The 72089-nt window shown below is 44.5% G+C and overlaps 2 protein-coding genes across 2 annotated transcripts; both read left to right on the forward strand.

Moving 5' to 3' along the window:
* Positions 1-976: 976 nt before the first annotated feature.
* LOC133111197 (SRC kinase signaling inhibitor 1-like) lies at positions 977-55165 on the forward strand. The gene is made up of 17 exons (XM_061221380.1): positions 977-1261; positions 10671-10697; positions 26500-26695; positions 28142-28434; positions 30721-31508; positions 34509-34598; positions 36492-36532; positions 37249-37272; positions 38444-38604; positions 40903-41078; positions 41705-41835; positions 45477-45624; positions 46320-46620; positions 47052-47313; positions 48358-48500; positions 48743-48895; positions 55010-55165. The coding sequence occupies exons 1-17, from the start codon at positions 977-979 to the stop codon at positions 55163-55165; spliced, it is 3375 nt and encodes a 1124-aa protein (XP_061077364.1).
* On the forward strand, positions 51034-54961 carry LOC133111202 (sickle tail protein homolog). Its single transcript, XM_061221392.1, has one exon. The coding sequence runs from the start codon at positions 51738-51740 to the stop codon at positions 53265-53267; it is 1530 nt and encodes a 509-aa protein (XP_061077376.1). The 5' UTR covers positions 51034-51737; the 3' UTR covers positions 53268-54961.
* Positions 55166-72089: the final 16924 nt, after the last annotated feature.

A 72089-nucleotide genomic window follows, 5' to 3' on the forward strand; every position in this document is an offset into this window, starting at 1 on the left:
AATATTCCTGCCAACCGTGCCTTTCAGAATTAATCTGGCCTGAATTCCCCGTCTCTATGATAACAGCCCCCAGAAGATTAACTGTGGGCAGGTTTTTCTTCTAGCAGAAAGCTGGGCTTGTTTTCCAAAGCATGGTAGAGTAACTGAAACAGCAAATTGCATTTTGTTCTCACACTCAATGCCCATTGATCTCCTTTGTCAGTGTCACCGCTTGCATTGTTTTGTGCTGTTCTTTTCCTCCAACAAGAGCAGTGTTTTTACATCCCACACACAGATTATGGAATGTGATAAAACAACATGGCTCCCCGGTGGCCTTGTATTTGTTAAAATTTGATAAAAAATAAAGTGGAAGATGAGTTGGTGCAGGCAGCGATAATTGTCTGTAGCAGAGGTGAAAAAGGTGGGGCTTGTGCAACAATCATCAAATATGGACATCGAATCCAAATCCAGCCCTGATTTTCTTTTCCCCCAGGTAAATTAGCTGAACAATGTGCGCTACTGATTGGCCAGACTGTCTTTGCACCTGACTCACATAAAGGGAGGGTGGAAAACTAGTAGTTCTCTGACCTCGAGGACTGTGATTTGATGATCCCTGGGATAGTGTCTCTTATGTTCCAAGGCCATATGCCGACCCCTATCTTACCTATTAGTCTGTTATAATTATATGAAAGCCATTTTCTGAAAGCAATAAATGTGCTTCAGTCTATGAACTATAGTGGAAAGATACAGTCTTGTGAATGCCTATTCAGCATTTCTTAACTTGGAGTATTAGAGACGGAGAACAATACAGACCTACTTTCCGGCCGCGTGTCTAACGTCAAACCTCTACTCTCTTTCTCTTCCTCTCTCATTTCCTGTGTGTGTGCGTCCCACAAATTCTTCCGCCCGACCTGCTTCGACCCCGCTCGCCCCGCCCATCCTCACCCCCCCCTCCCCCCCGCCCACGCCTTCAGACCCCGAGCGCAGCAGAGGTCACATGATCTCGACGGACGACGCCGAGTACCCGCGGGAGTACCGCACGCTGGGGAACGGCACGCGGCGCTTCTCCAACGTGGGCCTGGTGCACACCTCCGAACGCCGCCACACCGTCATCGCCGCCCAGAGCCTGGAGGCCCTCAGCAACCTGCAGAAGGCCGACATGGAGCGCAAGCGCGACGTCTTCATAGACCACCTGAAGAACAAGTACCCGCCCCAGCACCCCCCTTCCCCCTCCCAGTCCCACGGCAGTATGAGGGGGACCCCTGACCGCACCCGTGAGCAGGTAAATACACTGCCTGTCCACACACGCACACACACGCATTCACACATACACACACATGCACACACTCATGCACGCATGCCACACACGCACACACACGCACACACACGCATTCACACATACACTCACATGCACACACACACACATGCGCACGCACACTCACGCATGCATGCCACACACGCACATACACGCATTCACACATACACACGCACACACACGCATTCACACATACACATACACATACACACACACGCACACACTCACGCACGCATGCCACACACGCACACACACGCATTCACACATAGACATACACACACACGCACACACTCACGCACGCATGCCACACACGCACGCACACGCATTCACACATACACACACATGCACACACACACTCACACACGCATGCCACACACGCACGCACACGCATTCACACATACACACACATGCACACACACACTCACACACGCATGCCACACACACACGCACACACTCACACACGCATGCCACACGCACACGCATTCACACATACACACACATGCACACACACTCACGCACGCATGCCACACACGCACACACACGCATTCACACATACACACATGCACACACACACTCACACACGCATTCCACACACGCACGCACACACTCACGCACGCATGCCACACACGCACACACACGCACACACACGCATTCACACATACACACACATGCACACACACACTCACGCACGCATGCCACACACGCACGCACACGCATTCACACATACACACACATTCACACACACACTCATGCACGCATGTCACACACGCATGCACACGTGCGCGCACACACGCACACACACGTGCGTGTACACACACATACTGTATACACACATACACACTACTGTCACTTTGCTTTAATTCTTAGGTGGTTATTCCATCTTTGACCTTGACACCCGTATAAATAAAGTTCTTTTTTTTAAGTCCATCACAGACTTCAGTAAATGCAATATCTTTAAAATAACATAGTATGCTGCTATCAATGCCCAAAGATAAATGAGTATTCTTGAATATTTAAATACATGTATATGGTACTGTATACCACTACAAATATACAAATAGTACAGATAGTTCCAATAGCATTTCCAGAATTTTATAATATATTATTATATTTTCTCGATGTTACATTTTAGTGGAATAAAATTCTGCCTGAAAACCATTGTTTGATGAGCAAAATTCTGCTGCTCTTAGGGGAAAGGTGCATAAAATTCCTCAGTAGGTCCCATAAATCCATTCCTCATAGCATCTGTTTATCCCTCCGTGTGAGGTGTGCCATTGACAGCCCTCACCATGTCCTTACCCAACACCTCCCCTAATTGTTCCAGTCCTCCGGTCCTCACTCTCCTGCCTGCTGCCTGTTCTGTGTGTTTGTATGTGTGTACAGTGGTGAAGCCACCACCAGCTCACAATAGCTGTGAGTGAGAGAGAAATAGAGAGAGAGAGAGAGAGAGAGAGAGAGAGAGAAAGAAGGCGGACGAGAGACAGGTGGAGTCCACGGTTGCCATGGCAACTCCTCCCTTATAAGGAAATGAATGATATCACATAGCGAATGTTGGGCTGGAAGGAGGGAGGGATAGGAGGAAGGAACGGAAAGAAGCAGAAAGGAAGGCAGAAGCGCCGGGCGGACAGGGAGAGCAAGCCGAATTTGACGGGGACGCGGCGGCGACTGGGCGAAACGCTTCCGCAGCAGGAGATTCTGTGTTGACGATCAGCTGTGAGAGAATGCAGAAGAAGAGGGGGAGAGGTGGCGGGGGAGGGGCAGGCAGAGGACAAACCGCCTGCTAATTAATTGACAACGGTATGATCTGCTTCATTAATCAATGAAGGCGTTAATAAGTCACCGTGTTAATGAATTACAGAAATATTTGCCGCGCTGCCTGTGATAGATTGACAGAGTGAGAGAGAGAGAGAGCGTGTGTAGCGGGTACTGACAGAGCAATCTGACGAATGGCTGCACCTGACTGACAGCTGGTTTGCTGGGAGCCGGAGAGCCGGCGGGGGAAGCTGGCCGCAGCCGCCGTTCAGGTGAGCCACCGCGGGTTTGGCGACCGGTTCCCATGGCAACGGCGTGTCCAGGTGCGACAGAGGGGGCTTGCGGCGCCTGGGGGTCTGCGTGCGGAGGGGTGGGGGCAGGAGCCCTGATTGGCATGCGGGTGGGGCGGTCGTCCCTCCGCTGTTCTAGATCATAGCGTCGGGGGGAGGTGGGGGGGGGGGGCTCAACTGCCAACCAAAGGGCTGGAATAACACTCCGGGGTTTCGCGGCGGATCATGTTGTGGAAGCTGATATGTAGCGGGGGAGCCTGATACGGGGCCCGGTGCTGACAGCTGATGCTGGGGGAGAACTGTGCCATTCTGGGGGGGAAGTGAAGAACCGTTTTGGGGGGACTGTTGGGATGCTGGTGCTGAGAGACAGAGGGCAATGGGATGCCATGCCTGGTGCACCTGTGTGTGTTTGGGAGGGGAGTCTGTCCTCATGTGTGTTTGGATGGGGGAGTCTGCCCTTATGTGTGTTTGGGAGGGGAGTCTGTCCTCATGTGTGTTTGGGAGGGGGGGCTGCCCTTATGTGTGTTTGGGAGGGGGGTCTGCCCTTATGTGTGTTTGGGAGGGGAGTCTGTCCTCATGTGTGTTTGGGAGGGGAGTCTGCCCTCATGTGTGTTTGGGAGGGGGGTCTGCCCTCATGTGTGTTTGGGAGGGGGGCTGCCTTTATGTGTGTTTGGGAGGGGGGCTGCCCTTATGTGTGTTTGGGAGGGGAGTCTGCCCTTATGTGTGTTTGGGAGGGGAGTCTGCCCTTATGTGTGTTTGGGAGGGGAGTCTGCCCTTATGTGTGTTTGGGAGGGAAGTCTGCCCTCATGTGTGTTTGGGAGGGGGGCTGCCCTTATGTGTGTTTGGGAGGGGAGTCTGCCCTTATGTGTGTTTGGGAGGGGAGTCTGCCCTTATGTGTGTTTGGGAGGGGAGTCTGTCCTCATGTGTGTTTGGGAGGGGGGGCTGCCCTTATGTGTGTTTGGGAGGGGGGTCTGCCCTTATGTGTGTTTGGGAGGGGAGTCTGTCCTCATGTGTGTTTGGGAGGGGGGTCTGCCCTCATGTGTGTTTGGGAGGGGGGTCTGCCCTCATGTGTGTTTGGGAGGGGGGCTGCCCTTATGTGTGTTTGGGAGGGGGGCTGCCCTTATGTGTGTTTGGGAGGGGAGTCTGCCCTTATGTGTGTTTGGGAGGGGAGTCTGCCCTTATGTGTGTTTGGGAGGGGAGTCTGCCCTTATGTGTGTTTGGGAGGGAAGTCTGCCCTCATGTGTGTTTGGGAGGGGGGCTGCCCTTATGTGTGTTTGGGAGGGGGGCTGCCCTTATGTGTGTTTGGGAGGGGGGCTGCCCTTATGTGTGTTTGCGAGGGGAGTCTGTGTGTCTGGTGGGTGGTGGGTATCAGCTGGCACAAACTGTGACTTCTGCTTGAAGGGTAGGCGACTAGGAGATGGAATATGGGGCACCTTTTCCAAATGAATGAAGCCAGGCTTCACAGTGCCTATTTCTCTCTCTCTCTCCGCCTCTCTCTCTCTCTTTCTCAGGCATACACACAAACAGTAAATACAATTTACAACAAAACAAAAATTCAAGGCTTTATTTAAATATGTATTACAAATTTGAACCAATTAAGTCGCATTTAAGCCATATCGAATGGCCACTTCAAGTGTGAAAACAACGGTGCGTGTTTATAGCACGCATTAATTGTTTTGATTAGCATACTGTAGTGCATGTGGATCGGTGGCAAACCGCTAACTTGGCTAAACACTGCTGTCATACAGTACTAATTCTTCCCTTGCTTTGGTGTTGCTCAGAAGAAAACCAACATCTGCGATATAACAGAGAGCCTGATTGTGCGCTGTAATTACCATCGCAGCCTCAATTAAGCCTCCGAAAGCGACCGTAGCAACAGAACCGAACGTGTTTACTCTGCCTCTGTCTGCACAAACACGCAATTACTGCTGCCGGAGAGTAGCCGAGGACGCTGGCCGCCGCGGGTAACGCGAGCGTTCCTCGGCACGGCCTCGGCGGGCTGAGTGACACGCGATCAGGTAGTCACCGAGCCCGGCCTCCGGGAGACAAAGAGCTCTGCATCTGGGTCACCTGAGCCCGCGGGGGCCTTTCTGCTCTGTTCTTTCTCTTCCCCCCATCTCAGATTCCCTGCCATGTTTTTCTTTTCCATATTATCATCGGTGCATGGCAGCCCCTGTGCTCTAGCTTAGCACGGTGCAGACCAGACTTGGGTCAAGTATGTAACTGTTTTGGATTCAAATACTTTTCCAAGCTTTGCTGAGCTTATCGCTATGTTGTAGGATTTGGAGCCAGAGACTGTGTGGTAGGGAAGCTGAAGCAGCTCCTCCACTAAGTGCATAAGAGAGAGTAACATAATCTGTCTCTGTTTTGACTGCAAAGTGTTGCTGTATTGTCCTAATAACAGAATAACTTCAAGAAAATTTCAATTTCAAGAAAAAAAACATTTTCTTTTGGGAGAAAATTATTAACTTCGTATTTTGACAATTGAACCATTGACTTTACATTGAAAATGGGTCTTAATGACCACCACTGGAGCCAACCGCAGTGGCGCTAGTGAGCACCATCGCTCAGGGCTCTCAGCATGACCAGGAAATTTGCTTCAAAGGTTCCAATCAGGTTTTGGCCACTTGATTGGAACCTATGATTCAAACCCCACCTTCTGGTCTTCTTGGTTCATTCAATTGCACCAGGCAAGATCAATCAAGATCAATTGGATTCACCCCAGATTACGTAATTTACCCAGGTCTGGTGGAAACACAGGTTCTGTTTGGTGTAGAACTGTCACTGCACAGGCTCACATGTGAAATTTACTTGGCTACTCGGGCATCGCCTTCCCATGACTGTTTCCAGTCTCATCTCTTTGAGGCTGTTTCCTAACCTGCCTCCATTTTGTTAATAATCCTGTCCATCCTGCAGGTTGCTGAGGAAGACATGATTTCATCAAAAACCTGATAGCGGAGGAGATGATGTTATTACAGGCATGATTGTGTCTCTCCACCTGAGAGTGAAATAGATACATTTTGTTTCTTTTGATAAATTGCCTTGTTGTTCATGGACTGACTGGAGTATTTCAGTGGTGGGAATCCTGTCACTTAAGCTACTTAGCTTTTGACATTTGACAAGTTCCCACAATATTATTTAGTTTGAAATTATAAGAAACAAAGTAGAATGGTACCTGGTTTGCACATCTGGTTTTTGTGGTGTCGGACTCACTAAGGAAATTACTGTCCCTTGATAAAGATAATTACTGGTATCTTGTGAGGATTTTAGGTTTTATTCTTCTTCTCCTTTTAGTAGTAGTATTACTGCAGCTGCAGTAGTAGTTTTTATTTGCCAAATCATCTAATAGGGGCTATCATGGCAAAGTACTGTACATAATCCCATTAAGGCTATTACTGTAATCTTTGTGTTTTAAAAAGTGTGTTTAGGAGAGCCAGGGGGAGTTGATTCATTAACATCTTTTAACAGATACTTTGAATAGGAAGGATTGCATTACAGTGCTATTGGAATTCATGAGACGTTAGAAGAATGTGCTTGCACTTTGGTTTGTGTGACTGAATGCCGGGGAATACCTTTGAGTTTGTATATCTACTGGGAACATATTTGAACAGTACAGCCAGGTGGGCATGATTGTGCATCTCTCAGTGCCTTTTTTTAACCCACTGGGTCTCTGGGTTTGCTGGTCTTATTGGTGATGACACTAATACTAATGCGCTAGTTATAATATTTGTCATTTAGTAGGTGGTCCACTCATTTTTGCAATTGAGGAATGTAGGCATTGGTGGTATGAAGGCAAATATGGAGTATAGAAATCAGTATGGAGAAGATAAATTAGGTAGGCTAATATTTGGGTTGCAGATTTGCAGATTGGATTGGGTTGCTTCTTGAAACTCGAAATTACTGGGGGATATGTGTTTTTGCGGAAAAAAACAGAAGCATTTGTTTACTGTTCCAGTTTTCACACTCCACATCCTTATCCATGATGATTTACCTCAGGGTCTGTTGTAAATATTATATAGTTATGCAGTAGGGCTGTTCATGGAGCATTGCGGGTAATGGTAATGAATCTCAATCAAAAGCATAACAACACTGTTTCTCTACTGTCTGAGATTCAGAACACTCACCCGAGTCAACTGATAATACATTAAATCAGTATTATTGCAAAATTGAATGCAAAAAAATTGCAGCATATATTTTACAAAATTATTGAATATATTTATAAATGTGTCACTTCATATTTTTTGGCAAACCTCATCAGTTATGAATTCTGGGCATTTATTTTAAATGCTTAATTCTACTCTGAAATAAGCAGTTTATTAACTCAAATTGTTGATTCTGTGCTATAGGCGTCATTAAACTAGGATGACAAATAAAAACATGAGAATAGAGAGCTATCCCAGTCAACAAACTGTTTTTACCATTTTTGTATTTGTGTATTGCAGTGGATATAAAGCAAGGAGTAAATACAGTTACTGCTCACTACATTACATGAGATAATTTAAAGGCAGGGCATTGATACATGCCTCCAGCCCAGCTAACAGGGAACATTCCCATAACATTCATAGCACTCGCTATAAGTTCTTACAAAGTTACAGCAGAATGTTTTGATAGCAACAGTCAAAAAATGTTCCTGTAGTGTTACATGTTAACCACATCCACTTTGCCCCTTTGTGGTTGAGTTGTTGACGCCCCAAATTATTATCATTGCATTCTTATTTATAAGATAATAAAAACTGTGACATAATAAAACTGCAAGATGGCGGTGCTCGATTGTCTCCGCTAGCGAGAATAGAAGTTTAGATGCTTATCAGCCTCTTATTTGCAAAGCAGGGCAATAAAGCTCCAGCCACCCCCTACCCACACTCATGGTTTACAAGCCTCACCTAGCCACAGACTCAGACAATAAAAGGCATATTCTAACAATCCTTGATACACTTTCATGTTCCAATATAAGAACAAATATATCTAATTCAGAAGTTGCATGAATAAACACATGGTTTTTTTTTTCTTAGCTCACTTTTATTCCATGCCCGGCCAACATATTTGCAGAAATAATGATAGAAATATTGTTTGTACTGCAAATTATTTGATCTCACTAACATTGAAGTTTATTTTGTAATCCATTCAGCCATTTTAGAGAAACATATATTTTTGCTGGGAATATACCTAGTTGGTATTGCGTAAATGCATTGCTGGGTCATTTCAGTACCAAACTAATGTAAAACATGGTGAGCTCCCTACATAATGTTCCATTCTAAATGTTATGCAGGTTGGTTAAAAAGCATGAGGGTGAGTAATTCTGTTTGGAGAGCTTTTTGGACACTTTGGGCATGTGAATAAAACACAAGTGAAGGCAAATTTTCTTTACATTTGGTATAAAAAATGTCTGGTTATTCAAGTGTCTGGATAAAGAGATATGCAGATGTTTTGTATTTGAGAGATTTGGGGATGCTTGAAGACATTAGGGTGCAGTTTTGGGAAAACTCATTTGGAATTTGAATGCCTGTCGATATCTTTAAGAAATCTTGTACACACGTTGACGTCAAGTTTATGCACATATATAAAGTAGTTATGGATTGCTTCTGTTTTTAGAAATTGAGATATTCAGTGCTAAATTATAAAAACATTTTTTTTATACAGGCTCTGATATAAATTTGTTCTGTCTCAAATTTCGGAACGGTACAACCTCTTCTTTAATTTAAGTCTTCAACCATGTGTGTGCAGTGGTAGTTTTTGAGATATTTACACTTTTTTATTGACTAGTGCAAAATAGGTGGAAGTTGCCTTCTAGGGGCCAAAGTGGAAAGGGTTAACAAAAACATGATTGCAACATTTCTATATCATTGTTGATGGTAGGTTACAAATTCCAAGATTTTTCCAAGAACACTGCTATAACATTACACATTAACAAAGATGAAACATTCAACTACAACATTTTTAGAATGTTTGTTGAAAAACCTTCTAAGAATGTTTGGTAAAAACCTTCTAAGAATATTGTGTCAAAACGCTCCAAGAATATTTTCAATGTTTTCTTATTACTTCAGAATAAGCTTGCAGCAACTAAAAAACGTAACTAAAAATCCTCCCAGAACATTCCATTGATAGCTGTAATATTAGGGGAATGTTCTTGGAACCTGTTAGCTGGGAATACATGTCCATTTTCATGCCTTGCCTTAAACACAGAAAATGATTCCATATCGTTAAAGTAATTTCCAATATATTTCAATGTAATTAAGAAAACGTATTACTGTATTTCTAACACAGTAAAAGCCTACAATTGTCTATTTCCCTTGTAACTACTCCTTTGGCAGCACATGTATTCATACTATTAATTTCCAGTTTTACAGTGCATGTTCTTCCTCTCAGATAGCGGCATGGGTTTATTATCCGGCGCATTTTATATCTGGGAAGATCCGTGTATCCGCAAATGCGTACATTTCTGTCATTGAAAGTGTTTAGATGGCTCTGAGGTGGCAAAGACAGCCAACATTTCAGACTCTGTGCTGCTTAAATCAGTTTCTATCTTCTCATCGGGTCCCTCGATAAATCACTGCCAGCAGACTGCCGGAATTATGGAGGGGAGGGGGACTGTGTATTTGGTGAGGATGTCAACACTATAAATATTGCAAACAAGACCCTCTTCAACAGAAACAGTTGTTATAACAATAAAGTGTGATGTCTCTCATTACCCAGATAATGATTCCCATAATTATCACTTAATGTATTTTTTTTTAATTCTCTGTGATTAATGGAAAATTGTGACACATTTCTGTCTCTTATTCTTATGCCTGGACTGGAGACCATCTGTATGGTTACTCCTTAATGGTCGGCTCCAAACCTAGGTCAAATGCGTTATCATTTTGGATTCAAATATGTTTCTATGCTTTACTGAGCTTGTCCGATGTCCGAACCAAAGAAATACTCTCAAGAAGTGCAAACCCAGCCTTCTGGCCCTCTTGGTTGGCTCAATTGACCCAAGCAAGACCAATCGAGCACAGAAAATAAATATTTGAATCTAAAACAGTTACGTAGTTGACCTGGGCCTGGTCAGCTCGATGAAGGTTTCTGGATGGGGTTGTACTGTAGGTGCTGCGGTTACTGTGTCTCTTTCTTTCTCTCTCTCCCTCAATCTGGGGTATCAGTGACACTAACAGTCGCCTGGCATAATTGGTCACCCGGCATAATTTAATTAAAATCCTCTATCTTAGTTTGATTCAGTTTGGTTAATTTCAGTTCAATTCAGTAACCCTTGGCATGACTTTATTTAACAATTCTACTGAAGCAATTAACAAAGCTCTCTCTCTCTCTCTCTCTCTCTCTCTCTCTCTCTCTAGCAACAGCCAAACTACTGGAGCTTTAAGGTTAGTGCTGTAAGTGTTAGTGTCTTGTGTGTGTGTGTGTGTGTGTGTGTGTGTGTGTGTGTGAAATGTATTTGTGACTGTGTATCTGAGAATGTATCAGGGCCACATTTTGAGTGATGCCAGTGAAGCTTTGCATTGTGGCTGAAAATGGACCCTCAGCATCTTTTCCTGACCTTTTCCCGACAGCCAATGACTGAAATGATGTGTCCATTAAAACACAATATATTGATAATGGCTAGCCTTGTCATTAACGGGAGTTTACTAGCAGGTTGATGTCATTATTCTCTCATTCACACTGGGATCAGCAACAGCCAGCTCATGTGCTAAGAGCAATGAATAATGTATTTAAAGTCAATGAAGCCAAATTGCTTTATAGTGGGGTTTGGGTACAACAGCCTGCAGTGCCCACGAGGGCGATGCACTGAGCTTATTTTGTGTTCACCATACATCAGCGTGGAGAAGGCAGGATTTATTTAGCCAATTAAACTGTCGGATAATTAGATAGTAGATGATTACAAGTGCCGTGGGATATTTAAATGACCATAGTAAGTCATGAGATCAGTTTAGCATCTCTTGCAGGACAATGATCCCTTCGGCGCACTTGGGAGTGGATTTTCTTGGTAGTGCTAGGACCTAGCCTTACCTCAGGCACATGGATCCATTCGGTTTGTGTGACCATTCTGTCAATCAACTCCATTGCACCTTGCTGGCTGGTATAGATGTTGGCTTAATTACCAGCTAAGCTGTGTAGCAGGCCTGTCTACTAGTATGCCCACAGTATACACTGACTGCTCCTAATTACAGAGAGGTCTACTGTCACACCTTTGTAATGAGTAATACTTAATAATAATACATAATAATAATTTACTGAGTGTAGAATTTGCTGCTTTTGCAAATTCATTATCTCAGTTCACAGCATAGTTGTTGCCAGCTATATATTGACTGTCTGTAGGTGCAAGTAATGTTAGTTGAGACAGTCCTGTCCTAGTAATATGGTGAAATGGCAATGGCTAGTTTTTGGGTGTTAGGAAAAAGGTGTTTTTTTTCAGGGGTCAAAACAAACCAGGAAACCAGGAAAAGACAAAAGAAAAAACATCATGTCACAGTACTGGCCATACCGAAAAAGCTTTCTCCTGTTGAGACTGGATGGATTAATTATGTCTAACTAGCATCTAGCATCAGCTAGCATCCCTTGAGCTAATAACAGTCACCCTTGACTGAGCATATCCACAACTATGACCATGAAGCCAATACCATGAGTACCATGGCCAAAAAAGCAGATTCCTTTAAAAAAAACATTTGGAACACAAAGAAGAGCCAAACTTGGAATTATACTATAATCATAATCATTCTATTCAGGAGGCAGCCTGCAGCCTAGTGGCTCAGGTACATGACTGGAAACCAGACAGTTGGTGGTTCAAGCTCTGGTATAGCTATGATAAGATCTGCACTGCTGTTGGGTCCTTGAGCAAGGCCCTTAACCCTGCATTGCATCCTGGAATTGTCCCCTGCTTAGTCTTAGTCTTAGTCAACTGTAAGTCGCTTTGGATAAAAGCATCAGCTAAATGACAAGTTATTATTTTTCTTAAAGGGCAAAATATTTGCTGACTTTTCAATTGCATGAGTAAGTGTAAAATCAGTAACAATTTCACGGGAAGAGCCAAAGCTAGCAGTAGTAGATAATATGCCTGTCCTATACATGGGGCTGTTGCTGTCCCAGGTCCTGAAACATACTGACAATTGCAGGAGGAGTTCTATTCTCAAAACAAAACTGAAAGTGAACTAAATTTCCTATATTCCTATTGTTTTTGTCACAGTGGGAGTAGATGGTTCGGACTTAAGCTTCTTAGGCAAATTTCCAAAAGAGATGCTGGGGAAAACAAAAGTAATGTGTTTATTGATGAATGAAAACAGTAACCAGTTTAACTGAATAAATAAACAAATAAAAATATCTAATACACTGTTCAAATCAATTATAAAATACACGTTCACTCGGTCGCGCACTACAGACGCACATAGCTGCTAAAGCATGGTAACAAGAAAATAGTCCCCAAGAAAAACCACTTGTACAAACATATTTGTTCTTAAATCACTCATACCAGTGATTTAAGAGAACCTGACATATTCACCAATTTTTGCTTTTAGAATAGCATGTAAACAATGCATTCCAGAGAGGCTTAGCTTGAAGTGCCTGTCAGTGCAGCTCGCTGGCCTCACAGAACTCTGATCAAACTTTCAGACGAAGCATTGCAGATCAAATATGAATCAAGATTCAGCAAATGCATTGCTTATTTCTCGTCTCAAAAGTTTTCAGAAATGTATTTTAGTGGACTATTTTGGAGAAATCAGAGGAAGTTTATCAACAGTCAGCCATTGTTATGTTTAGGCAAACCAATATGTCGCTTGTTCTTGTTAATCCCATTGGCCATCTATCCGATGGAACCCACCTAAAGTTCAGTAAATACTGTAGTATAACGGACATTTTTATTCAGAACATTTTTTCGAAGTTTGTTGAATCAGACGAGGCACATTCATACAAGCCCTTCATGAGAATAAATAGTTATTTACAATGAGAATACAAACATGTTCATGCATGAGGCCCATTATGCGATCCAGCTGCACCCAGGCCCTGGAAACATGTATTTTCTCACCTCTTAGTGGATCATGCATTAGAATTGGTTATAATGAAATACAAAATAAAATCTAAAAATGTGTACATATAAAAATACCCTCTGGCCCTACATCATATACAACAATATTTCAGCAATGTGTTGACTTGAGAATCACTGGGCGCTTGCTATTGTCCTCTGGGGCTTGTTGGCTGAAGATACTGAACTGAGTCTGGGTGGTATTGGCACATTTATCTGGGAACGGCTGCATGGAATCTGTAATTTCATATGCTGTGGCTTGCGCTTTTGTTTCGAAATGTTCGTTTCTTTCAAAACTTTAAAAACGTTACCTTCAGATTGCAGCAGGTCTCTGCAACTGTGTAATTAAAGCTCCTTTTAGTTTCAGAATCTGAAACTCTTGGCTCAGGTTCAAAACTGAAGAAACTCCTGCTGTCTTGTTTGTGTCAGCAAATCTTTTCTTATTCCACGATTCTCTCAAAAAGTGTTCCCAGTCTGCATACTTGATTTTCGAGAGTTCACTTACCTACCTCTCCACTTCCATTTCCATAAATATTAATCAGGCTGAGTGGCATGATCCGCGGAGACAGAGAAGACATTTAACCTGTGCCTCATGGCGTATTTCAGAATCCGACCCCGCTCCAGGTCTCTACCAGCGAGATAACATTGATAAAGCCTTTCAGTGCTGAAAGCTGGACACATATCGAAAGGTAAGCGCAGTATTATTCTGCTGTAGGTGCTAAAGATTACCGGCTCCCTTTTGCCATTCTGTGCCAGATATTTCCATCCACATTTTAGTAAACTGTGGGTCTCACAGTAGGCACTGTGCTCCTAATCACCCTGCTGAATGTCTGTGACTTCACAGCACCAGGGCTGGGAATGCACAGGACACCGATGATTGTGAAATACAACATGCATCCAAGATCCCCCTCTCTTGCTGGTGGACATTCGCTGGCACAACCTGTAGAGTTGTCCTTGCATTGAGCAGTAGATGAAATACAGTATGAAATTTCCAAATCAATGATGCCCTCACAGTCCCTATTTCTTCTCTCTCTCTGTGTCATGCACGCACATGCACACACACTTTGTGTAGATGGCATGCCATTCATGACTGTCAAAGGTCTACTTTCAGAAAATAAACATAAGCATTTTTGAAGCAGCGCATAAGTCTGTCTGTAATTCTCCTGGGTGCCATGAGAAGTCAATTAAATTACCACAATTGTGCCTGTAAGTGCTAATTTAAAGTTAATTGAGTGTTTATAGAGGCAGTGGTTGGAAAATATCAAGCAGAACTTGCTGCCTGGAAGGTTATTATCAAAGAACTAAAAGGATAACTTGTTCCCTATGTTGAGACTGCTCTGTACCTCTACTCTAAATGCGGTTGTTCCACAATGTACCTTTGAGCAAAACCTTCAGATTTGCAGAAAAGGTGCTAGCTCCAGCATCAAATCCTGGAAGTCGGAGACAGGGAGTCAGAGAAAACTGCAAGAAGGACCTATTGAGAGAGGTGCAGAAAGAAAAACAAGAGAAAAGGGTTTGAGAGGATTTTGTACAGGCAGCTCTGCTACTACCCTCCGTTCATCAGCACATTAAAATGAAATTTATATCACAAAGATCACAGACCATTCAGCCTGCCTGAGCCATTCCATCCACATCTCAGATTGAGGAGCTCACCATTTTCTGATTCGCATCAGCACATTACCTGCCACAATATGGCTGAGCAATTTATTCCATGCATCAATAATTCTCTGTGTTAAAGATACCCAGTGCCAGTGAGGGTGGAATCCATGCTGGGTTTGCAAGCAGGGGACAAAGAGAGAGTTCAGGAGAGGTTGGAGAGAAGCAGAGAGCATTAACATATTTTTCTAAAAAAGACTAGATCTGTCACGGCGGGGAGGACAGAGGAACCAGAAGCAGACACAGTGTGGAAACAAGCCAAGGTCAAAATCCAGGGGGTCAGTCCAAAAAGGCAGAGGTACAAATATCCAAAAAGCAAAGAAGAGTCCAGGGAAGCAGGCAGGGGTCAAAACCGGAAAACCAGATAAATAAGGGCAAGGACTCAGGAACAAGGGCAAGGGCAAGGTCAAGGTCAAGGTCAAGGGCAAGGGCAAGGGCAAGGAAACAAGGAGGCTAGAACTGGGGGAAGGAATCAAGGGCTCAGGACAAGAAAACAGGACAAGACAAACTAGCAGTGTGCAACTGAAAAGGACAGGTATAAATACACAGGGGAATGAGACAAACTAGGCGGGGCATAGGAGTGAGGGCGGTCTAACAAATAAACATTAGGTGAGGCACATGAAAGGGTAATAGGACAATAACGAGGGGGAAATTAAAACGTGGACTGGATTCACAATGACACACATGTAATACAAACGGCTCCGGACTAGAGAGTAGACAATTGCAGAGAATCAGGAGATGCAGAGATAGAGAGAGACAGGTGCGAATACTTTGCTGAAACTAAGCAAGTCATCAGTGATAGAATAGGGAGGCGGAGTTACAGAACATAATTGTAACTGGAGATGCGTTAGTAAGTTAGTTAAGTGATTTAAATTACAAATACCCAAAACTAGTGAACGTTAGTTTGTTAGTTTGACAAACATATTAGTGTGTTAGTATAATTAGTACTGTACAAATTCTATGTTAGTTGGGATTAGTATATTAGTGCTATGTACAAACATGAAATGGAGAGAAAGCAGGAAGTAAGGAATGCAAGATTGGAAGGAAGATTGAACCCTGGAACTACTGTAAACACCCGAATAGTGGGGTAGTGGGGCAGACAAGGGAGTGACTGGACTAGTAAACATTCAGACTCAGACATCACAGGGGAAGACGAGTGCAAAGACTAATAAATGTAAACAGAACACCAGACATGAATATGAAAAATAATAAATTACAAGAATAATGATAATAAACAATGATAAACTAACACACAGAACACAGGAACATAACAAGATCCTTGGCTAGATTTATTGCTTGAGAGCACATAGTATGACACCTTTCCAAAACCAGACAATATGGCTGCCGCAACAGGTGAAGAAAAGGACTATTTATAGCCGTTTATTGTTTACAGTTGGCAATGGTAGAGTCGAGTAAGTGTCGGACTAGCAGAGCTTTGGCCATTCTGGGATGCTTTCTGAGCCCGAGTGAGGTTTTGAACTAAACGACTTAAGATGAAGAGCTAAGAGTTGATGAAAGACAAACATTTAATCACCAAGAAGCCTTTGACAATGTGGAAAGAGGCAGGTGGTCAAGGAGAATGAGGGGGAGAGAGAGAGTTAGAGAAAGAGGGCTACAGGTACTGTGTTAATAGTAATTTGGAATTTAGCTGACACTTTTATCCAAAGCGGCTTACAGTTGATTAGAGTAAGCAGGCTTAGGGCCTTGCTTTAGGGTCTAACATCAGGCCTCTGGTCCAACTTCCTGATATCAGCCTCCCCATCTGCCTGTAAACTAAAGAACTTGCATCAATGCTGAGAGAACATTCTGTGTCAACTGGACCAGGTCATTTATGATCTGCTTTCTCACTCCACTTCCTTTCTGTTGGGAGTGACTTCTGCTTAATTACATATAGTACATACACTCAGTGAGCACTTTGTTGGGTATTTATTAGACTTAAAAAAAAAAAACTTTTTTAGACTTTAGACTGCTGCTGTAGTCGACTTGTTTGACTCGTTGTGTGTTCAGAGATGCTCTTCTGCATACCACTTTTGTAATCTGTGGTTATTTGCGTTACTGACATCTTCTTGTCAGCTTCGATCAGTCTGGCCCTTCTCCTCTGACCTCTCTCATTAACAATGCGTTTTTTGCCCGCAGAGCTGCACCTCACTAGATATCAGCTCAGCCAAGCTACCAGCACTAGCTGGCTGACCGGCTCATACCCAGCTAGACCAACTTGATGACCAGCTTGTCCATGCTGGTTTACCAGCTCATACTCAGCTAGACCAGCCTTTAACCAGCTTGACCATGCTGGTTTACCAGCACATACTCAGCTAGAACATCTTATGACCAGCTTGAGCAGCTCAATTGTCAAGCTGGGCAAGCTGGGATAGCTGGATTTTACAGCAGGGCAGTGAATCTGCCTTCCTGACTGATTGGAGAAGGTGGCTCCACCATGCGGGCATGAGGGCCGTGAGGATTGGCTGCTATGAGATTGAAGCACCGGGACAGCCAGCTGGCAGTTGGATGCTGAACAGACAGGTCTGGTTAGACTGTATGGTGTCTGGAGATAGGAACTGGCAGTGCCATTCACAGAGAGGTATGCCAGGGTGAGAGATTTGAACTGAATCAAATTTGGGTTGAATGCGGGCAGCCACTGAAAGCCAGTGAAGGGGGTTCAGAAGTGGCATAACGTGTGAATTTTGCAAGGTTAAGACCAGGCAGGCAACAGCTTTCTTGACCAGTTGCAGTGGCCTAATGACGCGGGCTGGTAATTCAGCCAGATAGGTGTTGCAGTAGTCCTGACAGGCATTACAAGTACTTGGTCAGCTAGATGCAAGGTAAGCCATGTGAGGGTAGAACCTGAGACATGAAAAAGATTTCCTGCAAATCTTTTGCTCAGGAGTAAAAAATTCAGTGCACGGACATCTTTTTTGTGTTCTCTGATAGCTACATATTTTTGTCCTGCACCTGTACCCTACTTGGGTCGAATGTGCACAACAAACTTTTATCTTTGCTTTGAATCTGAGACACCCATCTTTGTAAGCCGATTTTTTCCCATTGTGGAGTTTATTTTGGCCCCTATTTTGAGGGTTTTTCTCTCAACTGGGGAGTTCTTTGCCTCGTGCACTTGCTATTTTGGGGTTCTAGCCTGGTGTTTGTCCTTTTCCTTTCTGCCCTTCGGTTCCTCGAGGAAGGAGCTCTTGCTGGGAGGTGAGTCTCAGTTACTGCGAGGAGTGGAATGGCCAGACTTGAAACCTGGTTGGAGGATATTATTCTACTGGGGATAGAGATGGACAGGCAATTAGCTGCAGACTTTAGCTGAGAGTTTTACATAAGGCTGAGACCCTCATAGCTGTATGCTAACTGCATGCCCTATGTTACTGCATAACCATGGTCTGGTACATCTCATAAAATTATTAATGTATTATTATGCATTATAGATTTAATTTCCCGTTTATTCAGCGTTCAGGATATCAGCACTTCTATCTTTGTCTCTCAGCCTCTGATGTAGCTGAGCTCCTTGCAGAACAGCTCCAGTGTTTATCTCTCTGGCAGTGCTTTACTGTGTCCATTGATTCAGTAAGGGTTTGCTCCCTCTTCAACCCCTTATGCTGATACTGGGGCTTTCAACAGGTGCTCTATAGCTGTATTTAACGTAACTGGAAAATTGCTTCACAGGCAGCCTCTCATAAGTCTGATAGTGAAACAGAAACTCATTCTCTCGCTGGTGAAAGTAGAAGGAAGGATTGTGGAGCTGGTCTGTAATTCCCCCCTTTTCTTTTGTGTCCCAGATAACCAAGTAAATACCGTCAATCCAGCCTCCTAACTACCTCTTGTGTCTGATCTAATTGGAACCTCTCTGTTCTTTCGGTTGAATGTGAAGTTGGAGTTGTGCTCTTTCAGCCATTCATGGCAGCATTTGGATATTGCTTTGGTTGAACGGAGGTCAACAGATATGGCATCATTGTCCTCCTTACCATTGGGGGGCGATGTGGTCGACACTGGTGGTGGTGCATCGTGGGAGAGGTTGCTGGCAGCTGATTTTGATAATAACCATTTCGGGCAGGTGCTGCTGCTTTTCTCTGCTTAGAGGGAGTTGGGTGGAAAAACAGCATCCACAGCTTGAGTCAAAAAATACCTTGAGATTTTACACTTGTAAAGGGGCTTAGAGTATTTAATGCTGCACAGAACACACTGCCCAGCACTATTAGAGTGTTTTAGCCTGTGGGCAGATGTATCAGTGTTTCAAATCTGTTATTGTTTAGGGCTTGTTCAGTCTCTGAGGTGGAGCATATTGCACATATATCATGGTGGACTTTGTTTAACCTGTATATTTTAAGTATATATAATTAATGGATACATTTTATGATGAGCGAGTTTGCTATTTATTTTAGAATATAACCCAATAGACCGCATTTAATTATAGCAATTCTATCTCTCTTGTAAGTCATATTCATTTAACCCTATGCACTTTACCCCCTTGTGGTTGAGTCGTTGACATGTCGCAGTGTAATAAAACCGCAAAAAGGCAATGACAGATTGTTACAAAGACTAGCAGCGAGAACAGGAGTTTAGATGCTATCAGCCTCTTATTTGCAACGCAAGGCAATAACATTCAGCCTCCTCCATGCCACACTCACAGTTTACAACCCTCACCTCAGCACAGACTCAGACAATAAAAGGCATGTTCTAACAATTCTTGATGCCATTTATCTACGTCAAAAAATTGCAGTTGCATGAATTAACAGATTGTTTTTTTCTTAGCTCACTCTCAGCTCACTTTTAATTACCATATTTTGTACACAAGTTAACATCAATTTGTGCACAAATATAAAGTACTTGGTACTTGACTTGAGATATTCAGTGTTAAACTGTACAAACATATGGAGTTTTGAATTTTTTGGCATTTTAGTATCTTTGGTGCACACTATATGTACATGGTCTTACAAAGAAATGTTTAAAATTCTGAATGGTAAAAGCCTCTTCTTTAATTAAGTCTTCATCCATGTGTGAGCAGTAAATCGTTTTTGAAATATTGATATTTTTAGATACTTTTATTGGACTATCGGTCGAAATTGCCCTCTAGGGGGGCAAAGTGGAAAGGGATAATCGTAGTGGGCAAATATTCTCAAGAACCAGATGTTTAGTTCCTGTTGCTTGTTTATATGGGCAATCCCGACAGCAGTGTTTCATACGCTTTTATGAACCAAGAAGTGATTACCAGTCATTCTCCTCCTTTGAGGATATGTAATGCTAATTAAAGTGTGCTCAGTTTATTGTAATCAGAATCAGTTTAGCTAGTGCCTGGACAGCAGCAGTCCAGAGGGTTGACTGCCAGGGGTTGACACCCAGCTATAACAGAAAATGTTCTCTCAATGTTGCTGCAATGTTGTGGCAACATATGTTGTTATAACATATAACACTGACCTATAGTAGGGGTTCCCAAACTGGGATCTCTTGCTGTTCTGCTGCCTGTGCTTGTTGCTTTTCTTATGCTGCACCAAGCAATGATTCTTCTCTCAGGCCTGTCACACCTCTGCTCCTGAGTGTGCATCTGGTTAAGGGCTGGTTTTGTGTTGTGCAGCAGTTGATTTTCCTTTCCTTCTTTTTCCCACAGTAGTCTGTGCTTCTCTGTTCAGTACTCATTCCTCACCGCTGCATTTCCAAGCTTATCTTTTTTCATCCCATTCGCTTCATTCACCTGGGTGAATTGAATGAGGGATGTGTGTGTGTGTGTGTGTGTATGTGTGTGTGTATGGAGATTACATGTGCAACGGCAGTTCTGGTATGTACAATGCCATACATGTCTTCTGCACTGATGTGGTTATATCTTTTCAATATTTTGATGTTAAATGTATTTGCATCTCCTTATCACATGTGACAAAATAAGGAAATAAGGTAATGTAAAAGTGAATGGAAGTAATTTGATCTCATATTACGATGGGAAGATATGCGGCCGTTTTTGTGATTTTTCTGAAAGCATTTCATGGAGTACAGTGCCGTAGAATCAAGAAATGATAAATGTATTTCTCAAACATATGGCAATTATTCTTCTTTTCAAATGTATTCCCAAAAAAATGTGTCTCAAATATTCACGTCCCTGTTTTTATCACTTTGTTCATCCTACCTTTTGTTAGAATAAAGCAAACTGCTTATTTGTCTTCTATAATGTTTTATGAGATGGCAAACATATTGAGGGAGAGAACCATTCCTCCTTATAGAATCAAGTCATTGGGTGCAAACCCGATTGATTTTTGACCAGGTTCAAGTTTAACAGCTGAACTGTCAAGGCCATTGCAAAACAATAATTTTGTGGTCAGTTAAGCATTTATTGGTTAATGTCGAGGTGTGGTTGGGATCTTTTTCTCACTAAAAGACACGTTTATAAATAGCATCAAAGATCAACTACCATACTGAATGTACTGTATGTAGGTATGATTTTATCTTCAACATAAGTGATCCAAAGCCCAGCAATAGTGTACACGGCTAAAAAGTCTAATCATCCATTTAGATCCCGTTTCAATGGAAGTTAACAAATACTTATTTTCGTTGATTGGCATCATTGGAGGCTTTTTTCTGTGAATCATTCCAAAAAAACATTTTGGCCTGGTAATGGCGTCTGATGGTACATTTGGACATGTTTTGTCTCCAAGATGCAATTTATTTTCTCTGAAAAAGAAATCAGTATAAAAAGTAGGCTGTTTTTACATTTTTCAGCATATAATATACTGTGCAGTCCATAAGTATTTTGACAGTGGTACAATTTCTGTTCTTTTTGGTTTGTACTCATGCACTCTGGATTTGAAACAATGAATAATGAGGTTAAATGCAGACTGTCACCTTTAATGTGTGGGTATTCATATCCATATCTGGCAATGCATGTAAGAATTACATTCCTTTTTATACATAGTCCCTCCATTTTAGGGGACCAAATGTAATTGGACAGTTGACTTCTCAGCTGTTTCTGATGTATGTTCAGGTGTATCCAATCATTCCTTAGTGCGGGTATAAGACATCTTTCAGTATCTAGTCTTAATTCTACGTTTTTGATTGTCTTTGGAGTCTGTTATTGGCATTTGTCAACATGAAGCCCAGAGTTGTGCCAACGACAGTCAAGGAAGCCATTATGAGGCTGAGATAAAAGCAAAATAAACAGACATAGGCCAAAGAATAGGCTTACCAAAATATTTGGAACATCACTGTAGCTCATTACCTGTATTGTATATGTGTACAGCCTTCATTGCTCATCTTGATGAAGGATGTGAGTCATTTTGGAGGACACAGTAGTTCTTGTGTGTTTTCAGTTGGAGGAAGCTGTTGGTCACATACTGCAGTGAGGGCAACTTCTCTGAATTAGTGTTCACCGGAACGGTATGCCGCGATCGCGGGGAGACAGTGCCCGTGAAATTGTAGGGAAGAAGGTGGGGGATTCTGTGGTTTGCGGTGGGTAGAATACAGATGGGAACAGCTGTTTCCTCAATCGAGCGCATATCCAGTTCCCCACCCCGGCCGAGAAGGGCACAGCACACCGGCATTGGGCTAGACACAACAGACCCACAGGGGAGACGCACAGACGGCTCTCTCGCCGGGAAGCTTAGACGGAGACGTGACGCCATTCCGCAGGCGAGGAGCCGCATCGACCAATAAGTGCCATCGCTGGCTCACTGAGGCACGGGGAACAGCGCAGGGACTGGCTGGACAGGTAACCCACGGCAACATAGAAACACAAACGTCTAGCTAAAGGTAAGAGTAGCGTGGGGACTCTATTAGCTGCAGTAGCTGTATCCAGCCAGACGTCAGCCTGTGAGATACTGATGGATTCGAGAGCTAAGCGTCCAGGAAGTGGTTGTATACTCATGTCTGTACGCCTGTAGAGTGTGCTGCGTCTATTCATCCTGGAACTCTTTTTTGTGAATACTTCTTTGTTATTTTTGAATATATAACATAGAAGCATTTAAATGAACAATATTTGAATGCCTCCCTATGCTTTATACTGTAAATATGCAGTATACATAGTATATACATTGTATGTATGTTTTTACACTCAGAGAAAGAGACAGCGCTCGGAAACCGAAGTTGTAGAAACAATGATAATGAGCATTTGAACGATTGGGGCAGCATTTATTCGTTTACTCTGGACGTTGACGTATAATCGGCCGTGGCGGGGGTCGACATCGAGCCGTCCCCCGCGTGCAGAGTGTGGGAAAGCCATTAAAGGTCACGAGAAGCGTGCAGCGCGCAGTCATCCCCTGTCTCAGCCCCTCCTGAAAAATATCTGCGTGATGAGAAATCGCACGGCGCTCACGGACAGTTAGCCGGAGGGAGGGGAGTAGTGGGGAAAAGGGGGGGGCGGTGAAACCTTGGGGGGATTAAACAGCGCAGGAGAATCCATCAGCGGCTTCGTTGCCAGTCACGGCGGAGCTAGAGAAAGAGACGTCAGCGAGGCCGGGAGAGGAATCAGAGGGCGAACGCGCGGAGGAGGACCGCGCGGGCGGGGCTTTCGCACCCCTGAAGCGCTCCGCTCCGAACAATGTCAGGGCTAAACTCCCAGTGTGCTGCCTGAGGAAAGGTGTGAGAGTTAGAGTAATGAATGTGCTGTACGGAGGTGGCTGTTCAGCCTCATCAAGGCTCTGTTCTCTTCTCAAAGGAGTGGTGTTCACACCCCCTCCCAGTGAAGACAAGCACTCAAGACAACACCTCTCGCTAATTGGAATTCCCACCCTGACCGAACCCACACTCGTTGCGTGCGCAGCTGAGGGCAATTAAGGGAGAGAAAGGTACGGAAAATGATGATCCATGGTGCTCCCTCTCTCTCTCGCACTCTCTCCTCCTCCGTTCTCTCGCTTTCCCTCGGCCTAGGAGGGCACGGACGAGGAGCAGGCGGTGAACACCTGGCTGGGACGCGGAGGGGGGGGTGCATTGTGGGAAAGGGGAGGCAGGTTAGTGACGGGCGGCAGCAGGGGAAGCGGGCGGAGCCGCTCCAGCAATCTCAGCACCTGCCAAACAGCAAACTTTCCCATTCCCCTGGCGCCCCGAAAACCTCTCCCTACAATACATCATCGGCAGACAGCATCGAGGAACGTGTTCCGGATGAGTGCGGGGGTATCTACGGGGCGCCGGCTATCGTGGGCCCGCCTCATAAATCGCCCCCGCAAATCAGGGGGGATCGCCCGCCTTTTCACTAACCGCGCGGCAACAGGCCACTAACGCTGCGTTTTTGTCGAGCTCCCACCTCGGAGGCCTCATTTTTCCCCCCCTCTCTTTTCTCGCTGTCAGGAGAAGGGAAGAGGACGAAAATAACTCCCCCGTCGCTCGGATTACGTCATACGAGTCTGTTCCGGGCTCTGTCTAATAAAGTCTCGCTGCCGCTCCCGTACTCCTGAAGCGCCCTCGGGGAGAAGCAAACAAACGAGGTGGTGCGAGCAAACACAGGAGCAATGCCCCCACCCCCTCCATCCCCCAGTGTGCCCCCCTCCAGTGCTCAGCGCTTTCTGCAGTGCAAGAGATTCACCAGATAAATGAACCCCATTACGGAGCACATCTACAGTAATCAGTCAAACCTCCGACTCCTACACCCAACCTGTAATGGAGAGAGGGGGAGAGGGAGAGGGAGAGAGAGAGGGGGAGAGGGAGAGGGAGAGAGAGAGGGGGAGAGGGAGAGGGAGAGAGAGAGGGGAGAGAGGGAGAGGAAGAGAGCGAATGAGAGACTATTTTGCTTCAGCAGAGTTGCAGTCATGACAACAAAGTGATCCTTTATGATCACTAATTAATTTGAAAAATTGTCAACTTCTTTTTTAATTAATTATTATTAATCTAATTGAATCTAATGAATCTAATTATTAGTTTATGTATTTGCCTTTGCTCGTTATGTGTTTATTTGTTAATATTCATGACATGCAGTTTATCTACATTGTAATATTGCTGGGTTTTCTTTGTAAATCTTTGGCAACATATACATGTATATTGAAATATGATGTGTCAATATGGCATTTTGAATTGAATTGAAAGACGGAAACAGTATGCTGGCCTTGGCGGCTGTTACTACTGCTGAAGGATAAGAATAAGAATAAATCACCCCAGGAAGGTGAGTGAACGCAAAGAAACCGTTATCAAGGTCCTTGGTGAGCTGGAATTTTTAACAGCATTTATAGTGTTCGCCTTTTTTCACCTTGGAATTATAAGATTGTATCTGAAATATATGAAATATTGAAATGTTTAAGAAATATTATATTCTATTCCCTGTGCTTGGCTTTTTGGAGAACACATAATATTTGATGCTATATTTGTGTGCAGAGCACGCGTGCGCATATGTGTGTTTGTGTCTGCCTTACACTTTCGATATAATTATCCGTCATTATCTGCGCTGGGGGATGCAGTGCTGGAAGGCGGGCTTTGTAGACGCACAGCAGCACAAACATCCGAATATGAGATTTCCTAGCGTATTCTGGGGAGATATTTCTGGAAAGTTTCTCCCCTGAACTGAAGCATAACACGACAAAGAGCGGGCCGGATTACCATCACGGAGATAGAGGGGGGCAGAGGGCTGGCGTCGACGGCTGCTCCTCCGATCGAGAGCTGCCATCGGAGACCACTCTGGGAGCTCATTACCACCACCACCACCTCGGAGCCTGAAAACTCCTGACAGGAGTGGGGGGGGGGGGGAAGTCTTTGGGCCAGTTCATTAAACGCAGCCCAGCAACTGAAGCTGGCGTTGCTGTGAGGACGGCTGGAACCAGGCAGGCGAGACTGCCCCGTTGTGACAGCCCCACGCTCTGGTGCCTCTCTCCTCCCCGTTCCCCCCCGCTCCACCCCGGTAGCCTGCGGAGGGGTGATTAAAACCCAGCGGCCCCCTCCTCCACTAAGTGCCGTGTTTCGCACTGCTCTCTCTTTTTTTTTTACGCTTCTCTGAGCCTGATATTCACTGGGTGAAAACAAACAGGTGTAGCCTCCTCAGCCCCCCCAGCACACAGCCCCCCCCCCCCCCCCCCCCATGACTCAACCCAGCATTTTGGGATACCACTGTGTCTACTTCTATCTCCGCTTGACTCACACCAGTTCTGGGCTTCGGTAAAATGACGTTTTTGTTTTGGATTCAAATACTTTGGATTATGTGTTCTACTGATCTTGCCTGGTTTAATTGAGCCTGCCAATAGGGCCAGAAGGTGGGGGGTATAGGTTCCTATACACCAGATAAGCTCAGTAAAACATAGAGACTTTGACCCAGGTCTACTCACACTCTTTTTCAGTCATTGTGTGTGGTAGTTATCAGACATTATAAAACAGTTTGTTCCAACCTCACATTGTGATTGGCTGAGATACATTCAAAGGAGTGACATTATGACACCATAAGTCACTCCTTTTCTGTAACGTGTTGACAAAACTTTGGATAATTGCAAAAATTTACACGGCGTTGTGCTTTACCGTGAGATAATGTCAGCAGCACAGCAGTCTTCGGTATTATTAAAATAACCGGTGCGTTCTGCCCCAGTAACAGCAGCGATGCTTTCGCCCCTCAGAGCCGAAGCCCGCGACACTCCCAGTCCACGCAGTCCGGCCTCGCCGACCAAGCCGCCAAGCTCTCCTTCGCCTCGGCCGAGTCGCTGGAGACCATGTCAGAGGCCGACATCCCTCTCGGCTTCAACCGCATGAACCGCTTCCGGCAGAGCCTGCCCCTGTCGCGGTCCACCAGCCAGACCAAGCTGCGCTCGCCAGGTCAGTAAACCGGGACCCTCCACCCGTCGCGCCAACAACGGGGCAGCCTAGAACCTAGTGCCTACGATGCATGACCGGGAACAGGAAGGTTGCTGGGTCAAGCCCCAGTATACCCATGATAATGTCTGCACAGCTGTTGGGACCTTGAGCAAGGCCCTTAACCCCACATTGCTCCACGAGGGATTAGCCCCTGCTTTGTCTAGTCAAATATAAGTTGCTTCAGATAGTTCTACTGTAGATTGACACAAGCTAAATGATAAACTTCAAAGCCACGTACATTACCGTTAAAAAGTTTGAATTTTTCAGCTTTTCCTGATTTCATATTTTATTTAATCTGTTCAGACCCTTTGTGGTCACATGGATCCTGTTTGCTTTAATTATCCTAGAGATGTGTCTAGAACTTGGTTGGAGTCCACCCGTGGCAAATTTAATTGACTGGACATAGTTTAGAAAGACACACACCTGTGTATATAAGGTCCCACAATTCACAAGATTGTGATGCAGCATAGATCTGGACAAGGGTATGAAACCAATGGTCAGGGAGGTCTCTCTATCAGAGCTTCTGAAGTCCTCTGCAGACATGGGAGAACCTTCCGGAAGGACAAACATCTCAGCAGCACTCCATCAATCAGGCCTTTATGGTAAGAGTGGCTAGATGGAAGCCACTCTTGAGTAAAAAGCATATGACAGCCTGCTTGGATGCTCTGTGAGGACAAAGATGCTCTGGTCTAATGGGAGAAAAATGTAACTCTTTGAGCAGAAATCCAAGCACTATGTCTGGTGAACACCAGCAGGGACAGGGAGACTGGTCAGAATTGAGGGAAGGATGAAGGCAGCCAAATGCAGAAAGGTCATTGAAGAAAACCTGCTCCAGAGTGCACGTGAAATCAGACTGGGATGACCGCCCACTTGTCAGCAGGACGATGACCCGAAGCACACAGTTAAGACAACGCTGGAGTGACTTTGGGACTAGTCTCTTGAGTGGCCCAGCCAAAGCCCAGATTTAAACCCCACAGAACATCTGTTGAGAGACCTGAAGATAGCTTCCCATCCCATCTGACGGAGCTTGTAAGGATCTGTCAGGGAGAATGCGATAAGCTGCCCAAATCCAGATATGCAAAGCTTCCAGAGACTTACTCAAGAAGACTCAAAGCTGTTATTGCTGCCAAAGGGGCTTCTACAACGTACTGAATTAAGGGTCTGAATACTTATATAAATGAGAGATTTCAGTTTTTACTTTTTAATAAATTAGCAAATATTTTGAACTTTTGACTTTTGGGTTATTGAGTGTAGACTGATGGGCAAAAAAGACTATTTTATCCATTTAAAATGAAATCTGCAACACAATAAATTGTGCAAAAAGCGAATACTGAATACATTCTGCAGTCACTGTATGTTTCTGAATGATTCTGTATGACTCCCTCTCTCTCTCCGTCTCTGTCTCAGGAGTGCTTTTCCTGCAGTTTGGGGACGAGACGCGGAGGGTCCACATCACCCATGAGCTGAGCAGCCTGGACACCCTGCACGCCCTCATCGTGCACATGTTCCCCCAGAAGCTCACCATGGGCATGCTCAAGTCCCCCAACACCGCCATCCTCATCAAGGACGAGGCGCGCAACGTCTTCTACGAGCTGGAGGACGTGCGCGACGTCCAGGACCGCAGCATCATCAAGATCTACCGCAAGGAGCCCATCTACGCCTCGTACCCCACTGCCCACCTGGCCAACGGGGACCTGAGGGTGAGGGCGAGGGTTGTGACTGAAAAACTACAGGCTGCCCACAGAGTGCCAAAATGGATATGTGGCCAGAAGATGAATCTCTGCCTAAAATCTCACAGTGATTATTTTTAAATGGATTGGATTTTTTTATTTTTTATTTACTGATATCTTCTGGCAGGTTAATCTTACTGGTCAACAGACTTGGGTACGAATGCATACAGTAATAGTTTTAGATTCAAATTATTTTCTGTGCTCGATTGGTCTTGTCTGGTCTTGCCAACCAGGTGGGGTTTGTACTTTTTGACTGTATTTCATTGCTTCCAATGCACCGGACAAGCTCAGTAAAGCATAGAGAAGTATTTGAATCCCAAAGTATTATGTATTTGACCCAGGTCTGGATATAAAATATAATTTGTAGGGGAGAGAAAGATGTTTTTATATATTCTTTTTTAAATACAGATTCAAAATTGCACACAGAATTTCTGGGAGTTGCCTTTGGTTGTGATATTTTGTCCAACGTTATTTTTATCTTGATTGATGCAGTTCTGAATTCCCTTTGGAATAACATGGTGACAGCAAAATCTGAAACTGACACTGATGGCATATTTTGTTCACAAATATGAATGAATTTAAATGTCTCTTCCTTACATTACATCTCAAGGTTTTAATGAGTAATTTACATTGCTTGTCCAGCTGTCTCACTGAGTTATTTTTATCACCTTGGTAAGCACAAAAAGTGCTAAACTGTAAGTATTAAAGCACATGATGTTCCCTCCAATGTGAGCCACTCCCTTTCACCTTGTGAAGTGTAGCCTTAAACAGCTCTCAGTTACATGCACATGATTGGCTGTTGCTGGGTTTGTTTCCGAGGGTAACCAGTCTAATTCCCATTGGCCCTCTGGGCTCCTATACAGATGGGATTCTCTGTGTGGTTCTTCTGAGATGCATGATTAGCTTGGGGCTTTTTCCTCCTCTTTTTTCCGCTTGCTCTTGACCCAGAAATTTATTAAAGTCTGCCATCTTTAAGAACATTCCAACCCATTAATGTTCCTTCTAGGAGCTAGACGTAGAAGTTAGGAACTACCAATCTTGCTTTTGCGCACATGTGCGCATCCTTTGCAGAAGTATTTTTTCAGAAAGCCTGACGTATAAATGATCGACCTGTGGATCCACCTCTCCCCATCTGCCACGCATCTGCTGACGTGGCTTCGAACGGACGTTTGAAAAAGCAAGGAAATTCCGTTCTCCTAATTCACGTTTTCTCTATTTCCCTGTCTTCACCTCTTTTTCTAGCCTCTCCCCAAGGGTGGACAAGCATGAACGGAAGAGACGGAGACACTCCCCGCCCTTTTATGATCAAAAAAGTGTTTTAGTAATACATACATAATTCTACCTCTGTTTGGTACATGGTTAAGACATACAGTAAGCATAAAAGCAAGATATAACAAAGTCAATGATTGGTTACATCTTATCATATAGCATGCATAATGGATGAGCAAAGGAGTAAATCCCCTGAGTATCTGCGAGTGTAAAACCTTCTCCACTGCTGCCATGGGGCCCACTGAGCTCCATAAACACAGTGGGGGAAGGGAGAGTAGGTGGATGGTAGAGAAGAGAGGAGAGGAGGTGCCCTTGGTGAAAGCAATGAGGCACATGGGAGGAAGGACAGAGCGAGAGAGCTAGCAGGGGTAACAGGTGCAAGGTCTGCAAAGTCTGCAAGGGAAAAGCCGCGTGGAGCAAGCGGTGGCGGGAAGAAAGGAGCAAAGAAAGCAACGTAGCGGGAATCCTGCTGCGGAGGCGTCATGTGTAATGAAACATTTGCAGTCGAGCAAGGCCACTGGCCATTCAAATACGTTCAGAAAGATCAGATTCTGCCAATCTAGCTAATCTAGTGTCATGCAAATGTGTTTAATTCAGCTGTGAATAGCACCCAGCTGAGGGTGAGCAATGGAAGCCTGCAGCTTCGCTCTTTTGCATTGCAGGCCCAAAAATCCTTATTGTCCTATCGCAATAATTTTGTGATTTCTTTAAAAAAATGTATTTATTTCATCCTTTATTTTACCAGGTGAGTCCAATTTTGATTTCCATCTCAACAGGACAATTGGAGCCCTGGCCAAGCAATGCAAGCAGTTAGTTTACACATGAAACACATGCTGTTTTATGTAAAGTATAAGTATTTCAGTTACGTATTTGACCCGGGTCTGTTGCTCAAATGAATAAAATAGCATTTGTATGGGAAATTAAGCCGTTTTGACCCAGGTCAGGCATGTAGGCAGGTTTTTAACCGCATCCCCCCTGTCGCTGCAGAGAGAGATGGTGTACACGTCTCGAGACTCCTCCCCGACACGTCGCCTCAACAGCGCCCCGTCCTCGGCCTCCCCGACCTCGGCGTCGCCCTCCCGCTCCCGGCTCTCCTACAGCGGGGGCCGCCCGCCCTCCTTCGTGGGGCCCGGCCAGCCCCACCCTCACCCCCACCCCCACCACCCCCAGCAGGGCCTATCTCCCTCCCCCAGCGCCATCCTGGAGCGGCGCGACGTCAAGCCGGACGAGGAGGTGACGTCCAAGAACATGGTGCTGCTGAAGAACGAGGGACTCTACGCCGACCCCTACAACCTGGTGCACGAGGGCCGGCTCAGCATCGCCTCCACGCAGTCGCTGGCCGCCATCGGAGACCCCTTCGCCTTCCCCGTGTCCGGGGGGCTGTACCGCCGCGGCTCCGTCCGTTCCCTCAGCACCTATTCCGCCGCCGCCCTCCAGGGGGAGCTGGAGGAGGCCCTGTATAAGCCCGGGGGCCCTCTGTATTCGGACGCCTACGCCTCCACCTTGGGCGTGGGCTTCCGCATGCCGCCCTCGTCCCCGCAGAAGATCCCCGACATGCAGCTGCGCGACAGGGACTCATACTCCGGCTCCCCCAGCCGAGGGTCGCCCGTGCGCCAGGGCTTCCGGAAAGACTCGTCCTCCTCCGTCTTCGTGGAGAGCCCCAAGTCTCGCTCTGGCTCTGACCCGCTCTGCGGGGCGGTGGTCCCCGGGGGGGAGATGAACCGGGGTATGCCGGGGTACAACTCCCCACTGCCAGGCAATGAGACGGAGACCCGGTGAGAGCGGGGGGGACCACTGTGTGTGTATGTCTGTGTGTGTGTGTCTTACATGTACATGTAGTGATTACAGTGATGTGTTAGACTCTCATGTTTCAGTATACACTCAGTGAGCACTTTATTAGGTAGACCTGTACACCGGCTTGTTAATGCAAATATTGAATCAACCAATAATCTCAAAAACTATTGATCTCCTGGGATTTCCACGCACAGTGGTCTCTAGAGTTTGCCGGAAAAAACATCCAGTGAGCATGCAGTTGTATGAGTAAAAACACCTTGTTAATAAGGTGTGGAGTCAGTGGAGAAGGGCCATACAGGTCAAAGCTGACAGTAATTCAAATAACCAACAGTGGAATGCAGCAGAGCATCTCTGAACACACACTGCATCAGACCTTTGAAGTGGGTAGGCTACAGCAGCAGACGACCAATACGTCTGAAATATAAGTCTAATAAATAGCTAATAAAGTGCTCACTGAGATAATACCTTCAATATTGAGAGTGTATACCTTCAATATGTCTACAGAATCTGCATATATTTCCCCCAATGTATCTTAATTAAATGAGGAATAATCAATTTAAAACTACAAGCAAAACGATTGCAATGATTTTATAGCTGTTAAACTGATGACAGTGGCTGACAAAAATGATCTACTATTAATAATGAACCAGGCAGTGGGTGGAAAGCTCACAGAACCGTACTACCAGGAAAACAGCAACATGGTGAACGGTCGGGGTCATGCATATTTAAGTGTTATCAACATAAATTTCAGACCCAAAATGACCATTTTTTATGCAAATAGAGGTCAACATAGGACATGGCTAATTTGCAAATATGTTGGCAAATTACCACTCACAAAAATCATAGATTTTTTTTTGACAACCTAATCTAGTTGTAAACAGTGCTGTCTGTTTCAAAGCCATGGAGTGCGTCAACCATAAACCTTGCAGTAACCATGGCAGCTGTTGCAGCTGTTGCAGCTGTAAGAGCAGAACTCCATTAACATGTTAGTTCAGTCAAGGCCACTGTTGTCGAAGTTATAATCTTCATTAACAATCTTAGATGGAAATACTATTTTTGGTGGTATGGCTCTGGTCTGGAAGCCCACCCAGCCATTCATACAAGGATGCATCGATAAGGGAGGGAGCAGCAGCAAAAACCCCCAGAGGGACATACACAGAACAGATCCGAAAACACAGGGATATGTTGACCACATAATGTTTTTGGATGTGGGAGGAAACCAGAGTACCCAGAGGAAACCCATGCAAGCACAGGGAAAACATGTAAACTCCACTCAGAAAGGCTCAGGTCAGATTCGTACCCAGGACCTTCTTGCTGTGAGGCCACAGTACTATTCACAGTACCACCATGCTGCCCAAAATGGATAGTCTAATAAACACGAGGGCGGAGCAGGGGTGGCGGAGGGGTTTTAGGCTAGAGGTCTATAGCGAGCATACGGTACATGGTTTAGACTGGCAGTGTGCAGCAGTTACATGGAATGAGTAAGAGGCCATTTAAACAGAGCACTCTGATATGTTAATGGTCTGTGATAGGCAAACATCATGAACCATCAATTGATTCAGCCTGAGCCGGCTTGACTCTCAGGGCCTACCTGAACTAAGTGACCTGAACTCCTTCCTTGTGTGAAGGAGAGTGGATCTTCATCACAAGGCTATCTGTCTTTGGGCTGACAGCGACAGAAATCATTTGTCAATACAGGCATACTATAATTGCTTGACAACAAAATTAAATTGAACCTGCCCCCTGTAATTTGTTTTCTGCTATAATTTGAGTATTTAATTGATTGAAGACAAAACATTTATAGCGATTCCCATTTGACTTTCAACAACGGTCTTTTTTTTTTGCATTAATTCCTTTTTTTTTCACGATGCAATTTTCAATCACTATGGTAACAAGACCATTTTACACAGCTCGATCCGTGTAACCTATTTTAAGATGCTATTGCTTTAGCGTCAACAGTAGTTATTTTGTAACGTGGGTGACAAAACAAACATGGGGGGACCTTGCCTTCACTGCATTTTGTAAATCCACATACAACACAAAATAAGGTCATGTCAATGCTCTTTTCACGGCAAGGGTCCAGCGAACCAAATGCACCATAATGCAGTTCTAAAAATGTGGTAACTTGGAGAAATGTCGATATAAAGTCCATTGTTTACTTTGAATTTCTCTGGAGGAATTGTTGTTGTTGTTCGTTTTGTTGTTGCATATTTAGACAGAAGTACTCGTACATACTTATGCTATTACCTGCGTGTTTTTATAGGCCCTCTAGACTATGACGAGCACACATACGAGCTTCTCTGACCAGTATCGGTAATCCATTTGCACAGTAAAAGCGTGATTCCCATCTGTGAGCAAAAAATACAGTATAACTCCACTCAGCCTAGAACCGGGTAGTAGTATTGTATTGAAGGAATGACAGAGAAGCATTTTAGCAGAGGCTTGCATAAAACAGCACAGCATTTGTTTGCCCGCGTAGCGAAACCATAGCATTTTCAGTGCGCACGCTGAGACTATAAAACTTCAGCAAAAACAGTTCTTGAGATTTTATGGCCAAAAAAGTTTGTACGACAAAACAAATACAAAAAACATATTTTGTGATGTTCTGCAGTAAGCAGGAAGTGTGGGGTAATACTGCATAACAGCTGCAAAGGCTATCTGCACCATGTTAGTGACTGATTCACTTACTGTAAGTAATGATGCAGATCACATGCGCGACCATGCCAAAGTAGTTAGCAAGCATGGTTCACAACAATATGTCACATTTTAGTTAGGAAACATTTAGAAGTTTCCAGAATGCAGAAAAGTAACACAGATATGTGAGCGATACAAACTTTAGCGGTCACAGGAAAACCCGTCTGTCTGTAAGTACGTGTCAAGTAAACTGACCCTGGTGTCTGCGTGCGTACTGTACTGTATGTGTGTGCATGTGGGCTTGCGTGTGAAAGACAACTAACAGCCGTGTTGACTCTGCCGGTCAGGGAGCGGATGGAGGCGATGGAGAAGCAGATTGCCAGTCTCACAGGCCTGGTGCAGAGTGTGCTGACCAGAGGCCCGGACAGCGACAGCACGTAAGAGAGCCCCAGTGTCCCGGACACCCATGCCCGTGTCACTGCAGCGAGGCTGAAACAACACACTCTCCTAAATGACAATTACAGCCCTATTACACAACCAGTGAACAGAGTCAAACAAGGAGACCACCTGTTTATTTTGCCAACAATGAAATCTAATTTGCAAACAGATCTGGAACTGCAGCGTACTGGAACTGATTGCAGTGTAAAAGTACAAATGGCATGTGTGTGTGCTTGTGTGTGTGTGTGTGTATGTATGTGTGTGTGTGTGTGCTTGTGTGTGTATGTGTGTGCATTTTTATGGATGTGTCTGTATGCTTATGTGGGCCTGCATGTGTATGTTTGGGTGCAATCAGGTTTTTTGCATGCATGAGTGTATGTGAGTGTAAAATTAATTTAAATCCATATTGGGCAATCCTTGTAGGATTAAATCTCTTTGGAGCCCTTTCTACTTTGCCTCCCAGAGGGCAGTTTCCAACTATTTTGAACTAGTCCAATAAAATTGTCAGTATCTCAAAAACGATGTACTGCACACATTTAAATTAAAGAAGAGACATGCACCATTCAGAGAGCATTTACATACAGTGTACACAAATGACACATTAAAATAAAAAAGTTTTTAAAGTTTAGCACTGAATGTCTCGTAAGTCAATGACCAACCCAGAACTACTTTATATTTGTGTACAAACTTGATATATGGTAAAGATATTGACAGGCATTCAAATTATATAACTGCACCCAGATGTCCTGCAAAATGGATTACTGATCCTAATGCTTTCTATTCAAACTGCATCACATTTAAAATTGAACTTTATTTCAAAATGACGTTAAATAGAGCCCGGAAAGCCCTGTTAGCCAGTACAATTACAGGTTTAGCAAGTCTAAATTAAGCACATCTGTACATTCATTCTGCTATGCAAACGCAGCAATATTCCTAAACTGTCCGTCACCTGAATATGACACATTATACCTTGTTGGAAAGGGTAGAAAACCCCGTACAAGAAGCTTACCATGTTGTACATTCACTCGATATTGAAATGACCCAGCAATGCATTTAAGCAACAATAAAAAGTCATTCAAGGCGGCATTTACTTAGGTATAGTACCAGCAAAACTATAGTCTTCTCTATATGCCTGATCAGATTACAAAGTAAACGTCAGAAAACAGTCATAGCTTCATAACTAGGTGGGATATTTGATTCCATAAATATGTCGAATAATTTGCAAAACAAACATATTTCTAACTGGAAATATGTCAGCCAGACGTGGAATAAAATGAGTGATAAATGTGTTTATTCATGCAACTTCTGAATTGTATATTTTTGTTCTTATATTGGAACATGATTTCTTGACGTAGAAAAATGGTATCAAGGATTGTTAGAATATGCCTTCTATTGCCTGAGTTTGTGGCTAGGTGAGGATTGTAAACTGCTTTGCAAATAAGAGGCTGCTGTTTTTGTTAGCGGAGTCTATTTTTAACAATCTGGCATCACCATTTTGCAGTTTTATTACTTTACATGTTTGTATGATATAAATATGAATGCAGAGAGAGAAAGACGGAGAGAAAACGAGTGAGATAGAGTGAGCAAGACAGGGAGAGAGGGACAGAGAGAAAGACAGAAACAGAGAGAAAGAGTGAGCGAGAGACAGAAACAGAGAGCGAGACGCAGAGAGGGAGAGTGTGAGAGAATGAGAGAGAGAGCAAGAGAGAGGCACACTGGCAGGTGGACAGGCAGACAGACAGACAGACAGACATACAGGCAGACAGTGGACTGAAGTGAGCCCCTGGACTGTGAGTGTTGATCCTCAGATGCTGCCTGCTGCAGCTCTGCATGATGTTGGGCCACTGGGATCCAGGGGTGGGGTTTTCACAGGCCTCCCCTTTCTCTTCCAGCGAGAAGACCGAGGGTACCAACGACTGTTCGGGCGCAGGAAGTGAGTGCTCCCCCCCTCTCCGATGACACGCAGCGGGTCGTGCACAAAGCCGTCCCATCGTATGAAATTCACCTTCAAATGACAAGACAAATGCAACACCATTAGAAAAGTCATGTTCACAGTAGCTTGTGTCTAAATTCAAATTTAAATTGAGATAACATGGATATTTTCAGTATAAAATAGAAAATGATAACCTAACAAAGAACTTCTACCAAGTGGCAATTGTCAAATGGTAATATTTCTTGTGCAGTAGCCATTGATTTTTAGATGGCTGCCTCACTACAGTACTTTTGAATGTGCTGTCTGCTCCAGAGATTCCTGTTCCCAGTGCTGATGGTTTCCCCGGAGCAAATAGTTTGTGCGCACATACTTCAGACCCAGAGCAACGTTCTGTTCTCTGCAGTGTGTTTACCCTCCGCCCACTTCTGTCCCTCTTTCTCTTTCTCCCTCTCTGTTTCTACTGCCTCCTATGTCTTCTCTACTTGTCACACTGCAAGCCACCCCAGCGTAGCTAGCTTACTCTGGCCAGTATTAGAAAGCATTAGTGAGTGGCTCTCTGAAAAGGCTTCTGAACTAAGTCCTGCTTGCTGGGAATCATTCTGTCGCTTAACTGTAGCACGGAAAAGACGGCAGAACATTCATCCTGGTGCTGGTGATTTTAAAATACAGACAGATCTTTCTTCTGACTTTTTTTGTTCATTCCTTCTTTGTTTCAGCTGGACGGATAAAAAAAAGGAAAGGTATCGCTTCTCTGTACTCTTTCCCCAGTGTGTCGAAGTATAGGCATCTCTCCTACTGTGTACTGTCTGTGTGTGTCTCTTTCCTGGCCCTTTTGTGTATTCCTGAGGGAAACAGGTGGAAGAGGGGGGAGTTTTTCTGAGGTTTCCGAGGCATGGGCAGTGTTGCTTCAGCAGGGTGATTTGTGGACCACCTTCGTGTCAGAGGACTGAGTTATGCTCGGCACTCCCCCAGTACCGGGGCCTTATTTGTTGAAAAACATGGCTATTCTTCTCACCCACGGTTCAGAGAGCCATTTTGTTAAACCTCCTCGAATTTGTTAAAGACTGTGTAAAAGACAGTGCTCTTTTGTGAGGAGCAGGGACGCCGTGCAAAGTTCTAGGAACGCTGAGTGATGTGCTCACCTCCCTCAACTGTCTCTCAGAGTGGGGGTTCTTTATGACAAATCGATGCCACCGGTCGGTAAATCTGAGGCAAGGCCACCATCCCCCTCCTGCCACCCCTGTGCGTTTCCCCTGGGCTGTTTCTCCGAAATCAGATTCTCTGGGGTTGAGGATATCTGGACCACTGCCTGTTCTTCCCTTGTGTTTAGTTAACTAGCCGAGAGGGATCTCTCACTCCTCTGAACTGCCCTCTCTCCAGTTCTGGTGGGCTGTAGATGTGTTCCTGTAGATGTGTTTCCGTATGTGTTCCTGTACCCTCATATGCAGGTGTATGTGTTGCCCGTTGAGCACTGTAATGAGCAGGGCTCACTTTGTGAGTGGTAGCAATATTTACAAAGTGTGTTTCTCCATTCATTTCAATGCAGTGTTGTTTTGTGTCCACTGAGGGGTCTGATGCGATTGATCTGTGGGTGACTCCTGGCATGAGTTTGTCCCTGTTTATGTCCATGGTGAAAACAAACTTTGGATAAGACTTAATTGACTTCATAAGACTCACTGCGTGTGTGAGCTCCATGGATTAATGCTGTGAGAGAGAGAGAGAGAGAGAGAGAGAGAGAGAGAGAGAGAGAAAGAGAGAGAGAGCAGAGAGCAAGCAGGAGACAAAGAAAGGAGAAAAGAGATGGTATCAATCACCTCATCTCCCTAGAACATACAATGTATGTTGCTGCAAAAGTGATTTGCGAAAACATGATCTGGAAACATGACTCCTGTCCTTCTCTCTGATCAGCAGCCCTGACACCGTCTGCGCCTTTAGCCCTGATGCCACCCCCACCTGCTGCAGCCACACAGGCAACCACCGTCACACGCTTACAGATGCAGCTGCACCTACACGACCTGCAGCAGAACGCCACCGAACTGCGGGATCAGCTGTCCCAGCTGCGCAAGATGCAGGTGAGGCACCACAATCAATAACAGCAGACAATCCGGGTTATGCAACTCCTTTAGACAGACAGACAAAATTAACAACCTTTATGATTAGCTTAGCCATTTTTGATGTGGCCTATATCACCTAGAACCTAGAACATAGAGCATATGTCTATATTCCTTTTTTTTGTATGCAACTCCCCAGACACAGTTTATAGCTATCATGTTTTTAGTTGTAACCACTGTTGTGGAATTCTTCCTCTGAATGAATTGGCACACTATCTTTTAAACCTGCTGAATTTGCATCATTCCATTTGTAGTGTAAGGTGAGAATGTTTTAGAGACGAAAGAAAAGTGATTGTTTGTATGAGACACAATTTAACATTAAGTGATTTATGGAACTCTAGACTCACATCTATACACACAGAGGAGTCCTTTTATTATGGAGAGTAATTCAACACTAGTCCCTCTTTTGCTGTATTAATATTACGCTTGCCCCTTGATGGAGTGTCTGACTGCTCCCTGGCAAACTGTCTCTCTGCTCAAACACCTTGGGAAAGATAATAAAAAGCAGAATTAATTGGAAAATATGTATTACTGTATCCCTTGCATAGTGTAACATATACCAGAGAGCTTGTAGAGAGATAGACCGTCAATTGTACACTTAATTGGATAATTGAGGAGGTGCTTATTTTCTGTCAAGAATGAATGAAGCAAAGAATGAACTAGAACACGGACTCTAAAACTCTAAAACTCTGACTTAGAAAGCATTTCAAAATACCTCGCTCTTCTAAATCAGGGACAACCTTCATCTCCCAAAGGAGGCACTGAAACCCAGCGCTGCTGGCACTGGTAGTGCTGTGACAGACGTCCCAACGGCTGTGGGGGAGGCTGAGTAAGAGAGTGAAAAATAGATGGCTGTTTGCCACGGCTGGCTGGTCGGATTGATCGATATGTGTGAATGTTGTGCAAGCCGGAACTAAGGGACACATTATCTGCAGTGGGCTGGGGAGCAGATGGACATGAGTTAACAGTAACACAGAGTCCAGGCTGCAAATTTACCTATTGGTTCCCGTTCCTGTCTACTGCTCATCTAGGAGCGGCAAGAGAACAGAGTTGGAAGGAATGGATCATTCTGGAAATTACACGTAAAATACGCGGATATTTAAAAGCAAGCTATGAAAATCATGAGTGCTGAATCATGCACTGTACCTTTGAACACCTGTTACTAGCGTTTACCATACTGTAAAATCCATCTATCTATTTTCTTGACCTGTTTGAAAATTGAACAGGTTAAACTGGTCATAAGCTGGTCTAACTGGGTAGGAGTTGGTCAACCAGCATGGCCATGCTGGTCCTAAAGCTGGTATAGATGGGTATGAGCAGGTCAACAGCTACCAGCTGTTTCAAATCATACAGTAGTTGAGCTGGTGAAACCATGTCAAGCTGGGAGCTGGTCTGAACTAGTCAACCAGCTACCAGCTGTTTCAAGGCTAGGCTTCCAAGGCTTTTTTTCAGCAGGATACAGAAACAGTCACTACTATATGGCATAAATAGTGAATGCTGTGAATGTTGCATCATGCCAGTTGGTATACACTATAAGTTTGTGAGCTGTGGAAAAAGTCTATCAAACTGACAAAGATTCTGACATGAAAATGCCCATTCGGGCTACTGTCAGTTTCCTTTGCCTGTCTCTCCCACTCTCTCATTCTCACTGCTCCTCCTTTCCTATACTGGTTACCCATTCCTGTGTGCAGTCTCTGGCCCTCGGACAAACAGCAACGTCTTTATCGAGCCTCATTTTCACCAAAGCCACGATCTGTGTGTCCATGTCTCCCAGCTGCACACCTGCTGCTGCTTCATGCCCATCATCCTCTGCTCCAGCTGGGCCCCTCAGTGCACACCGAGCGGGGGAGCTGAGCTTAGCAGCTGCATCTGCCCCTAGAATACGGTAGCCCATCAATGGCAACCTGCAGCCGATATCAAGCACAACTGGGAAAAAAACCCCCACGGCTGCAAATGTTTTGGTACATCCCACGAGACTGGCCAGCAGAGAATAGCTAATGTCATCTTTATTGTTGCATTTGGTACACAAATCTGACCGTCCACTCGTAACTATGACATTGAAAAAAGGAATGAAAAGCTGCATGTCGTTAATTTGCTGATGATACAGAGCTTTTAATGCTATGATGAAATGTGCTCGCATAGCATTTAGCAATATACCGGGAATGCCATTCAGAATAGTCGGATCCAGCAAGAGTTCCCTGACTGTACTTGCTCTGCACATTTCAGACACAATGTTTGTGTGTGTGTACGTGTGTACAGCTCCAGAACCAGGACTCAGTGAGGTCACTGCTGAAGCGGACAGAAACAGAGATCAGCGTGCGAGTGACGGATGCGCTACGCAAACAGGAAGACCCCCTGCAAAGACAACGCCTCCTGGTGGAGGAGGAACGACTGAAGTACCTCAACGAGGAGGAGCTGATTATCCAGCAGCTGCAGTGAGTTCAACATCAGTGCTTGTCACTAGCATTTTAATATTGACTGCATTTTAGAGAGAGCACAGACTCTGACTGTCAAAGGGATGACAAAATTACTATGCTTTTGGTGACTAATGGAATATACTTGTTCCATATGCCAGTGCCAATTTAGTGGCAGCAAGTGTGGCAGAGAAAACATAACAACTGTCTATTACTGATAAATTGTTCAATTGTAAAGCTGTTAGTTAATGAAGCTGGGAAATTTTTATCAAATTGGAAAAGTTCAATGAAAGCATATTTGATATTATAAACCTCTTGGAATCTTGTCACGACTCATGTGTAGTCTCCATGCTCTGCACATTAGTGTGCCCTGCAGACCTGGGTGAAATATATAATTGTTTACATACTTTTCTACACTTTAGTAAGCTTGTCTGATGGCACCTATTAAATACTCCCAAAAAGTGCAAATTCTGGTCCTCCTGGTTGGCTCTGTTCCACTAGGCAAGATCAATTGTGCTCATTAAAGTTACAGTATATATTTGACTGGTGGTGGTCTGGTGGTCTGTTAGATTTGTAACAGGAGAGGTATATGTTTAAAGCAGTAGCTAAGCTGTTGCGGTCTGTGGCTGGACTGCTTTTTCCTGCAGTGACCTGGAGAAGTCTGTGGAGGAGATCCAGAAGGACTCGTCTGTAAACCACAGGCTGGTGACGGCTCAGGAGCTGGAGGAGAAGGCTTCGGTGTTGAGGAAGCTGGGAGAGACTCTCACTGAGCTCAAGAGTGAGTCATTTAACTCGGGGATCCACTGAGAGCTGCACTCACAGAGACATTCAGAGAAACAAAGAGGGGGGACACGGTGTATGAATCGAGAAGCACCACAGGGAGTGGAAAGTGTGTGCAACTGCACTGCCAGTGAAATAGGAACACATTGCGGATCTGGATCACGCATATTTAAATAACATAACATGAGCGATAGAAAGAGTATTGAAAAGGTGTACTCAAGTAGAAATGCTTTTACTTAACAGGAAATGTACTCAACTTCAAGTAAAATTACTGATGTAAGAAAGGAAAAATTACTCACCAAAAAAATGCTCTTTGAGTGTTACGGTGTTCCGAACAGCAAGTTAGCAGTGCAAATTTCTTGACAAATAAATAAGAAATTACTTCCAGATCAGCTTTGGTGTTTGTGTGTGTGTGTGTGTAAAGACTAATTCCTTCTGTTTTCATAAAAACTTGGTATGAGACACGTACGTAATCCATCTCTTTATAAAGTGACAAGGTAATGGGGTTTCCTTAGTGTGGTGGGGAGGCCGCTGTTAACGAGAGACTACTAACTGGGAAGGCTGTGTTGTAAAATAGTTCACACATGTACGCACATCGTTTCATATACACGGTGTCAGTTTTTAATTAATGTCAAGATTAACCAGATAAAGATTCAATAGAGATTTGCCTGCATAAGAGAGTGCAACTGTAGTAGTTGTGCTTCAGGTGGAACATTGTGAATAGGTGTTCGGAACATCGTCATCTAACAGTCTTCTGAACACAGGGAAGTTGTGCAGTTATTTGTTGTTTTCTTTATAATTATTGGTCCAATTCATATCAAAGTGTTTTAGTGTCAATTTAGGTTGTCAATAAGCAACCATAATCATGAACCACATTTCTCGGGAGAAAAACTACCATTATACGGATGTTAACTTCTGGTGGAAACAGCCATTTCCTCGTGTTATGTTCAGAACACCATTAGTCTACGTTATTAGTTACATTTAACCACATTTAATATTAACATGTCCCTCTGATAAATGAATAAAAATGCAGATAAAATGTAGTTTAGTCTCCCATTAGAGAACACATTCTGAAAAACTACTGATCACCAAGGCAGAGGCCCGATCTTACAAATTTAAACCTAAACTGTCGCTTATGTGCAACCAAAAAGAACAATGAATGGGTTCTCGCAGTTTGTGACTTTTCCAACATTATCCTCTTCACTCACGGATTTCCTTCCTCTGTTATGCTATGCTCCTCTCCTGTCTCCATCTCTCCAATGTCACTCGATCTCACTTTCCAACCACTCCTCACATTGTTGAAAGAAAACAGTTTGGCCAGTATACAGTTTGCACCATTCTTCGTGCACCACTCCAGTATTACCTACTTTTACAAGACTTATATTCTCAGGAAAACTCAGAAAAGTACACAAAAAAATCACTTCATTACAGTAATGTGAGTAGTTGTAATTTGTTACTTCTACCCCTACATAATATAATATAACAAAACGTAATCACGAGAAAAGGCCATTCAGCTCAACAATGCTCGCCTTTTTCTCTAATGCTTAGTTTACCTAAAGGTTAAATAGTATCTAGCACTGTCTCAAGCCTCATTTTGCAAACCCCCAGAGTTTCTGCCTCCACTACTTGACCTGCCATGATATTCCAATTGCTATCTACATACATTTTTTGCACAAAAATGATGATATTTTTATGCAAATATGGCTCAATTCATGGCAGGCCTGATCCACAATGATGGTCCACAAATGATCTCTCACAATCAGAATCGATTTTTTAAAAGACAACCTGAAACTTGGCAGTTATTGGATGCAGTCAATTTAAAAGCCATGCAAGAAAATCCATTGTACGATTTACATCTTTGGGTTAACATAGACAAAATTATTCATCATCATAAGCTGTCATTGAATATTAGAATTGCTTTCCGATAAGGGAGCCAGTTGAGAATAGAATTTCCATTTTCTGCTATAATTTGAACTACAGCAGGTTTTCTCACTGTATGGAGACAGCTTGATAGACTTATTCCTATTTGGCCTTAAATCTTGTTACTTTAAAAAAACCCATTCGTAGAAATGTTGAATTTATCTGAATTTGAGATAGTGAGTCCGTGGTTCTTTTTTCAAGTCATTATTCATGCACCAGATGTTTCATTGCGTACCAAATTAAAATCAATCCCTTCCAAACTGACAGGCTTCCAATGAATTTGGTTGAAGTCTGCAATTTCGCAACTTGTGCATTGGGAGCCAACTCGACAGCAAAGCCTTTTTTTGAGTTAAAAAATTGTGATCTGATAACTGAAGTTATCTCAAATGTAAACAGAGCAAAGAAGATTAAGGCTGGTGTGACCCTTGCTCAAAAATATCTTGTGAAGCCTTATCTTATGCCAAAATGTCATGTTTCACAATTACATTCACAACATTATTGTACTTGTAAGTTAGTGCTGCACACCTTCCTCCTCCTGTTTGTGGTTGGTTTGATGGACTGTAGCCAACATAGCAGTGGAATATGGATAAAGGTCAGATTCAGGGCATTGGACCGCTCCCCCACAATACTGCCAGTGACAATAGAATTCTTCAAGGTGCTAAATTAGATAAGCACTTTATGGCATAATAAATGAGGTCATTTGGTCTAAACTATGTGAAACATACCCATCAAATGTGTATAGCACACCAAACAGACACCATGTTTGTAAGATGGTGTAATGCAATTAGCCTACCTCCAGTATGTGACTCAGTGGTGTCAATACCGTACATTTAAATATTGTGCTCTGGTTGAATATTTTGTTGGACAATTTGTTGTACATGAAACTTTACATTACAGTGCACTGTCATTAAGTCTCTGCTCAGTTGGAGGACCTCCACCTGATGAATTACTGTAAATCTAAGCCCATTTTCTTTGGTTCTCCTTTAAAGATCATTTCATGTTTTTATGTTTTATGGGGGCGACATGGCTCAGGCAGTAAGAGCAGTCGGAGGGTTGCCAGTTCGATCCCCCACCCAGGCTGTGTCGAAGTGTCCCTGAGCAAGACACCTAACCCCTAAATGCTCCTGACGAGCTGGTCGGCGCCTTGCATGGCAGCCAATCACCGTTGGTGTGTGAGTGTGTGTGTGAATGGGTGAATGAGAAGCATTAATTGTACAGCGCTTTGGATAAAGGCGCTATATAAATTCCAACCATTTATGTCTGCTCCATCGCATTGAACAACACCTACAGCACTGACATTATGTGCAAATGAGTTCTGTAAATGAGAACTTTTGGTTAAAGTACATTTCTCTGTTTTGGTCATAGCAAATTCGCATTTACCAAAGAAAACAAGATGGTTCTCGTTCTCCCTAACATTTTTTTGACCTGGTTCCATGTGCTTTGTCTTGTCCATCATTAACTGCATTCACTAACTACAGTATTTGGGCTGGGATACCATTTGAATATTACAACTGCTGTGCAATAAGTAGCATTAAACACAGTTAGTATGCTTCTTTGTAGAAATGACTAAGCCCCAGATGTTGTTAGACCCACAAAGAGATGGTAGATTGCAGTGTGTATGTCTATCTGCTTTATAGTATGTGTCTGTGTCTGTGTCTATGTCTGTGTGTGTTTGTGTGCCTGTGAGTATTGACCTCTCTGGTTCTTCTATCCCTGCAGACCAATTCCCCAGCCTACAGAGTAAGATGCGGGTGGTGTTAAGGGTGGAAGTGGAGGCGGTCAAGTTTCTTAAGGAGGAGCCACACAGGCTGGATGCCTTACTGAAACGCTGCAAAACAGTCACAGAAACTCTGACCACACTGCGCAGGTACAACCGCACACCGACCACACTAATATCCACTAATAACACTATTATTCACTTCAGTATTGCACTGGCCTACACTGAATTGACAATTTTTAGATTCACCCTTCACCACATCTTCAATTCAATTAAATTCATTTTTATTTGTATAGTTTTTCACAGTGGACTGTACCAAATGTACCAAATGCACGTACTTTTTTTACTACATAGTAACATAAGGGATGAAAAATGGGAAATATCGGCCCTAAGCCCCAAAATAGCATATGAGGTAAACAACTCAAAAGAGAAAAACCTTCAAACAGCAGTGAGAGAAAAACTCCCGGATGGGAAGAAATCTCTAGAGGAACCTGGCTACAGGGGAAATATCACAGAAGAAATTATTACTGCTGCAAGATGCGGGAATTTTAAGATTGGTTGCTGCATGATTATCTTGCCTCTAATGCCTAGTGTGCTTCGATGATTATTTTGTCTGAATAAGAATTTCTCATTGAAATTGTAGTAGTATTAAGTATTGTTTTACTTGTACCTTTATGTACAGTTATGTATAACAGCTGAGCTCCATACTAAGATCTCACATGGTGACCAAAGTGGGAAGTGAGATCAGATGAAACTAATGAATATCAATTCTCAGAGATTGTATCTAGTGATATGCTGATTGCCTCACATCTGATAGTAACAGTGATATGTGTGTATCCCTGCAGACAAGTGAACGAGGGCACATGGAAGAACCAAGAGGACTTCACAAGCCCATTGCCCAAGCAGAGTGATGAATTCAGCAAGAGTGCGGACTTTGACATTCCTACCAGCCCGCCCCTCAACCTCAGCAATCTGGGGGGCAGCACCAGCCTGTCAAACTGGACACCCCACCCCAATCCCAGCCAAGGCAACCCCTCCGGCCCCCACCATGACCTCCAGCCTCCAGGGCCCCTCAAGAACCGGGCCCTGGAGGACATGTCAGGCCGCCGGGGCGTAGACAAATCGGTGTCGGCGGAGGTCAGACTGGTACTGGGCACCTGTCTTGCGTGTGCACTACTGTACTCTGAGTGTCCTTGTGTGTGTCGGATCGATATGTGTGCTTGTGTGTGTGTGTGTGTGTGTTTATGTGAGAGAGATAGTTTATGTGTTTTAGGAATGTGTGTCTGTGTTTGTATTTGTACTTGTGTGTGCAGTTTGTGTTTGTATGCAGCACTGTTTGTACGGTATGTTTTTCTGCATGCCCAAGACAATTAGAGATTAGGTTTTGTGAGGTTAGTGAGGATAGTTTTGGATCAGTGTGGCTACAGGTGGGCTATGGATGGGCAGTGTGGACATTCTGGTAATGCTACTGTTTTGGACATACAGTCAGTACCCGGTAGGCTAAGGGGTTTCGTTATGAAATGGAGCCCCTGAAAGAAGCAATGACCTAGGTGTGTGTGTGTGTGTGTGTGTATCAGGCTGCAGAGCGGGACTGGGAGGAGAAGCGAGCGAACCTGACGCAGTACAGCGCCCAGGACATTAATCGGCTTCTGGAGGAGACGCAGGCGGAGCTCATGAAGGCTATCCCTGACCTGGACTTTGCAGCCAAGCAGATCAACAAGCCCATGGCGATCCCCATCTCCCAAAGCGGGAACACCACCCCGGAGCACCGCTCCAGCAAGCCCCAGCACTCAGCCCACAAGCTCTCCGGCAAGGAGGCCGGCTCACGGCGTGGCTCTGGTTAGACAGCACACTGAGAAATGGAACTGCTCGATAATCCTTACTGATGACCCTAAATACTGATACTCACTGATTCACTGGACACTAATACTCTCTGATTGACTGGACATGAATACTCACTGACAGAGTGGAAACTGATACTGATTGACTAGACACTAATACTCACTGACAGAGTGGAAACTGATACTGATTGACTGGACACTAATACTCATTGACAGACTGGGCACTGATACTCACTGACAGAGTGGAAACTGATACTGATTGACTAGACTCTAATACTCACTGACAGACTGGACACTGATACTCACTGACAGAGTGAACACTGATACTGATTGATAGAATGGACACAGATACTGATTGATAGAATGGACACAGATACTGATTGATCGGACACTGAAGAAGTAGTGAATAGTGAAGAACAAAATGGACACTATTTCTCATCAATAGAGTAGAAATGTTAAATTTCTGAAGTAATTTGCTTCAGTAGACTAAAGCAGCTTTCGAAACACTTGACCTGGCATCAAGACAAAAATTGCTATGGACGAAGTGTTGGAGCCCCGACTTGGCAGCAGAGCTAAGCCTGGCATAGCACACAGCTCAAAATACAGCCAAGTTGAGAGCAAAAAGTTCAAATTGTTTAAACATTTACCTTGTTTGAAGCTGACCTTTCCTAGCACGTATGAAGCTGGCAGATATACTACAACTGGCAACATAGAGCCCAAGGATGTTTCACATAGCATATATAACTATCACCTAATTGTTACAGCTTGTTACGATTTAACGAGGGAACAGCTTCCTGGATGGATGATGTCAAGTTTCAACCCCTGGCAGCACTCAGTTCTTCCCATAAGTAGTCAACGCCTTATTTGGCATTGAATGCAGCCTTTGATTCTAGTCATGTGAAAGCAGCTTAACAAGAAAAAGGCAACTTCTGAAACATCGACTTACTGGTATTTCATGTAATCAATTGTTGATGCTGAAAGTCTTTTTAGAACGTGCATAAAGCTTTCAGTGGGTTTAAGGGATACAAATGTTTCTCTGCAGATGAGCTGACAGTGCCTCGCTATCGCACGGAGAAGCCCTCCAAGTCACCCCCACCGCCGCCACCCCGCCGTAGCTTCCCATCATCCCACGGGCTCACCACCAACCGCACCGGGGAGGTCATTGTCACCAGCAAGACCATCAAGGTGAGGGCGGTGGACAGACATATTACGTATTAAAAGCGGAAACAAATAAACAAGGACAGTTCCTTTGTTCTTTGAATAGCAGCTGGCTGTGATATATCAACGGCTTTTCTGTGCACTCCTCCTGCACTCTGGGGGCCAGTTTTGCAGACACAGATTAAGCCTATGCCTAGATGTTGCTCGTCTTCATTGCCTAGAAATATTGCATGTAAATCATGGCATTTACCTTTCCGTCTTCACAGAAGTCAGAGTCAGAAGAGACAGAGACCCAGAAACCCCACGTGAAGCTGAGGCGGACTGTCTCCGAGGCCCCGCGGCCCGCCTCCACTCCCCCTGTCATCGCCGCCTCGGGGGTGAAGGAGGACAACGATGAGGAGAAGATCATCGCCGAGCTGGAGGTAGGAGGCTGGGTTGTGGGGAGGGGATCAATTGCTTGGCAAAATATGAATTAAGCAGTCTCACAATGTTGTCACAACATTATCAACACAACAAAAGTGTTAGCATATTATCTGCATTTCTGCCACACTCCACCTAAGCCACAATACGCTGGTACACTATATGCTTCTGTTTTCAAGAGTAAATATTTTAAAGTGTTTTCACAGGTGTTGTTATTAAGTGCTTAATTTTCTAACATGCAAGACATGTTTAAAAGAACAGTGTGCTATGGTGTTTGGCTGTGTGATCATCCAAGGTCTTTAACAGAGGCAAGGAACCAACTCTTGTTTCATGGCTGTTTTGCCTGTCAGAGGTCAGATGGATGCAATGACCCAATCACTCCATTTACCCCCTGATGGATCAAAGCACTGTTCCTGGGCCTGGATGCAGTGCTAAACCCCAAACAAGCAGTTTTCTCACTTAAGCTGGAAATTGAACTCCCTGAGGGATGGAGAGATACCCAGCGGGCAACATTAATCAATTTACACAGGTGTCTCTAGAAGGTTCTGGAAAGGCAGCTCAAGACGGCTCCTTGATCCTACATATACTTCTTTTCCCTGTCCTACATGTTGGTGGAAGTGAAGAGCAGGTGGACCTGCCGTGCCACTCTGCACTTCTCAGCTGTATATACCATTTGCTTGTTTTATACTGTGTCGCCTGCACCAGGTTAAGAGCCTTCCCCTACGTCTGTTACTCACCGTGTCTCCGCCCCCTGCCCCTCCCCTTCCTGCCAGGTTTTTCAGAGAACCCCAGTTAGAGTCAAAGTGTCCCCTCCCCACTCCCTGCCCAACACCCTGCGCAGGACCAGTGCCCCTCCCTCCAGCCTGGACCTGTGGCCCTCAGGGGCCCCAGGAAGGAAGGTAAACTTGTGCCGAATTGTGTGGACTGCTGCCCTCCAGGCCCCTCCCTCTGCCTGGCTTTCACCCCTCTCTCATTCCCTCACTAACCCCTCCCCCTCACGTATCAGGTGCCACTAACTCACCTGTGGATTACGAGGGGATTCAGTCCAGAGTCATCGCAGCCAGCCTCCAACATCGATTTACACACCAACTCTCGCTCTGTCTGTTGCGTGCTTGCTTGGTTTGAAGTGATGCCGTGTCTGCATTCACTCAGTCTGACTGCACTGGAGCAGCCATGAAGACAAAATGGATGCCCCCTATTTTGGCCATCGAAGAGACAAACAGGCGCAACACAAACACGTTCTTGACTGAAGCAGCCAGGGCTTTCAAATGCGGTGGCAGTTGGTCCAGTTATGTGCAGTGCTGACGGCTCCAACACACACGAGGCACTGCTGCGTCATTCCAGTTTGAGTCCCCCCACCCCACACACAGCCCAGACACACTCCACCTCATCTAACAGGATCCCGCCATCTGTCTAACTGTTGTACTGACACCACTAGCTCGTGGCTGCTATAATAACAGTAATGCCTACCTAATAATATCTTTTTCTTATTACTAACCTGAGCACTTCAAATCTCTAACACTTATGGAAGATGCTGACAGGAGTCTCAGGTCTAGTAGCGAACAACTGGAATGTAAGTGCAGAACCGAATGTGTGTTGTGTGTCAAGGTTGTGGGGGGCGGGGGGGGGGGGGGGGGTTGGCAATGTGCAGTTATTGACATTCATTACAGTGGTAATCAGCATATTCAGTAGGTGAGCGTGGTGCAATCATGCGAGTGGTCAACCTTCATTGTCTTTGCCCCAGGGTTGTGGACAACAGCAATCGTTATTAATATTGGTAGCGTGGTATTTGGTAAGGTGTGAGAGTGTGCTGTATGTCACCGTGTGGGCTGTAGTGGTGGTGGTAGGGTACCTTGTGTTCATAGAACCGTACACTGTGTCTGTCAGACATCCTCAGCTTCCTTGGACTGCTCCAGCCTACAGTGGGAGTTGGGCAAATTGTATAAAAGTAACACCTGCTCACCAGCACCAGACTCGCAGGTACGCACCCTATACAAACCGTCATTTTTGTGCAGCTGTTGTTGTACTGTTGTGAATCCATTGGGCCGGATAGATTTGTGTCCCCTTGTCAGTGCTACACTTTGATCTGGCAAGCTGTGTATCGATCTCCCTGTAAGATAGAGGGCACCGCCCCCGGACCGCATCTGTGTTTCATCAAAGCTAAATGAACGCGATGGGGTCCAAAAAGACGTGCGAACCGGTTGGGAATAGCTGCACGGAAAACACAGAAAGAGCAAACCTGAGTGAATAGTTTGCCCTTTTACAGCAAGTGTTGCCCTGGTTGCAGCAAGGGAGGCAAACCGAAAGGTCATTGTCAGAGCTGTCCAGTCCAATTTCAACCTATTCTACAGCCTCTGTCCCATTCAAATTCTCATTGTTGTTCCAAAGCCCACCCCCCTTTGCTGTGAGATTGCTCTACACTATTATGTGCTCTCTAAAGCCTGTATTTACTCTCTAATTTTATCAACACTCAACTGTGATTTTATTTGCGGTTGCTCATTATAATGATAGTGAACAGCGAACAGTACGACTGACATTGTTATTTGTTGTTATCAGAGACAGCATTAAATTGGATTATCATTCTTTGTCATTTTAGTGATTATAATACTTCAGTAGTCATTGCTGTGGAGTAGTGGTTTTTGAAGTAGCAGGTTTTGTTATCGTGGAAGAAAAATTTCCACTACAAAGGAACTGGTTCTTTCTTGTTTGTTTGTTCCTTGAATCAGTATTGGAGGATTTATCAGTTGAAGTCGTTGTAGTGTTAATAGTTTAGCTCACTTCTCAACTCTTTGTTTCCAGGAACGTGATGTTACAGCCCAGTCATCCAGTCAGGTCCCCCGCATCATGTTGACCGACTGGTCATCTGTCTCTTTCTCCCATTCTGAGAGCCTGGTTAGGGTTGGCCTAGAGGGACACTTTACCCAAAGAACAGTGCAGGACAAAACCATAGGAAGAGACAGTAATGACAAGAGCCCTAACCAATCACTTGGTGTTGCTACAGCCATTGACCAAAGACTGACCACACCGGATGACCGCAGAGCTACCACAGTGGATCAGCAGCGATTAACAATGATTGGTCTCACCTCTCAGAAACAGACTCTTGTACAGAGCCAGACCCTCCCCAAGGCGTCCAAACCTCCTGAAGAAACCCCTGCAGACCAGACACAGAGGAGGCCCCCACGTTACGAGCTGAGGATCCAGGAGTCCTTTGAGGAGGCAGAGAGGGAGGAGGGCAGGGAGACCTTGGCCATGATACTCACAGACAGGGAGGTGAGGGTACTGTCTGGCAGAGAGGCTCAAGAGCTCGGCAGTTCAGGAGCTGGGGAGGAGGTGCAGACCCTAATCGTCCAACCCCAGATACCAGAGGGCAACGTGGAGTTCCAAGCACCCGGGACTAAACCCAGCAGGCTGCAATTGAGCAGCACTCCACTGATCCTCCTATTCGGAGAGTCCCTGCAGGTCAAAGAGGCCTACAGACAACTAGAGGCAATGTTGGAGGAGGAGGAGGAGGAGGGCAGAGACCTCCAGGTTGGAGGCCAGGTTTGCCACAGTGGGAGGCCAGTGCCGAAACTGAGGACGGTGAGGATGCAGGGCCCCTCCAGGAGAGCTGGACCCAGGATACAGCTCCCTAAGGCCCAGTTGGTCGCTTTGAGGGAGGCTTTGAGGCAGGGCCTTCAGACAGGTCACAGAGCCCTGCAGCTCTTCGTCAGTGCAGAGAGGGACACCGGCATATCGACTCCCATGGTGGGTGACTGCGGGTCGAAATCGCTTTGTCCTGGGGTTTCTGCATCAACGCCAAACGGGCCAGCCCGGCCCCAGCAGAGCCAGGCTGGAGGTGTTGGCCTTAAAGGTGCACCAGCAGGGGACCTCCGCAGCAGCACCTTCCAGAGGTTGGACAGCCTGGAGGAGACGATTCGGGAGCTGGAGAACACCCTACAGGAAATCAGCGCCCACCCCTCGGCGGGCTACCTCTTCCCCAGAGACTTTCTCAGGCAGCTGGGCACCGACGGCAGGAGCGAGCCGTGTAGTGCAGGGCAGGTTGTGGTAGGTCCAATCCCTTCACCCAGAACTGCAATCTCCGAGACCACCTCCTCCATCGCCAAGAAGAAACCTCCAGTCCCGCCCAAGCCCTCTGGCATTCCAGCCAACCTCACCAAGGTCCACCCGCCCTCCGTGGTGTGTCACTTCCTGTTTTGTCATTCAGTGATCTCCTCAGTACTTTTTGGGCTTTGGATTGTCCTTTTGTCTGATAAATCCTCTCCTGAGAGACTGTTCTTTCTCCTCATGGGCAGTGCTGGGCAGCCCAGTTTCCATCTATTGCATCTGTTCTGTGCTCCTGCTATTGAAAATATCTCAATTTTTAAATTATCCTGAAAGTGAATTATCTTAAATGCGATTTCAATACAACATAAGGATAAGGGTATTGGGAGGTTTGCCTTTGATAGGGGCACTTAACAGAGTAAAGCAAATAAGTGGTTTCCTACCTTCCTTGTTTCTTCAGAAAGAGTGTACAACCCCACCTTTAGAGATGGACTGACCAAGGTGACCAATGTATAATCCATGCTGATATAGAACATTCATATAGAATTATATTTTATTTAGCAGACACTTTTAAAAGCGACATGCATAACAAATTATCCTAATGTTGCTGTAATGTTGTGGTGGTGGCCATAACATTTTATGCACTGCAGTGCGTAAAGTTTATGTTATTAGTTTGCTAGTGCTGGCAATTGAGTGCTAGCATTGGAAAAGTCACACGCTCATTTGGTTGCAGGTCTCTATTTTCTGAAGGTTGGGTTCCTGACTTATTTGAGTGCTTGGTTGTTGGGAACATACCTATTGATTTCTCTGTTCTGTTATGCTCCCAATCTGTAAATCAGTGGACTCCTGCCTCTTCATCAATAAACTGCCTTCTCCCTTACTGACCTCTCACTAAAAGGTCCTCTTGATTGATTTTCTCCAATGGTCAGTGGTGTTTCCTGTCCAATTCTCTGAAATCAATAACCCAGTCCAAGCCTTATTATTGCTTGATTCCTATTGACGTATTTGCTCCTTGGTTTGTAGGACATCACTTGTGTGTTAAGGTGTGTTAATGGAACACCACATTAGGATGGCTTTCTATAATACATCAAAGTGAAAGTTTCAAACCATGGCACAAACAAAACATAGATTAAGTTGGATGGAACATGAAGACAGATGGAAAGGCAGATTTTCTCATACTTCCTGTACATTCACATGAATACATATTCATTCTTTGTATCTTTTCCTTTATCAGAACTTGAGACAGTGCAAAGCAGCTGTATCTCTTTAGTCCTGCTAAAGGTGACTGGTGAGTTTTCTAAATTGTGATTTTGTGGCTAATGGCATACAACATGCCTTAATCACCAGGCTACTGAATATCATGACATTGTCATGTGGTATGGTACAGATGAGCAAGGAATTAAGGGACATGGAGTCCTCAAGGAGAAAAACGTAATTATTCATTACCTAAGATGGTGGACCTCATTTTCAATGGCGAATGCACTCTTCACATTTCGCTTTACTCTCTGCCAGCATTCCCACAGCAGTGTGGTGCTCTGCTCAGCCCTGGAGCAACAGAAAGTCATTAGCACTTCACTGATTCACTCTCATTTTGAAATGCACACAATTAATAAGAAGAAATATTGTAGAGGAGTGTAATCAGGATTTACATCTCTGATGCTGGGTATCACTGAAATTCTAATTAAAAATACATTAGGAGGCAGTTACCAGGCATCCCCGATGGAGATATTTTATCTAACTTTTCATCTGCTTCTGTTCTGCTTTTCCTGTGATGAATCAATGCAACCACAGATGAGTAATTATTTGCTCATGCTTAAAAACCTGTGGCTGACTTTGAAGAGCCGTAGTTGCACGTGAGAAGAATCTTCAGCGGCAGAGTTTCTTAAAATTGATTTTGCGTGATGGTTTTATCAAGTTTTTTATTTTGAGTGGTTTATATTGAGTGGTTTATTCTGAGTGGTTTCATTAATCTCGTTGAGTGGATGATCTGAAAGGTTAGTGGGATTTCCGAGATATGTGCAGGAACAGCTGGCATTGGTAGTCACCCCCAGCCCCCCTTTCCCTCTCTCCTGCAGACCGGTAACAGCTCCCCGGGCCTGGGAAAAGCCCCACACCCCTCCGCCTCCTCGCGTCTGAAGCACCTCCAGACCAGTCCAGAAAAGAACAAGACAAACAAACAGCGTGAAGACTTCCTGAAGATCCAGGGCCAGCAGCAGGTATTTCACTTCTAATGGCCCCCTTCACAGCCTGCACCCCTTCTAGTGTTGCAGATGTGTACCTATTGTGCCATTGACAAATGACAATCCCCTGCCCCCCTCCCCCTCCTGACCCACCCCGCCCTGCCCTTGCTGCCTCTCCCTCATCCGAAACGCCAGGAGGATACGGCTAATGGGCCAGTGGACACCGTTTACAAGTGCGGGCAAGGCATCAACACAGAGGCCACTGACATTATCTGTGTTACCTCCTACGGTCTATCGCCTACACTGTTCTGTGACATTTTTGCTGTTCTGTATTCCAAATGAAAATAGAGCCAAAATGGGGACCATGGGGAGTTTCACAATGTGATGAGGGTTCTTTCTGTGGGCGAAACTCCTCACCATGTGTGCTCCTGTACTGTGCCAAGTAAACTGAAAGGAGATGCCAAATGTGGGGCAACAGACACCCTGGTGAACCCCTCTGCCCTCCCTCGTTGATCACCTTGGATCAGTCAGCAACCTGAAGAGTTTCTGTGTACTGTTCTATCAAGCGTCCTCATTCCAGGCACCGGCTAATGCTAGTCTTGTCCTCTGGGTTGTCATTTTCTGCTCGTCACTGACCCAGCTTTGCAAAAAAAAAAAAAAAAAAGAAAAAGGGAAAGAGTGCTACACAAGTGCCACGGAATCCAATGGGGTTGGGTTAAGTTGGGCCATTTTGGGCTGCCATGACCTAAGCAACTGTATGCCAGAGTGCAGGACTGTATCGCTGTAGTCTGGAGCTGACTGAGCACTGTCAATTACACAGAGGCTGCAGTGTACACCATGCTCTTACCCAACTCTCCTCCCCAACACCCTTCCACAAAGAACAGAGAGACACGCAGAGGGTCTGAGGGTATTGAAATGCTCAGAGTATGCCAATCATGGAAGGGAGAAAAAGAGAGGAAGAGAGACAAACAGAAGAAATGAAATGAGCTTGTTGAGAGGAATGGGACAGGAAAGTCATATGCTATGTAATTATAAAACACAGGTGTCAAAAGAGGGGGAGACGGGCAAAGAGAGCAAAATGTTGAAAAAGAATGAATGTACGAGAGAGAAAGGGGAGCTGGAGAGACTCTCGGTGGGACAGCTGCTCTGGCGAGGTCAGGTGCATGGATGTGTGTGAAAAAAAAAACTTCTCAACTCAATTAGCCTCTCCGGGCTGCCTCAGAGCAGCACTTAAGCAATCCAGCTCAAACTCAATGCGAAGCCAGGACAGCTTGAAGCCTGCTGTTTCCCCTCAGCTGGTATCTAGGCCAGCTGCTTCTTTCAGTATTCCAATCTGCTGCGCATTAACTAACAACCGAAATACGCAAAATACTGTGAGCACTCCAGGACTGCCGCTGTGCTCTTAGCCCTGCAGAGATAGTGGTGGCGAGGGGTGCAAACTGGGATACCGCCATCGATCGAAACTTGAGGGGTCTTCTGATTCTGATTCAAAACAGAATCGAGGCCTTTTCATTCCCAATCTACCCTGTTGTAAAACCCAGCTATTTCAAAACATAGCTTGAGCTGGTCAAATCATGTTGAGTATGGAGCTGGTCTAACTGGTCAACAAGCTACCAGCTGTTTCAAAAACCTAGCTTGAGCGGTTTTTTTCAGCAGGGTAGTCCTAGGAAAATAATGCATAACCATTAGAGACTAGGCATATTTGGGTCATTAAAAAAAACGTAATTACGCTCACTGTTCCCCTAGATTGACAATGTCTTTGTGAATGAGTTTTATCCTCAGCGGGAGTTTGGCCTGCAAATTATACAAGCCAACCTGGTCTTCCTACGTCGAAACAGAGGTGCTGTGCCCTATGCTGTATGAAGTGACAGAGTGGGCCTGTTGAAATGTTCTTTTACGAAAACAGAAAGCCCTGCATATGGGCAATCTTCTCAGGCAAGGCACCTTTCTCTGTTTACATGTTCTGGCACTGCCATCTTGCATTGTTAGCATCTCTGCATTGCCTCTGGGTGACAAAGACTTGAAACGGGATTATTATGTGGTGCTTTCAGACTCTTAAATACAATAGTTATTTTTTTTCAAGATTATTACTACTTCTGCTTTGACTGTTCCAAAAACGTTGAAACGTTTTCTTTGCCTAGAATAAGTGTATATGCTCCCAGTGTAGTGTGATAGTCTTGGTTTCGACAGGAGTGCTATGTCCAGATTTCCCCACTGTACCTATATGGAAGACTAAATTTTAATTTATATTCAATTTTCTGCAAGTCAAGATATCCAGGCAAGCATGTGAAAAATATGTTGTGTTGTATATGTGAGCAAATTAACCTAATTTGGAATGGGTAGCATTGCAATGGCACTATATCGATATTACTAAATCAAGAACATATGTAATCAGTGTGCAAATTGACTATATGAATCCATGCTTCCTGTGTATGGATGTGCATATTTTGTTGGAAACACTATAGGGCCTATAGATCTTTTACTTTCTTTCGCTCCTTTGCTGCAAGGTGTTATTGCGACAGACAGTGAAACTTCAACCGAACACTGCTGGTGCAATTTCCAAGATTTACGGTGAGGGTGTTTGACTGCAGTGCGTAATGAGGCGGATGTGTATTGGGGAAATGCTGCGTATTGAAACCCTGAAAGGGGAGGTGTGGGGGACGGGGAGGGGGCACAGCACCAGGGCTGTTACTGCACTGGAGAAAATGTCAGCGGATCTTTCACTTGAAGTCTTCTTGTTCTTGGTTCCGACTGAAACTGGGAGCTGAGAGGCACAGGAACTGAGAGCATGTGCTTTGGACCTGACTGCGTAGTTTGCGTTTTTTCAGTGCTTTTTCCAGCATCTGAACATTTAGTATCCTTTGTTCGTCTGTTAGAGTACCACTTGCTGTGTCATTTGCCTTTGAACTTTGCTGCTTATTTGTGTAGGGGGGAAGGAAGCGGGGGGGGGGGGGGGGGGACATGGTGTAAACAAGCTGATGGGGTGACCAGCAGGTTAATCAAAACCGGACCAATTAGAATGGATCAGAGCTGTGTAATCAACGAGCCTGTCGGCAATTTTCCGGCACAGTGAGCGAGCTTGGCGGCTGCAGCAGCAGCGACAGCGCTGGTCAGCAGGCCGTGACTGGCACACAGCACGGCGTCGCATTAGAGCCGACCGAAACACCACGCTTCTCTCACCCAACAGGACCACCACCAGACCGCCATTGAACAGAATTCACTTTTTTTTGTTGTTGTTTCTCGTGCCTCACAATTGCATTGCATCTATTCTATTCTCTCTCTGAGCACAAAGTGACTGCATAGGCGAATGTTCTTCCCCCTATAAACTGGGGCCATGAAAATAAGCTGGAGATTTTGACTCCTTCTACCGAAAGGAGGGCTGCCTGTTCCTTCCTGTTTGTTACTTCTTACTACTTTCCCTGGGAGTTGCACTGAGGTCACCAGTGACATTACCCTGCTGCAGGCAGGAGGCTGTCAAGGCCACCTGCACACCGTCCAGTAGCTTCTGGCAAGCGACGGACGCTGGAGTGAAGATCGGGACGGCCGCAATGGTGGAGGAGGAATATCTGAAATCACCTGAACCTTCATCTCTCCCACTTTTTCTCCCTTTTTCAGTCCACCGAAACGTCGACACAACCTAACTCTTCCTTCCCCATCAATCAAGGCCTCAGCTAACTACCCCCACCCAAAAGCCCCAGTCCTGGACATTCATCTGCCTTTTAAACTGTGTTTCTCCCTTGCCCCCCCCCCCCCCCCCCCCCCCCGTCGGCTCCACCCTCAGCCCCATTCTCCCCCCCTCCTCCACATCCTCTTCTGCTGCTCCACAGGACTCATTTTGAGAATCTCAGAACTCAACATCATCTCACTGCCGCTGCCCGTCATGTACAATGCTGCCCCCTATCACAAGCACTTGGGTTAACCAATCAGCATCTCTCATTTCAGCCCATCAGATGCAGGGTTAAAGCAGTACCATAAGGAAGGACTCGTATCGGTAAGATAGGACATAGGACAGTGGCTTGCTGGCCTGTGCTGTTGCCTGCAGTGTTCGCAGGTTCTGGAACTATGGAACTCTAGTATGAGACTATGCTCAAGACAAAATTCACATGAATAGTGAAGGTCTAGAGAGAGGGGATCTCATAAGGATTTATTTATTCCACTGCCCTGGACACAGAGGAATGCCGCAATGGAGTATCATGCCAACACGATTGATAATATAACAATATTTTATCATGTAACCTGTTTTACATGTTCTTGTGTTAATATAATGGCTGCTCATTTCTGATGAATTTGTACATCAGGGATAAACTGGTTTCTAACAACCCCTCACAATTTTGATGTCATCACATGGCCAGCACACTGCACCCATGTACAGTGCAGTCTGGAAGTATTTGGACAGTGGTACAATTGTGGTACTGTTCTTTTGGCTCTGTGCTCCAGTAAATTGGATTGAACAATTAAACAATGAAAAGTGCAGACTGTCACCTTTAATTTGAGGGTATCTACATCCATATCGGATGATCCGTGTAGGAATTACATCCCTTTTTACATATGTCTCATTCCAATCGCTTATTTTTCTTATCTTTTATCATTTACTTGCTCCTGACCCGGAAATCGATAGAGGTCCGCTATCTTTAAGGACATTCCAACCCGTTAAATATTCCTTCTAGGAGCTAGAAGTAGAAGTTAATAATGCCTTCTAGGAGCTTGAAGTAGAAGTTAAGAATATAAAAACAGCCATTATATTAAATCTATTGTATATCTCATGTGAAACTTGCTCATTGTTAACCTTAAAAGGGCCTGTATTTGCCTCACAAAGGCCTCACATGTACAGTACTATGGAGGTGCATTTTCCAAATGTAAGCTTTCCCCTTTCTTTCTAGTCCCCTCTATCACAGCAGGTGTTAGTGAGGTGATCAGCAGCACCCATCTCCTGCTGTTTGTCTTCTGTGTGTGCGTGTGTGTGTGTGTGTGTGTGTGCATGTGTGCGTGTGCGTTGTGTGAGTCCTGACTCCTGGCCCGTCAACCGCAGTGTGTCAGTGGGAAATGGCAGGCAGGCAGGGACAGCTTTGTTCCTGTCTCCAAGCCCTGTTGCAACAGCAACCAGCAAAGTCACGCTGCACTTTTCCCTTTTCCGCCGGGACGCTTTGTCCCAGGTTATGGTCTGGCAGGAAACACACACCATAAATCTTGGATACTTAGCAACAGCAGTCTGGGCAGACAGCAGGGTGTATACGTACATAAGCGGGAGGCAGGGCGATCGGGTTGGGGGCAGGGATACGTCCATACGAGCTGGAGGTAGTGTGACTAAACTGGGGGCATGGATACATACATATGAGCGGGAAATAGGGTGATTGGGTTGGGGGCATAGATAAGTACATATGAGCGGGAGGTCGTGAGACTCTAGGGGGTATGGTTACGTACATATGAGCGTGAGGTAGGGCGATTGGGTTGGGGGTATGGTTACGTACATATGAGCGTGAGGTAGGACGATTGGGTTGGGGGTATGGTTACGTACATATGAGCGTGAGGTAGGGTGATTTGGTTGGGGGCAGAGCCCAACTATAGCAGTGATATTAAATTATTTGAGTGGAAGCACAGATAACTCCTACTGTCCTCCCTACATACAGTCTCACACACACACACACACACACACACACACACACACACATGTAATTTGTTGACTTCTCTCTCTTTGTGGAAGGACCTCCTGCACAAATGTTATTTCTGTTTGGAAGCCCCTCGCCAGTAGAATTAGTATCTCAATCACAACCATGTCTCTTTGCCGAGAAAGCCATTCTAATCAGGTTGAGAGAAAGATTTTTTTCTCAACTTCGGGGGAGAAAGAAAAGACAGATAAAAACATCCATTTCTCAGCATGCCAGGGAAAATAATCACAGAGCAGCCAGCATGGAGGGAAGGCCACCCTATCATGTGGTCTCACGTAGCTACAGTTACCATTAGCTTCAGCAAGCTTATCCCTGACCAGCATGTTAATACAAAATGCTGATTGTTGATCGTTAAGCACATTTCCCTGAAAGAAGAAAGAATTTGAGGAGATTGCAGAGCTATCAACTCACCTACAGTACAATCATTTTGGTGTTAAAAAATTACTCCTGGGTAAAGAGAGTAGTTTTTAATACAAGACCTTCATGAATGCCGGTTCATGTTGTTGTCTTGTTTGTCCTGCTAATACACAAAAGGAAATGACGGAGAGAATTGCATTATTGCATTATTGTCAATGGGCTAAAAGGAGGCAAGACCCATACCGTAGCAAAAGAGAGGCAACAAAGTCAGCAAAAACTGCACTTTTTTTTCTCATCTGTTGTGTCCCAAAATCTGCATGTTATATTAACTGGGGGACAACTGTGTGGACAAATCCAAAAAATATGTCATTTAAATCAATTGACACCACAACAGTACCAAAATACATACTAATCAATTATGTATGCAGGTGTTTGATGTGAAATTAGGCAGAACAAATTAAAACTACTACCCAGACTACTACCACAATCTTGAACCATGAATTATTCTTCCTCTTGAAAAAAACAAAATGGTCTTCTGCAGATTCTACTCTGACACTAAACAAAAACAAAAAGGTGCCCAAAAAAAGAAAATGATCACTGACTGTTGTTGGCAACACCACACAAAAATATCAAATAAATAAACAAATACCAGGCTAGAACTTAAAACAGAAACAACAGTAGATAGAGGAACAGCCATTGTCCAAATAGATGAGCCAGCAATCTGGTTGATAATTAGTTGAGCAAATAAGACAGGGGCTGGGGACAGGCTGTTTTATCCTATGTTATTATACACACATATGTAATGTACGGTCCTATAGTGCTGCAATTGATGTGTCATGTCTGCCAGTCAGAAGTGTTGATAAGTGATACATTCACACGGTTTGTTGTTGTTAAGAAGGAAGTAAACCTGAAACACTGTCTGTGGGTTGCTTGTTTTCCTTACATAACAGATTACAAGTAGGCAGGTGTTGTTGATAAACCCTTAATCTCCATATGTAGTTCCACATATACTGTTGATAAAGACAATAAAGAAAAAGAAACATGGGAGCAGAAACAAGAATGTAGCATCAGGTGTTCCATATGCTCATAGGAAATTCAGGAGTTTGGAAATTGGAACTGGCCACCGTCATTTGTTTTTCACACTGTGGCTCCCATAACTCAATAGAAGGACTAGGTTAGCTTACTTGTATGCTAACTGTCTCAATGTAATGAGTGAGACCTACCTACCCTGTGTGAACACACTACTGTTCAAAAGATGTAACTGTGTCAAAGACGTGACTCACAATCTCTAATTACACTCCCTTAGTCGTCCTGCCCTCCGTAGTAGTGATATTACAATCTTGTGGGTTTTACCAGTAGCGGTCTAATTAGTTCTATTCTGTCGTTCGATTAAGCTGAGAGAGTGAGGGGATTTGAACAGCTATGTCTGGAGAGTATGAATTACAGTTTCAGTTTCAGTCTTAGAGAATAACTTTCTCATCATTCTCTTCACTGTTACGGATATCATGGGACCAGAGGCGGCCTGTAGCGTAGTGGTTAAGGTAAATGACTGGGATACGCAAGGTCAGTGGTTCCAATCCTGGTGTAGCCACAATGAGATCTGCACAGCCGTTGGGCCCTTGAGCAAGGCCCTTAACCCTGCATTGCTCCAGGGGAGGATTGTCTCCTGCTTAGTCTAATCAACTGTAAGTCGCTCTGGATATGAGCGTCTGCCAAATGCCAATAATGTAATGTAATGTAATGTAATGTAATGATAGCCAGAAACGTGCCTCAACAATATACCATTCCTCCATTTCTTCTGCTTGCTTTGTCCGGAAAATTGAATCCTGTTGAAATAAATCCATGCAAGTCCATCCTAAGAGGCAGGCTTAAAGCTGTTTGTTTTTAGCTGGTTGAGTTTATGGAAGTGCTTTCTTCCCTCCAGAGAGGAAGTAGGGTCTTTGCTGGATTAATAGTTTGGAATAAATAGTCATGGCAAACTGGGGACTGTCTCCTCAGGCAGAGAGAGTCCCTCTGAAGAAAGAGACCAGAAGCTTTCCACAAATTCCACAAAAGTGTATGCACCTTCTGATTGGGCTTAGTGGAGAAATTCCTGTACCCCGATGCAGACACAGGTGAAGGTCATTGCGCAATACAGAGCTCTTTACTCAGGGCACATACTATTCATGGATTCATGTTCCTCAATAAACTGTGTCTTAAATGTTGTATGTATAATTAAACCATTCATTTGGATCCACAATATGTGTAATATGTTACTTACTGCATAAGATATGTGATGCTATGTGATGCTGCATATTATGAAATGATAAGAGATAAACCATACATAACTGTTGTGTACAATATACTCTCTTCCCCATTACATTTATAATGCCTTAGGTTCAGTGCCATTGTGAGGGCATACAATGACACTCAGAATAAGCTAAGTGATGGTGTGTCACTGCCTCTAGTGAAGACAAAATGCAGCCAAGCAGAAACAGGGATACTGATGGTTAGCAAGCAAGCACAGTGCGATGGGACAGGGCACCCGCCCCCTGACAGTCACGTGAAAGCAGAGTTCAAACAGATTGATTTTGGACCAGAGGGGCATTAATCATGACCTTCTTAAAATAATATTTTTTACGAGAAGGATATTGTGGCATCTGGTGTGTGTGGGTGTACTATGTGTGTTTCCTGTGCTGTGCATGTACATGTGCTGTGTGTGTGTGGATGTGTGTGCATCTGTGTATGTGTGTGTGTGGTAGTGACTTTAAATCAATACACACTTTATTTATTTATTTACACTTTATTTATTATTCCCTCCTCTTTCACCAGCTTAGTGACACATAAGCACCGATGATCTATTTCAATTTGGATTCATTCATGCATTTGCCTTTGATTTCAGTCATTTACTCTTAATTATCATCCTATTATGGTTGAATGGAAGCCGTTATTCAAAGATAGTTGCCGAACGCCATGATCCTCCCCCCTCACCTCTACCCCGACAGACAGAACCGTGCAACACCCAGCTAATACTTTAACACCAAGCGGGCGAAATAGGAGCACGTCGGGGGAAACCGTCCTGACGGATCCAGCTGGAGGCAGATAACACACCGCTCACCGATCCTGTAGCGCATAACTGCTCTTAGGGGCGACAACGCGATGATATCGCTGCAGATTGATGTCAGGCAGGGTCATGGGAACCCTTGGCGGCTAGAGTACAGATAAGACAAGCATAGCCCGAGAGAAGGGAAGTGCTCCGAGCTACACCTCTGTCACACGATCCGATCTTTATCAGAGAGGGAGCCGGGAAGTGCTGGCTGATGGGAAGAATATTAGTGAGGCCAACAGGAATTAGAGCACTGCGAACTGTTTTTACCAGACCTAGGTCAAATACGTAGTTGTTTTGGATTCAAATAGTTTTCTATGTTTTATTGAGCTTGTCTGGTGTATTGTTACCTCGGGCATACCCTCAATAAGTGCAAACTCCATTTTCTGGTGCAAGTGCAAACCCCCGTCATTTTGGTTGGCTCATTTGCACCAGACTAGATCGTTTGATCACAGAAAAGTATTTGAATCCAAAACAATTAGCTAGTTGACCCAGGTCTGGTTTTTACTGAGGTCTCTGTTTTTACTGATAGTCTAGTAACATAGGGGAACATTTTCCCTCCTGTGGCAGTAAGGTTGCCCATACAATTGTTTGGTATCATACAAATAATATACCAGTGTAAATAAGGCTCATTATTGTCGGTTTTAACCGATTTCCCCTAAGAAATTGTATTAAAAGGACGGTTCTGATTAAACCATTTTCCGCCTGGATTTTTAGTTTTTCTTTTTGATGTTTCTCCGCATTTAGATTGTTTTTTAATTGAACTCTATTATAGATTTGGTTCTCTGGACCATTGCCATGAAAAGGATTTTGGCCTGATTTGTGTCATCTGTGAAGTTCTAAAATACATAGAAGATTAGATGCCCCCACGCTGGGTTTGTCACCCCACACAAAAAGAACCGTTTTGTCGCTAAAACAATGGTATCGTGAAATAGTTTATACAAATAGAACCGTCAGTTTTGTTTCTTTCATCATTAAAAACGGATTGAATGCAAATAAACCCACTGTGTCCATGTGACTTGGGTTAAACTGAATTCCTTAGTCTTTTGTATTAGAATAACTTTGTCATTATTATGGTAATGTTAGACATGTTTCTTGTATACATACGTTTGTCTCTGTGAGAACAGCATTAAATGTGCACTTGCACTACCAGGCACAACATATCCAATCTCCTGGAATGCTCACTATCAATGTTCCATTAACAAAGTCTACGGTTAAAAGGACAAAGTTTAAAATTTTAATTAACGATTTATCCTGGAAATTATTATTATAATCCGATTATCACCCAGTTTTTCAAATAAAAAATAAAACCCGAAACTGATTAGCCTTAAGTATAAAGCACAGAACTGAATCCTTGAATCAATACATTTTCTTTATCTGTGTGTCTTTTAAGGAGTGTGATATTTGAAAGGGCTGATTTCACATGTGGGTCTAGTGTCTTGATAGTGTGTATTTACGTATAATGTAATGGACGTAACAACACCATTTCCCGGTGGTGTCTGTTGTCATTGCCAAGTTTCTGTGTCGTCTCAGTATTAAAATGCAACACAGTGAATTTAACACAGAGGTTAATGCTGCGTATTGTACAACAGCTGCAAATGCTGTGCATGGCATATTAGTGACTGATTGACACAAATTAAGTAACCACACAAGCATGGCCATATGCCTACAGAGCACAGTCAGCCATGATACAAAAACACAGCATGCTTGCAAACAAGTGGCAAAAATGTCAGTGAGAACAAGTTTTCTGAACAGGGGCTGGAGATCTTGGTGACATGGGTCAATGCTAACTTTCCACGACTAAATTTAAGAAATGTAACTGCGAATGGAAAGGTCTAATTCGATTTAAATATCCATGATCCAGCTGGTTCTCTGTGTTGCTATTTCCCTGGTAGTGCAGTTAGTGAATCTTTCATAGGTTTTTTAAGTAACAGTTCAAAAGCATCAGTCCCTTTGTGGATTATCCCCTGAGTATGTGTATGTGTGTGTATATGCTTGTGCTTATGTGTCTGGTCTGCATGTAAAATACCTTTCTTTGCATTGATTGGGATCCTTTACATAAAATAATAACAATTAATTGTTCTTAGGCCAATTATTCGGTCCAATTATTTGTGCAAAATTCTATTCCTAATTGAACATGTCTTGCATAGAGCCATTTTCAGGCTTATATACATTCTTTGATATTACGCTCGCACACTGATGGAAGCTCAGCCACTGTTTTTTTTTGCTCATTTAGCATAATGGACCTACGGGTCTCAATATTTCTGTCTCAATTAACTTCCTTTTCATTGGCACTGGCCCCCCGGATCCCAATACATTTATAATCCTGGCCCAAAGTTTATATTTTATGGGAAAGGCCACGCTTATGTGAGCCCCAAAGAGTTTCATTTTTCATTATGTTTAGCGCCAACATTTCCAGCTCCATTTGCTCCATTCCCTTCGCTTATCAGGACCCGCTGCCAGGTAATTCATTTTGTCTCACACAGTGGCAGTCTTTTTGTCCTGGTCAGACAAACCATTTTCAGCTGAAATGAGTAACTCTAATATATTCATTACAATGACAGCACTTTTAACATTTAACAGACCGGGGTGAATTATAATTTCAGTGACATAAAATAGCTTTAAATTTGTAACTTGCTGACAATTTTGTAAGCTATGGTGTGTGTTTCTATTAGCACTGTATAATGAGCCTTATACCATAATATTGCAATTGTAAAGGAAGCTTTGGCAGCTTCACGTTTTCCATACTGCGGGTGGTGTGCTAGCATGAGCTGTTATATTCAAAGCAATTCCAGATGGGCCAACCATTTCTCTGACCTCCTACCAACAAGATGCATGCAGGTTCATTTCATGGTAATCTCCCATTAACATACAAATTCCTATTGCATGGATGGATGGCTTCATGGATGTGGGTGCATATCACAGGTCAGGATATTGGTATGTCTATTGTGTTTGCATCCCACATATCTGAGAATGTACAAAGCCGTGTAAGCTCCTCACTAAGTGAGCAGCCCCACTAAATGAATGATCACTGCCAATGACAGTTGGTCTGTTTTTAGGGTTTAGAAATAAGTTTCACCACTCAACCAGAGCTGGGATTTAAGTTGAATTTATTACAAACTTCCTTTCAGATATCTGGATGTTTATCCCCAATGTCTGAAATGTAGAAGCTAATATTTTAGTTAATTCCTCAGAGGAAACTCACCCTCTCTCCAATCAGGGTTCTGCTATCTTCATCTTCTCTGTTGGCACAGGTTACAGCGATGTTAGCAGAAGCTTTCCACTTTCTTTCGCATAACTAGAACATGATCATCAGCGTTGATGCAAGCTGGTGTCATGGAGCATTTACACTGTTGGCAAACTTCATCATTCACTCCTGACATAGTGTATCTTGGGAGCAGTCGACTTGTTTGCGCTTCTCAGTTTGCAAAGAGTCAGCCACAGAGCTCAGCCACAGAGCGCATCTGACAACACGGCGCCCTCTGTGGGCCCACCGCAGCATTACAAGGACATTGTAAATGTTCATTCCCACTTAAGCATCTGGGGCCTTATTTATAAAATCATCTTGGAGTTCATCCTAAATGTGAGAATACAATCACTTCCTAAAATGTTCTTTTTTTTATTTTTTATAATTTTAATCAGATTTTTTCCCTTTTTTCTCCCAATTTGGTAGCCAATTGGACCCCGTCTGATTCAATTAGAGCCAGTATTAGATATACCGCCCACACCCCGTCCCTCGGCAGCCAACGGGAGAGCGACACGCCTTCTTCAAGCCGTCTCGCCTCCCAAGTTGTAACCGTGATTCCGAGGCGCCTGAGGTGCTTGTTCCGTGCGGCGATCTACTAACCCTGCCAAGTCCCTCCCTTTGGAGCAGCGAGCCAATTATTGCTGCTCCACGTGAGCCGGCCAAACTTGGCTTTTGGCAGGACCGAGAATCGAACCCCGGTCCCCGGTGTGCAACTGCAGTGAACTTCCTAAAATGTTCTTATAAAGAATTGTCCACTTTATAAAGTATTTATAAAGAAGAATTATTTTTATTTTTATTATTATTAGGCTGTTATATTTGCACGGGTTTGCACACCTGATATTGTTAACAGCAAGTGCCGCAATAGCCTAGTTAGTAGATTATCATTTGACATATGACATTCTAATAACCTATACATCTCTACATGTGAGGGGATTTGCAAGATATTCTTACATCAAAGAATAAAAAAATTTGATTATGGAAAAAATTTGTATGCAGTACGTCTGCATTGCCCCAAGGAAAGATTTGTAAACATACTCTGGAGTTTGCACACGCATGAGAAAATGTTTCAAGCTTCTAAATCTGAATCAATTTTCACATAAGATCAAATCTATTACATTTGGGACCAATTCCGTTTGTACAAACTTTTAAAAATTAGGCTCCTGAATCACTGAACTTTCTGTCACAATGGCTAGATTATTGATAACAGTACTGCTTTTCTACACAGTATTTTTGCATGTAAAGTCATGAGTGTTATAAAATTTATGTTTGAAAGATGTTTTCTGACCACCGTTAAGTGTAAGGTACACATTGGCTGGCATCATGCATGTGAACTGTAACCTGAATAATTAATTCCTGTGTTTGTTCTGTTTTTGTTTTCTCCTATCTTCACCCACCCCCGCCCCCCCCCCCCCCCCCAACCTCAACCTTCACCCACTTCACCTGCCTGCCTGTTTCTCCTCCGCCTGTCTGTCCGTGTGTCCTGGCCACCCGGTGACATGCCAAAACTCCCATCGCTCATCGCAAACGGGGTCAGCAGTAAGCGCCCTGTTCAACCGGCTTTTCTCCTCCTCCTCTTCCTCCTGGTTCACCTCAACTTTAAAACTACTCCCCTCTCCTCCCCACCCCACTGGCCCTGGAACTTCGCCCCACCTGTCCAGCAAGCTCCCGCCCCAGAAGTCCACCTGGCCCGGTGCTCCCTTTAAAACTCCTGCTAGCCTGTCTCAGTTTGCCGGGTGGGAGGACTACCAGGCCCCAATAGGCCGAACTGGCCTTTTTGGCTATAAGACTGTGCTTTCTTTTCTGTTTCTCTTCTCTGAAACCCTCCCAAACTCCTCTCGGTTCTGCTTATTCTTCTTCTTCTTCATCTTCTTCCTCTTCCTTTCTGTCTTCTTCTACTGTTTCTTCTTCTTCTTTGTCTTCTTCAACTTCTCCTCCTTCTTCTTCCTTGTCTTTTTCTTCTTCTACCTCTTCTTCTCTTCTTCTTCTTCCTCTTCTTCTTTCTCCACCCCTCCCTCTCCTGCCCCGGATGCTGTGCCTATAGGCTCTGCGTGGCGGCAGCAGCAGCAGTCTCTCAGAGCTCCAGAACGTCACCTTCTCCAGCCGCTCGTTCGCCGCGGCCCTGCCCTCGTCCCCCGCCGCTGCCGTCGCCCTGGGCCTGAAATGGCACCCCCAGGAGGGGGCGCTGTCCTCGTCCCTGCCGGCCTCCTCCGGCTTGGCCGAGGCCCTGCCGTCCGGCCTGTCGGCGTCCAGCTTGAGCACGGAGGCCTTGCTCTCCTGTGCCTTCAGGCAGCGTCTGCTCAGGGAGACACGCGCCTCCCCTCTGCCCGGCGGGCGCGCTCCCACCTCCGCGACCGCCTCCTCGCCCACTTCCCCCAGCCCCTGCTCTTCGCCGTCCTCGCCTACACAGCTGACACCGCTAACCCTGTCCTCCCTGGGCCTCAAGCCCTCTGGCCTCCAGCTCTCCAGCCTCAACAGCTTCAGGGAGCACAGCGGCAAGACCCTGCCCAAACCCGTCTCCCAGTGAGGAGTGAGGATCACAGGGACGTCAAAACTTCAGAAGGAGCTCAAAAATATACACAAAAAACAAGGCAGGGCAACCCTGAACCTGCAGAAGAGACCAAACAATTGGATCGTTCCTTCTAAATCTTTTTCAAATCTTGTGTGTTTTTGTCTTTTGGGTGCTGTTTCCTGGTGTCACTCTCTTTATGCTTCAAACTTTTCTGTAAGGGGCATTTTAAACATCATGAGCCTGCTGGAAGAGTTACCTTCCCAGGACAATCTCCTCAGTCTGGTCCCTCATGAGAGCTACTCAGTAATACGCTAACCTGCAGTCGTGTGCCCGTTTAACTGCCAACTGCTCACACATCCTCAGGCCTTCTGTATGTTGGTTGTGTGTGTGGTCCAGTAGGTTAACTGTGCCGTAAAGCCGGCCATTCCCTCCTTTAGCTGTACCACTGGTCCCTCTCCATGGCAACTGTAGTGCAGAATGGATCAAATTGTCACTGCCAGGTGCCCTTAGTGGAATGGATATGCAGAATCAGTCCAACATTTTTTGTGGAAAATAATTAACCAAAATTACACCCAATGCAACCTAGCTTCTATCTCTCCAAGATACTGTTTTCTACTTGTGATGAATATTATAAAAAAAGTTGCAATAATCAGATTCAGTGGACTTCAGTGATTCAGTGCTATGAGATTTCTATCACTTTTTCTACTGCAAAAAAAGTGAACCAACAAAGGAGTTTTTATTTTTTTTAACCTTAATCTATTCTTCGTATACTTCATAGTCTGTTGAACAACTGGTGCTAGTCAACATTTCTCTCACCGTTTCGCTGCTCAGTAAAGGTGGTAATGGTCCAGGTAACTCTGTTCCTGTCCAGGTAAATAAAAGGTGTGCAAATAAAAAAGAAGGACAATAGGACAATAGAATGGGGGCTTTAAGGGATGAGGTCTTATTATGTTGCTTTTTTGAGATGTTTGAGAAAGTTCAGGAAAATAACCAATGCATACATTTGAAGGTAAATCGGTAGATAAGTACTTGGTGAATAAGCTTGCAATTGTTTAAAACTATGATATGGATATAAGACAATAAGAGTGGAACTATTAGACAATCAGTGTTTTGGGACCAGGGGGACAAGAGGGGCATTTGGACTGTCTGGCAGGTAATGATATCTGGAAGGTCTTTGGTACAGATGCAGTCACACCTAACCCCATAATTGTATCCCCAGCACCAGTTCATTCATACAGTCTGTGATACTGATTTTATCATGAGTATACCCAGCACAGACTCATGCTTCAGAGAAAACATGATTTGTTTTCTTGCTAGCCGCCTCTGTAAACATGAACTCACAGCCGCTTTCCTGACTCGTTCAAAGACTAGGAGGTCATAGGGGAGGGAGAGAGATCAACTAGAACAGTACTGTCAGAACTGGGCCCTGACAGTATTTGTGTGTGTGTGTGTGTGTGTGTGTGTGTGTGTGAGAGAGAGCGAGAGAGAGAGATGTGCCCATGTGGCATGACTAGATTAAATGGGGCTGAAATGACAGTTCTTGGCTGTTGTGTTGCGGGTAGGTGCAGTATTGTGTGGCTCTGTCAGTGTAATGCAGCGAAAGGAGGAGTTTTTCTCAAACTCCTCTTCTCACCACAAGTCCTTACTTGCCTCTGTAGACAATTTTCACTGCAGAAAAGAAAACTAGACCTGTGGTTTTAAATTGGATGTTTTTTCCTGACCAGCTACCGTAGGTTGGTGTTTACTTTGGAAAATGGAAGTTTGTGACTACAATGGCAAACCATTACTCCTGCTGCGTCAAGGCACAAGCAGCATGTCATTTCTAATTTTCCCTTCATGTTTGACTGGGTTATTTATTTTCTGTTGGGTGCTTGCAGAATTGATTAACTGCACCATGAAACAAAATACAAGAGCTGATAAAAGGTGCAGTTTTGACTGAGATGTGGCGGAAATGATTTGTCATGCTGTAAAGCGTTTCGAACCAATTTACACGGCAACACGGGTGCTGTTAAGAACAATTTTTGCTGTGCGAGGCTATAGGTACAGTGTGTCATGTGATCAATCGGGAAGAAAGGCTTTTTGGTTTTTTATTAAAAAATCCATTGTAACAA

This window comes from Conger conger, chromosome 2 (assembly GCF_963514075.1).
Source record: "Conger conger chromosome 2, fConCon1.1, whole genome shotgun sequence".
NCBI lineage: Eukaryota > Metazoa > Chordata > Actinopteri > Anguilliformes > Congridae > Conger > Conger conger.

Excerpts from the sequence above, each read along its gene's own strand:
- LOC133111197 (XM_061221380.1), top strand. The coding sequence starts at position 977 with ATGATCTCGACGGACGACGCCGAGTACCCGCGGGAGTACCGCACGCTG. Across the intron at positions 26,696-28,141 it reads GACCAAGCTGCGCTCGCCAG|GAGTGCTTTTCCTGCAGTTT; the intron begins GTCAGTAAACCG and ends TCTCTGTCTCAG. Across the intron at positions 41,836-45,476 it reads GACTCTCACTGAGCTCAAGA|ACCAATTCCCCAGCCTACAG; the intron begins GTGAGTCATTTA and ends CTATCCCTGCAG.
- LOC133111202 (XM_061221392.1), top strand. The coding sequence starts at position 51,738 with ATGTTGACCGACTGGTCATCTGTCTCTTTCTCCCATTCTGAGAGCCTG.